Raw genomic sequence first — 72,089 nt, forward strand, 5'->3', positions numbered from 1 at the left:
TCCAGTGCATTACTGTGTTGGAAATTCCCAACGTTAACCAGTTACCAAGCATTAATGGGATAAATAATGTATTATAAACTCCCCGTTGGTGGTATTTTGTGATAACCATAACTTGCATAAGTCAGAGGTTAATTCCGCCACGCCAGGTCAATAAATACGTACAATATCTATGAGTTAGCGGTCGATAGTCGCATAATTTGGTATAAATTATATTAATAATAATGTTTCATAAATACGCACAATATCTATGAGTAAGCGGTCGATTGTGGCATAATTCGGTATAAATAATAATAATAATGTTCAATGTCAAAAATCTCTAAAAGCAACAGACGTAAGGTGTCTTCTGATTGGCTAACACTCAAGGGTCGGTGAAAATTGTACGTCGAAGTACATTTCTCGATCTACTTAGTAGGTCTTGCAGACTTTCGACGTCATGGTACGTCGTATAGACACTAAGTACTGGTCCTACTCAGGAAACAGTTTGTTTCATCAAATGTCTCAATTCAACTTGACAGCTTGCTAAAGCAGTTGCATTTAGCATACAGTACAACCGATTTAACATAATCAAAATCATGTGATGTGTCAAATCAATTTTGATTGACAAATTTGACAGGATTTTTGTTTAATCCAATAAGTTTTAGACTGTCAAATAACACACACTACGTATTGAAAGCCATACCTGGAGCTTTCGTCTGTATATCACTGACTTCATCAGAAGAATGATTTATACTGTTGGGAAACGTTAACACCACTAATTGTCTTCTTATTTATTATCAATGTATAATTATGTGTAACAGCATAACAACATACTTGATTCGCAATTAAAATATTTAATAAATACAGCTATCTTACAGGTTTCTAATTTTCTTTCGCAAACTATTGTTGAATAGTTTAAATTTTGTCGCCACTAAAAAACTAGCCATTTTGTAGCAATTCTAAAATCACAGTCTAAACTGCATACACTTAGCTCTATAGTTACAATATGAATGCAAATATTAGAATGCATCATGTTATATCATCCATTTTTTTTTTATTTAAACATTCAAATAACACATAACACAGTACATATATAAAAAGGTATGTGGTATTGTGTGGAGATACAAAACACTTCACATCATTTATTTGCACATAAAATAATAGTTACAAAATAAGTAAAACTAAAACACAATCATCAACCTACATTTCAAGAATATTTACGTATATGATTGAAATTACTAAGTGGTGTTATTGTATTTCCTTTTACAAAATTAACATTGCTGGTTTTGTACTAGCCATAAAACATTTATCATGGATTAACAAGTAACAACCAATTTATTAATTACACAATAGAACGGAAATCATATTAATTACATTATGCATTTACTAAACAAGCTATTTGCTACTGTTTAGAATTACACTATCTTACTAAAAATGATCACAGGTACTTAGTGCTTTTACATACTTGTGGTAAGTTTTGTATTACTAGTTTGACAATTATCGGCAGACACTTGTCGATATACAGACAAAATTTGCATGGGAACTTCCATTTTTTTTCAGCATAATTGCCTTCAAATTGTTAATTTAACAACCCTTTGACATTGTTTGCACATCTGATCTTATTATACAATAGCTGATTTTTGTTTATAGATAGACATATATAGACTTTTCAAAGTTCTATAAAAGTTCACACATGTTCCATCCAAGTAAACAAGCAGAACCAATAAAGATCACCACAGATAATAACTGTGTGTATAGCTTGGAAATTTGATAGATCAGGAATCCCTCCTTTGTTGATTTCTGTAAACCAAAACTGTCAGTTTCGCTGGATAGAATGGCTTGCAGGGCTCGAAATTAACTTTTTTTTCTACTTTCAAAACATTGCGAGCTGCTTTAATACCAACTCGCAAAATCAAAAACAGTCTCGCAAATTTTGCAGGAAACATAAAAAAGTTCGGACATTAATTTAGTACTATTAAAACAAAATAAAAAGTTCTTAACATACACATTTTATTTCTGCAATCATACAAAGATATCAGTTCCTTGGACCATAAGGGCATTGTTTTCGAATATAAGTGTGTCGTGTTCACTCAGAAAACAAAGTTTAAGTGTCAGTTTGGGATATTTTTAATGGGTTTAAAACTTTTCAAATATTGAAAAAAATCAGCTATGATATCGTGTGTTGAGTGCGACGTCACCAAAATACAAATCAACGGTTAACTTTACTTCATCTTTCGTATTTTTTTCCGTCTGTAGGCAAAAAGAAACTAATTATGTTTGGCTTCGACGCCATGTCTGTTCAAGTTCAATGAACAAATGTGAATAGTCAACTGTTTCACGTTCTTTGTTCCAATACTATCCTCGTATCTGTACTATAAGTATACCCGTCTACATACAAGGTGTGCGCTTCCGCATACAGGTATTCAGACGTTCTATAAATTGACCTACGGTTTAGCGTTCATGACGTCGAGTGCATTTATATTACTAGTTTTTTCCCACTATTTATGTACTCGCAAAAAAATACTAGTGGCTTAAAACTTAACTCGCAATCAGTATTTTTCACTGGCATTTTGCGAGTGTGCGAGTGTTAATTTCGAGCCCTGGCTTGTATAATGCTCAGCTCTTGCCTTCGGCTTCGCAGAACAGCTTCTAAAAACGGAAAACCAACAAATATCTTAAAATTTGATCAATAATGCAGACAATTTATAAATGTCTTGTTTTTTGTTGATTTCGAATCTGGAAGATTTTTTACGTAAGATTGTAGTACGAAAATCCAACGGTATCGGATTTTGTGGTTTTAGGCCTAAACTAATTATAGTGATATGTAACCTTTCGGGATATCGGTAAAGTGCGAGCAGACGAGGTGTAAATACGTTAAAAATTAAAGCTAAAAGACTAAAAAGTTAGATCGGAATATCTTTAAATTTTGTGAATAAATGTGTTTCTGGTGGATAACAACGACAACTTACCAGAATATTGCTCATAATCACACGTAAAACGTCTTTCTGAGACATTGTGTACACACCGGTCTTACTCGCAATAACGAAGTGACGTCACCATCTATGTATAGAATGCTTTTTGAGAGCGAATGAAAATGCGTCAATTCTGACAAATAAACAGTAGGGTGTCGTTATTGAAATACCGCGAGAATACTGGAAGAATAGAGATGCCAACTATAATGTTTAAAACAAATAATTTTTTAACAAGCGTTTGTGATTTGTCAGGATAATAATAACATTAAGATATCGAAAAGATCAAAGCAAATAAATTCGACAGAAATCTAAGATTCGGCAATATATTTAAGACGGGTTATGTTCACTTAAATTGTGTTTGGTAAAGACTGTAACTATATGTAGTGAACCAGTCTTCGGCTTATACTCACTGAAGAAGAGCATTCAGGGGAGATAATTGAGTAATGACTTAATTCTGGAACGGTTGCGAAGAAAAACAAATAATGCGAGAATATTTAGTGCGATTCGCTACACAATTATGATGTCATTGATATAACTTTTCCTGAGGTATGTATTTACATGTGATTTAGCATATGTCAAAGTGTTTTTGATTTGTTCAAGGCCATAAATAGCATCGCGAAAATATATGTCGCGTGGCAAATTTTTTTGAGACGTATCCATATGTGGTATTCTTATGTAATTTTATGTCTAAATTCCCATATGTATGAACGGTCAACGCCCGCTTCGCGGGCTTTTGCCCGTATAAATAGTGTTTCTTTAATTGGGCGTAGCTCTTTTACATCGCGTTTAACGTAGATGACTTGCGACAATTTATGCAGCAGGAGCATTGAACACTAATTGAATACGGAAAACACGTGGTGATTAATATTAATATAAGACACGCATAATCGAGCTAGCAGTTACACAGTTTTTGTTTTATACGCGAAAAAAGACTTTAATGCTATTGGGTTGTTGTTGTCGTTTTGCAAAAAGGGTCCTTAAATATGTTTACATGTTAAATGCATCAAGATACTAAAGTGCCTACATTTACATGCTGAAAATGTGTTGTTAAGTATCAATCATCTAGCAAAACTACTATAGATTTACGTGTTACACAGTTTTACAGTCCTTTTTTGCTAAATATGGGCCATAACTGTGCATACGTAAACATGATCCAAAATATCCGGATGCGCAAGTGCACATGCTGGTTAATATATGTTTATACAGTTTCATCGCTCAAGCAGCATTACGTATCGTACTACGAGTGACACAAGTTAAAACTGTATTTTAACTGAAAATGTGTCATCTCTGGTTATGTTGAACAAGAAATACAGTTGAAAAAAGATATTTTGCGTATATCTTGATTTCACAAATTTATGTTTAAACTGTACGTTTCTAAATAATTAAATTGATGACAAAGATGTAATTTTCGTTTTTTTCAGTTGTAATTTGCATTCATCACATACAAATAAACTTGTATATTTCATTTCGGTTTATAAATGAAAACAATCTAGCCATGATGCTTAAGATTGAAAATTGAAATCAAGCTGTCTTACTAATTGCAAACGGGCAAATATACGCAATCCTGATATGGATATTGCCTATGAACGGGTTGATCTTAAACGCAATACTCGATATTAGTACGATGCAAACGCGCAATCACGATGATAGTACCTTGATAACGAAAACGCGAAATTTCGTGATATTGCGTTTTCATAATCGAACTGTCGCGTTATCAACATCATTATGACATGTTATCGCCATCGTACTGTCGCCTTCCGGTGTGGATGGTTACAATAACAGCATCGTCGCACTATCGAGTATTCCGTATAAAACCAATCCATTCATAGGGGATGACAATAAGTTGAATCTGTACAAATGTCGGTTGCCTATGCTGACTTTCAGGGACGATTTCCAGAAAGACTGAAATTGTCTTTACAAATTCAATAAACTCAAATGTACTCATAACGCTTTGATTTGAATTAACGTCTTCAAAGAAGCCATCACTTTATATAGTGCACAAGGCGTTATTACGCCTTTTTAAAGCGTTTGAACGCCTTTGATATTGGCGTTATTACGCCTTTTTGAGCGTTTATACGCTTTTAGTTTGCGTTATTACGCCTTTTTAGCATTTGTACGCCTTTCAGTTTGGCGTTATTACGCCCTTTTAAGCGTTTGTACGCTTTTAGTTTGCGTTATTATGCCTTTTTAGCGTTTGTACGCCTTTTAGGTTGACGTTATGCCTTTTTTAAGCGTTTGTACGCCTTTTTCTTTACCTTATTACGCCCTTTTTAGCGTATGCACGCCTTTAAGTTTGGCGTTATTACGACATTTTTAGCGTTTGTACGCCTTTAAGTTTGCGTTATTACGCCTTTTGTAGAATTTGTACGCATTTATTTCGAACTAGTATGCCTTTATTTCGCGTTATTACACGTTTATTAACGTTATAATGCGTTTGTTTTCGATATTACGTGTTTATTTGCATAGAAACGCCTTTTTTGCGTTAATACATGTTTGCACTCTTTTATTTAAAGTTTAAGTGGTTTTTATAGGCTTTCGTAGAAAAGAGCAATTGTCAGTGCTAGATAAAGTCCACAAGCATGAACAGCAATTCAGTCAATTCTGATAGTTTCCCGATCAGGAAATTTGGTTTCTAATTCGGGAAACCACTGACATTAACATGTTTACGTAGATCATACAAAGTTCGCAACTTTATTGAAAGAAAACCATGGACTTAAACAAAATGTTCACGGTAAAAAATTACACATGTATTTCCTCTACAGAAAGGCGTTGTTAAAAACAGATTTTTTTGTATCTTAAAGTTTCCCTTAGCCCATTTTCTGAACCCACCATAAAATTGCTGTTTTATTTTCCGATCGGGAATAAAAATGCAAATTTTGTCTATGAGTTTCCCGATCAGGAAACCAATATTGGGATTCCCCTAGTTTCCCGAACGGGAAGTTTCTTCCATTGTATTGGGTATTCGAACTTAAATGAATATCGATCCAAGTAATAATACCAAGCTAGGTATTGGGAATTCGAATATTAAGGTATCCCAGGCTCTGTCCTGTCTGTTCCGACAAAGCCTGTCCAACATATTTTTTCCCTTCCCTTGCGTGACCTTCCATGTCGTTGTCTGTCCCAAGCTTTCCCTTACCTGCTAATCTCGCCCAGCATGCCGTGATATGCTTTGTTCTTATCTAACTGCCGTGCCTTGACCAGCCCAGCCAAGACAAGTATTTCACTGTTTTGCAAAATCAGACAAACTCTCTAAATGAGAACTTTGGACCTTTATCAGATGTAAAAGGTTTAGGAGAATCTACTCTGCTTAAGGTAGCGCACGCGTATTGGGAACCTTTCCAAATATAATATAATGTATAATTTTCTTAATCAGCATCATTTCACTGAACTACATGCAAATGTGTAGGTAGGCTTTGCATGCTTTAAAAAATATACTGATTTTTTTCAAAACCACCCCACGCTCGGCTTTTGTCCTGTTTATTTGAACCGCTGGGGTATATGAACGTTCCATAATTCATCTAGATTTCCAAATATGGGTATGCAGTAGGCGTGCAAAGATGCAGTAAAGGTGTTTAAAGTTTAAACAAGATAAAATAAGTATTCTACGGAGTAACCTACGAAGTAAATTCGCTAAAATTTACTCAACGTATGATGATTAAATATCAAACTATAATGTTTCTTTAAAATGGCATCTAACTAATTGAATTTCCCACCCATCATTTTATGGAGATGTTTTGATGTTCGCAAATTAAAATATCTTTAAGAAAATGTTTATATTAAACTTTTCAATTTAATTAACTCATTTTTATCAAACGGATGTGATGTGAACGTACTTTTAAACACATGCTTGTTGGGTTTTGATTCACTATATATTTCTTCTCTTAAAATTTTGGAATTATTAATGGAATTACCATTTTATATGTTTGATTCTTAAATATTCAATCACCTAAGCTGGTTTTATTGGTATTGCGATTGTACAGTACCGCCCCTTTAATATTTTTATTTTTTATTTTACAGTACTGCCCCTAGATTTTTTTCACATCATCGTGTCATCGCTTCTCAATTGCGTCATACGATACTCTTTCACTGTTCTTGGCTACATTGAATTTTTTTACTTCATCGCTTCTATATTGCTTCATACGACATACTTTCACTGTTTAAGTCTACATGCATAGGTCATCGGGTTTAAAGCGTTAAATTGTATTAATATTTTCTCTCTGGTGTTTCGTGTTTGATTTATTTTCAATTTTTTGAAGTCACATAAACAACCAAGCTATGTAATATGGATCTTTGACACCCATTATTGCTGCTTATTCCTGTATTTGCGCGATGATGATCTGAAATATTAACTTTATGATGCTATATTCTTAAATCTTTTTTTAAAAAGAAGGGACGTAGTTGACACTAGTTCGTAGTTTCATTTCATCGTTCCTCAAAAAATTGTAACTCTGTTGCTCTGGTCTCTTTCCTACCATTGAGTAATAAAATGGTAATTAAATTAAATGTGTTTTAATTCCCTTTTATTATTATTTAATTTGAGCTACAATGCTATGATGTTTAATTTTATTTACACGTATAAGTATCATGAATATTGCTGGGCCAAGTGTTAGGTTGAGCGCTCTAAAACCGGTTTAAACCCCCAATGCTTTGCATTGACCGTTCCAAGGCGGTGACCCCAGCTTTATTCTTATATGTGTTTATGTTGTTTTGTATTGTGCTGATTTGTACTGTTAAGGCAATTGGTCACTTGCCTTAAATAAAGGACCAACTAATTGTATATAATGAGAATGCAATACTGCTCCAGCAGCTGAAGGTTCACTTCTTTATATTCTTTTACAAACATTTTTTATAACATGGTATCTATGGCAGAGCGCCATGAAATGTAAGTGGTTTCAGCAAAGTAGAAATTGAGTTGGTTAAAAACAAAGTGTCATAAAATTCAAAATAGTGTCATTTATGTAATATTTTGAAGTGAGTTTTTATAGATACAGTATATACAGCAAACATACCAAGAAATATACAGATTTACAGTTTACTTTTTGAAATAAAAATAAAAATGCAACATGCATGATTCGTATTTTCAGCTGTTAATCACCCAATTTAGCCATAACGTTATGTAATTTTAAAAATTACATTAAACAAATGATAACAATTGCGACATATTTAACAATAAACATAGCTTTTATGCTATATTAAATCAAATTACGTTAGAAAAGAAATAAAACGCGTCGCAAAAGTATGCGTTGTCGGCAGGATTCGACCCTGCGCGGGAAGATCCCAAATTATTTCTAGTCTATCGCCTTAACCTCTCGGCCACGAACGTCACACAACCTGTTGAAATTAGATATCCATAAGTAAACAGGCAATAAGACTCTTCGATCTTTGAAGAAATCGCGGGAAATCATTACGGATGCGTTACCTTAAGTGTACGTTGAGTTTGTGAATAACACTTATGCTTGAAGTGCACTCATACGAATTGATCTATAAATGGCGACTGCAAGCAACGACAACTTGTTGTTCAATGCAAACAAATTAAATGGCACATTTCGCCATGGACGTTAAGGAATTGCATGCGGTAGTAGATGTTCTTTCGCATTCGGTCGGTATTTATCGCACATAGGACATGCAAGTGCATATTTTGTTATTTAGTCTGACATTTTTGCCAAAACATACTATGTAGAGCGCAGAGTTCTTTTTTTCTTGCAGCCAAAGGGGTGTCTTTTACCTCCCTGATCAGCTTGTCGGGTGACTAGCAAACGCACTTTGAAGATACTACCATTTTTGAATGATAATTCGTTCATTTTAAATCTAAAATAACTTTTTACGGCCTTAAAGTATTTTGCCAGTTTGCGCTTCTCACCGTATTTGTTTTAATTCTGCATCACTGACCGGTATAACTGTTTCAATTACGCATGCACGTGCGGGTCAGCGAGTAATACCTCTGTGTTGTGAATGACTACAACGGCAAACGGTTGTAATAGTTGTTTTTCGGAAATATCCGGTCTGGGTATTTCCGATATTTGAGCACGCGCGGTAGGTACAAACAAAAGCTGGCTCGCATATTTTAAACGAGAGTGAATCAACAATTTCTTTTTTTTAAATATTACATACCACTCTTTTTCTCCTCAAATGTTTGTTATAGTTTATACAAATACCACGAATAATCATTTTTCTTTAGATGAACTAATCGCAATCGTGTTTCATTTGTTAGAATTCTATGTAACACGATAATGCTGTATATACATGTAAACAGCTTCGGTGACGTACATGTAAATATGTCATTGCATATACTGTGCGCATGTCCGGGCATACAGTTTTAATGGAAGTTTGTAAATGAAGCTAACTTAGCATTAACTCTATCATATATATATATATATATATATATATAGTTTACTATTTAAACATATTTAAAATCACACAGACAAATACCAAAAACCTAACATCCTCAGTCAATTCGTAGTACAAGAACTAATAAATCGATCCATATCAGTTGTATATTTATATGTGAATGGATATAGCTCTATTGTAATGTTTTTCCTTAAGTGTTTTCTCAAGAGAAAATAACATAATTCGTTAAAGAGTAAGACCTAAAGTTTTAAAGGCACACCACTTACGAGCTTTACCATACACTACTTTTATTTGCTAGACAAATAAAACAAGAACATGAATTGTTTTTCAGCAGAAATATTCAATATGTCAAGCAGTTTGTATAGGTCCCTACATCATCATACAAATGACAATCTGCGCGACACACTAATCGAAACACGACATTTTATTATTCAAATGTCGCCCTTTTGTAGGTAGCCCAAAAGGCGATATATCGTGGTAAATGTCGCGCGTCGCTTCCTGTGTCGCCCAAAATATAGTGCGTCGCTTCGTGGGTCGTTATTGTCAAAGGACGAAACACGAAGCGACACACGATATTTTGGGCAACACACGAAGCGACACGCGACATTTTATTATTCAAATGTCGCCCTTTTTATTCGAATGTCGTGTGTCGCGGTCTAATTTTACACCGCGACACACGACACACGAATCGAAACACGACATTTTGGGTGACAAACGAAGCGACTGTGTTCAAATGTCGCTATAATAATATCGCCTTTAAAGCTAAACGTGATATAGACCTGAAACTTGGAATAGGTGAATGGCATTAAGATTCACCCCTTTGTGTCCGTCCGTCCGTCTGCCCGTTCGTTCGTTCGTGGTGAAAGCTTATAGTGATATTGAATTAAAACTTCATATGCTGAAAGACATAATTGAGAGGTGAAGTGCAAAAGAACAATTAATCTTTTCTAGTTATTGCCCTTTTTAATTGTATACGTGGGTTTTCATGATTAATTGAAAACTGTTCGTGATATAGACTTGAAAATTAGAATGGGTGAAGGGTTATAAGAGTCACTTCTGTCCGTCCGTCCGCGGTGAAGGATATAAGTGCTATTGAATAGAAGCTTCATAGGCTTAAATATATCATTGAGGAGGATTGCAGTGCAAAATAACCATTGCCATTTCTTGCATATTTTTAGTAATTGCCCTTTGTAAATGTTATTCTTTTTTGTCATGAACATTGCTTGAAAACTATAAGTGATATAGACTTGAAACTTCATATGCAAAAAATATCCTTGAGAAGAAGTGCAGTGCAAAGGAACCAAGTTTTAATGCTTTGCTTGCCTTTTGTCTGTAGCATAACTTGAAGTTTTAAGTGATATTAACTTGTTACTCCATACGCTGAAGGAAATCATTGAACAAAAAGTGCTGTATAACAGAACAATAACACTACATTGCACACTGTGTAATTGTCCTTTGTAAGTTTTAATACTTGGATTCTGTCTGTAGCGTTACTTGGAAAGTATTACCCAATTTTGTGATAAGCGTTCATCAGCGCGGTATTCGTGTCCTATGGACACATCTATTTTTTTATTTGAAACTGTCTGAGACAACTTGGTTTGAAAAGTTATATATGCATACTGGATTGTGTTAAGTGTGTTCTGTCACTGGTAATGCTCTAGACGACCTGGCAGTCCTATTTCTATTCACTTATCATTGTAAACTGTTGCTGTCCAATGGAAGCCTGTTTTCGTAACGAGTTGCATCTGAACTTAATATGATACCTATATGATAAATAACGATAATGGAATGAATATAGGACTGTAGAAGCGAAGCCGTTTTTGGTCATCAATGACTGATATCAACCAAAAAATATTCAATGAAATCACGAACAATTAAGTTTTTAAAACAATTAAAAAACAAACATGTGTATTGAACAATCGATTACGCTCCACAAAATCTATTTTAGCCCTGCATAAAATGCACTTAAATGGTTTTAAATTGTTTGAGAATCAAACCAATTGCCTTTACAACACAAATACCGGTATTAAATTATTCTGTTTTTACGCTATTGTGTTCTCAAATTTATTAAAACAGACATGATATGGTCGTTTTATAGTTTTCGGCTTATTAGTTTTACGGCTATCGTTGACAAAATATCCGTTCACTTGAACAATCTCTGCAGTGTAATCTCCTAAACGACAGTGAGTACACAGACAAGTTAAGCGCCTATGGATTCGTAATATTGTTGCTTAGATTATGTGCTGCAAGAAACATTCGTACTATTTAATGTTTTTGAAAAGCAAAAACAAAAAAACAAATACCCGTTCTGTCATTATAGACACCATTTTATTCCGTTGAAGTACCACAACAATGTATCACGTGATCATAGATCCCTGGCACTTGTCGTAAATATGCTCTCCTCATCATTGAAGTTAATACACGTTTCTAATTGTTAATGCTTTTTTAATCCAAAAATGACTTTACATTTGTAGTAATTAATATTTTACTCTCTTAGCGTCGTTACATTTAATATGGTTAACACATATATTTTACCTAATAGTTACTTTCTGTTGATTGGTAAAACATTAGTATAACATTATTCAGTTATTTTTATGCTATATTTATATATTTTAATTGTTTTTGAAATTCTTCTGTTCTATATGCATACACAACCAATCGGTACAAGTTGGGTCTTAACAACCACAATATCGTCTTTCTTCTTCTAGCACTTGCACAAAGATGCTTTGACCTAAACAAGAAGTAACTGATATTTGTTCATTCTTACATTGCAATGTGTCTCAGAAAGTTGTTACAATGTAATTGTTGCTCTGGTTATTTCTGAACATTGATTAATTGAATCGTAATTCGATTGAACACATGCGTTCTCCATTGTTTCCTTTTATTTTTATTAACGATCATACGAGGTAAATTTCTATTTACACTAATATGTTGTTTGAAGATCGCTGTGCAAAGTGTGAGTTTCCAGTACCCACAAACTTGTTTAAACCACAATGCTTATCGTTTACCTTTCCAAGGCATTGATCCCAGCTTTATTCAATGACGTTTGTATTTTTTGTGTGTTCTTACGTAGTATGCCGTGCTGTTTTGGCAGTTGGTCATTTGCCATGTACAAAGGACTAAGCATGTTAATTGTTGATAGAGCGACACATCTTGGGCAGCTGGAGTATTACTTATTTATATTGAAAGAACAGTTTCTATTTGTATGCATTTCTAGCATTAGGGAGCAGATGTCTCAAGAGCATTTCTATTTTTCTATTTTAGAGCAATAGTACAACAATAACAAGCCTAGTGTAATTATTTATATCAACATCGAATGGATTTTGAGGAAAGAATGTACAATTCGCTCAGTATTGAGAACAATGAATTGGACTTCTTAAGTGGTGAAACATTTTTCTTGAAATAGCTTTATGAGTAGCTGTTAATGTCACTTTGTTTTTTCTCGGTTTTCACTAAAGCCAATGGGTCATTGAACAAATTTCTTCAAAAGGATGAACATACATAATACGATAATTATATGACTCATTTGAACAAATGCCATTCAAACACTGACGACATAACCGTCGCACTCTTCTGTCTTACAAATTGGTGCTTATTTCCAGTTATGTAAACTGAAATCGGCACATTTTGTTTGTGTTTCTTTTGAAGATGTGGTGTGTTTAAACTCATACTTTTGAGTAGCCTTCCACTTTATTGCTATAAATTATCACCAATCGAGAACGAAATTATGATACGCATGTTTTGTTTTTATGCTAAATTTTATTTTAAGTAACAGTGCACCATTAGTTTATTTCCTGTCAAACAGCGATGTGGAGATTTGCGTAAAAAATGAAAAGAAGTCTACATCTTCAGTAGCTGCATTTGATTTGTAATTATAAACCAATCGATATATCAATCAACCAACCATTAAATGAAACATTTATAAGTATGCACTCACTTGTGTCAAACATAAAAGAAAATTCGTCGGACGTTATCGCGTTCTTCGTGGAAAACCGGAACATGCCGTCGGGTAAAATGTATTAATCTTTATCGTTTTATCGGAACGCTCGTTTGCACACTCGCTTATCACTTAGGCGACCCGGATTTGATTCCTGCTCCTGGTGCATTTGAGCTTTGTTTGTGGTCATCATACCGAACAAGGGGGGATTTCCTCCGGGTACCCCGCACCGCTCCCACAGCACAAGACGACATCAAAATATCTTTCATTTAAAGTTGCTGAAAATCTTTCAAACGTAAGCCCAACTTTCATGAGTGTACACTGACTAGATAGGAGAGCTGGGACTTGAGCTTGGTCCGCACAAAAGCTTTATCAAGTTGTTTGTTTCCACTGATCCGACCGTCCCTATTTTTTGCAACCGACCCTTAACAATTTTTTTGACGTTTCAAAATAGCGTGTGTATAGTATAAAATATAGTGTAAAACAATTGTCAAATTAAAACGTTAGGCCGACGTACATATCCTCCTTTTTGGCAATATTAGTTGAAACAAACAACTTTTTTACGCGGGGGGGGGGGGGGACCTAACAAACTTAAAAATACACACCAACGTAGCCTGTCATCACATTGTTATGCTGATAACTAGAAAGTTGTGTTTGGAAATAATTATGAATAATTTGCAATTTTCAATTCATAAAACAAAATGCATATGTAGCTAAATGTAATTTCTAACATTTTTACCAAACGTAACTTCATACAACTATAAATGAAAATAAATATTCTGTATTGAATGCTGAAAATTTTAATTACAACTTTCTTATATATAAAGCTGTACTTCAAATCAGTCTTCTCGTAATGCCAGTTATCATAACTTATTATGAGTAATAATGACAACACACTGCCCAATCAACGTTTTGGGTATTTCTATGAACTTTAGATTATCAAGCATTTAGCAGTATTTGTGTGTGAATTGTTCATTAATAATTAGAGTGTACATTAGTGGGACACATCTGCATTGAAGTAAATATACACTATCTGAATGAAATGTATATTCATGAGTACTATATGCATTCACATAAAAATACGGCGGTACAATACCAATTATTTTGATCACAGTAGAGCATTCAGACGTGTTAATCTATCAGTATGCATTCGTTTGGAATTCATATTTTAACTTGATCTTTTCTATTTGCTTATATGTTAATGCGTTTTTGTTGTTGTCCATTTTAATGAAAGAATAGGCATTCAATATTATATATTGTTGTCTGATACACCAATAGATCCCTTTCACGTACAAATTGGTTGGAAAATGTAACATTTGTAGAGTTGTTTTTTTATGCCTCAACAATAAAGTTACCTGAATTAATGTAGAAACGAAAAAGTATTTATGTAAAATGTAGAAATCTTTAAAGAGCAATTACTCAAACATAAATCATTTCCCCGGAGCTACATGTAGAAATGCGCATCATATATTGTACTTAAGGCTGTTTATAGTTCCATAAAAACCGTTAAGTTGTTTCTCAGAACTGGCGAGGAATGTTTATGTATATTGCAGAAATATTCAAAGTACATAAGTCAGATGGATATAATTGACCCGGAACGATAATACTTAATCCGCATCTCCTCTTGGTAGTTCACGATGTTTTATAGTTGAATACAACGGATTCAATAGTTTCTGGAATTGATTAGGGACGGACGAACAGACGAAATGGCGAGGAAACGGATGGTCAAACCAGTGACTTGATGCGTCCTCTTAAAAAGCATAAACTCACACATTTGAAATTATATTTTTAGCATGTATTCGCATTACGAAACTATTATTATTATTAACATATTATATCAATATTTGTTTTCAAAGGACATTGTGTAAACAATTCCAGCATAAGGGAGCATTTCATACACCGTTTTAGTTAGCACCATACCTTTTAGCTTATATCTCATGTTTGTGTTCTTCTTTGTTCTGGTGAAGTTGTTGTTGCATCAATGTCACTAGGGTATTAACTTCAAACTATCCGGACGCATTTTATTTTGATCATCATACGCATTTTATTTTTCTCGTAAAATACAATGTATGATATATGGTCTATGACATAAGCATAAACTACATAATGACGCTTTAAAACAAAGATACCGGTAACACTAAAATAGCTCATGAACATTTCGCACATGTAAAACGAATTCAAAAGCTTAAATAGATCTATGTTTTATCGAAACAGTGGCCGTTTAATTTTATTTTGTATAAATTTTTGGCGTTGTGTTTGTTTGTCATTTGTACGCATTTCGGTGAGTTTGGGAAATAACGTCCGTCGTTTTCTGAAGAAAATGTTGACGAATAAGCCACACATCCCAACTTTTTTAACAATGAATAATATGATATTTCTAATGTTTAATATGCACCATCTTTCATATTTGTTGCCACGTTTTAATAAAAATGCCGCACAGTCGAAGTGCTGACAATAGTTGTTATTCGGAACTCTCATGTCTGGGTTTTTCCGATGTTTGAGCACACGCGTTAGGTACAAACAAAAGCTGACTAGCATATTTTAAAAGAGAGTGAATCAATAATTTCTCTTATCGCTGATAGTCAACACCACTTTTCTGCTCAAACGTTCGTTATAGTTGATAAAAAATACCATGATTTAATCATTTTTTCTTTAAATGAACTAATCTCGATCGTGTTTAATTTTATTAGATTTGTTATGTGTAATTATCAATGATAATAATAATATTATATAACAACAAAATACTTGAATTTTGACATTTCCTAAAAGAAACACTACTGTCGTTTAAATACGTATTATCCACTACTGAATGGGAAGCAAATCGGATATCGACGTTACTGGTCATTACTGTATTAATGACAATGTTTGTACCTCCCGTGCGCTCAGAAATCGGAAAAACCCACAGCGTGCGAGTTCCGAATTAAATCTATTTACATGCAGTAAATACAATGTTTTTATTTGAATACCTTTGTGATTGTAGATCTTTCATTTGGATAACATTGATTGAAATTAGAAGACTGGAATACGAGTTCAGACATTTAGACATAATACTGGTTTGATTACGTGTTTAATGCATATTTGTGAATATCCCGGAGAGAAGCGTAGAAGTCTACTAATAAGGAAAAAACAAACACTTAATACTATGAACAATAAATCATATTATCAATATCCTATTTATATAAAATAATTTACAATAAAACCTAGAAATACCACCTATACAAGGTAAACTGATTGTCTCAATGCTTTATACTCGAGAAAATTCTACCTAATGCTGGAAATTAACACATGCGCAAACTATAATGGAACTAGTTTCGTGAATTGAATATATGCCTACCATGTGTGTTTAAAATCCTTTACAGATTAATAAAGCGTTAGAAATTATTGCCAATTTAAGCATGTTGCAGTATTTTTGTGTAAAATTGTGCATTGTCTTAGAGTGTATATTTGTGGAAAACATGATCATTGAAAGCAATAGTTTGTATTACCTGCTTTGATTTTTTCTTAATTTTAATGTTTATTTATGAATACTATAAATTATGCATTTTGTACAACAATACGGCGATACCATACACATTATTTAGGACACAGTTACACATTTAGACGTTCTAATCTTTGAAAATTCATACGTTTGAAATAACTACAGTACAACCTGTGTTAGTAGCCACCTCTGTTTTCAAACACTTGTCATAAGCAAGCACAATTTTGATTTCCAAAATGACCTTATATAGTGCAAATGCACCTCTATTAAGCAGCCACCTGCACTAATTGGTCAGATCTGCTGCTTCCCATAGATGGCTGCTTAATACAGGTTCAACGGTTTTTGTAATTTTACTTTATTATTTGTTGATATGTCGATATTTGTATTGTCTTCTATTTATGAAATGTAAGGGGGTGAAACTCAAGCTGCCTGGCAGTATAGCACTCTAATAATCCAAAACTCATAAGAATGAACATTAAATCGATTACATATGGTTTATAATGAGATTCTTTTTCGGCGGCAAAAGAAAGATGCGTTCTCATATTTCGACATAATGCTATTTCTTTAACAAATAAAAACATCAAATGTAAGAGAAGATGCTTAAACTGTCATAATATTGCCCTTCATATAATAAAGTGACAGTGCAGCATATTCGTTTTAATGAATCCAGAACACAACAATTATGAAATTGCATAAAATAATCAAGGGAGAAACATTCATCATCACTAGAAAGTATTAAATAGTACCAATTATATCATTTTCGCGCAATCAATCTGAAATTGGATCAACAATAAGACTAAACCGGTTGTGGTTATTTTATTATGGCGTTGTCGTATTTATATTGTTTAAATTTGAATAAAATAACTTTACCATTGAGAACAGTAATGCATGAATTTTTACTCAAAAGCAACATTAAGGTGCTATGATTGCTAACATTCACTGCGTAGCGGTTTCCGGTTTAGAAAAGAAAACTCTGTGTTTTTGGACAAGTCGAAATTTTGAAATGTATTTCTTAAGCCTAAATCAACTAACCAACGTTATATAAACTGCACTATCAAAGGCGGCGTTCGAAAAACAATCTTTATAGGGTCAAACCCACAACATATATTATTAGTTTTGGAGAATAAATTCCACATATTTTAAATTTCGCCCTAAGCCTGGATTTTATAACCATATACATATTTATTTAAAAAAAAATCATGAAAAATTCATTTAACATTTGAAAACGTCTTCAAATGTATTTAAATATTTGCTAGGTCGAACTGTATCAACGTACAAAGTTTCAAACCGTAATCGTCGACAGATAATTAATAATTAATTACGAGAATTAAGTCGCCTTCGACATAATGGTCGAGGTCGACTTAACTCTGCAAAACTGGATTTCGGCTTCGCCCAACGGTCGCGATAGTATTTATATATATATATATATATATATATATATATATATATATATTTATAACAAGGTATCCAACTCGAAATCACCCGAAAACGGGGTGCATCGCTTTGAACAGCCATTACTTCATACATTTTGCAGCGATTTTCACGATCTCGGTCTTATTCAACGCAGAAATGAATTTTCTTTCTGGAAATGTATATGTCTTGCAATAATTTTACAAATACTTGGTCAACTTGTTCCATTACTTATGGAATTGTCAAGAAGATTATCAGTGCAAAATAGTAGGTTTTGTGCCTGATTATGCCATCATCAGAGGCCCAGTTGAAGTTAGAATTTTAACCAATTTCCTAAAGTCGTTGACCTTGTACAAACATGCTGAGGGCTATGTTATGTCGAAAGACACATTTTATGTTGAAAGCTCTTTTTAACTTAAATGTTACAATTCTGTGAACGAAAGCTCTATGAAGGATATGTATAGGCAGTTTATATTAAAGCATCTCTAGTATATGAACCATATCTAAATATTCTACCTAAATCATTAAGAGCATATGTGAGTAGATTTAGTTTATCTGTACACTCATTGAGAATTCAAACGGGTAGATACGCTAGAAATGTAGAGGAAAAATCTGTAAGATACTGCATGTTCTGTGATTTAAATTACATTGAAGATAAATATCATTTTGTTTGTGTATGCCCTTTGTATAATGATTTTAGAAAAAAAATACATAAAAACAACTATTATATCAAACCATCTGTTTATAAATATTTGAAACAACTAAAAACGGTGGATAAAATGGAACTTATTTATCTGTCACTGTTTATCAAAAATGCGCTATCTATACGATCAAGACTGATAAATGATATGTCATAATACCGGTATATTCATCTCCTGTATACTTATGATGTATGTAATATATTTCCAACTGCATTTGCAACAATCTTATTTTAAAAACCACGAGTTTTGCTTTTTGTTTTTTTTGTGTATCTAACATGCTTTTTCTTCTTATTTTTTTGTATAAAATCACGTGACAATTTATATATGCGATTGTATATATATTATTATCCATTATTAATGCATTGAATATTTGCAAAAAAAATATTAAGTTGTATTTTACAATAAATGCATTTTCAATAGCTTATTCATTTATTCACTTTTAATTAATTTATTTTGAAATCAGATATTGAAAGGCTTGTTCATCTGATATCTAGATATATCCCCCAAACAAACACCTGCTGAACTCTAACCATGTTGGCGTGTGGTCAGTGTAATATAAATCATGATAATGACCCTGGGAGAGGTAATTTTATGGCTGTATCCCCTTGAATCCAATGCCTCCTGTTAATCAAAGAAAGTTGCCCTGGACTATGGACCTTGGTCTTTAAGAAATAACACGATACACAACTCGCGTGACCCAGTTAACATCGATCAGAAAGTATTCATGACTGAAATCTTCACGGAGTAAAGGGCATTTTCCATGCATAGTTCACGGACCTCGATACCACAATTCAATAAAACGTATGAAAAAAAACATATTCTTACCGTGCTTGCCGTTGCATTATGCATCAAAACTAACTGTCCAGCGCCGTTTGAAACCTGTGTTTACATGCATTTCAACGAACTGACATTTTAAACACACGAGTGATTTCATTGGTCCAATGAGAAGGTGTGTCTTCACAAATGGAAATTTTTATTCATGAATACTGTCTGATCATTGTCAAGTAGGTCAAGCGAATTGTGTATAGTGTTGTTTCTTACAATTTGACCCAAGATGTGTAGAAATATAACAAGATATATACATTTCAGAAAGGAAATTCATTTCCGCGTTGAATAAGACCGGGTTCATGAAAATCGCTGCAAAATTGATGAAGAAATGGCTTTTCAAAGCGATGCATCCCGTTTTCGGGTGATTTCGAGTTGGATACCTTGTTATATATATATATATATATATATATATATTTAATTGTGAATTTTGTTTTCAGAAAAGTTTATTTTTTGTTAGATTCAATAAACAATTCTTATAATTCTAGAAATGTGAGTTTGAACCTCAGACAGGTCATTCCTTGCGTAGGTTATTGGTTAGTTTCTGTCATATATATGGTTAAAGAAGTACTGCTAATTTCAGCTTAGCTTGCCAATGGAAATGTTCCAGTATGTTATCAAACTTGTGATATGAGTGAAATACTGTTAAATACATACACACATCTATATACGTACATCTAAAAGCAAAACCAAATCAACCAAACAATTATTTTTGCTCTCTTAGTTCAATGTTTTTTATCCAGTAATCACTAATCTTCATTAAAACATTGTGTTTGGGGCATGGGCATAATAACCAAATTATCAGCTTAATCACTTCTTAAATTGATTTACATTTAATTAGATGTTTGTTGTCTCTGATTTCAAAGTCGAGCAGGTTAAATGGAATCTACACTAACTTGAAAGAACATAATATTCAAATTCAATTGTGTGTAGTAATATATTATGCCTTCATTTACAGACTTGAAACTACAGATGGGTTGATAGCAACACAAGTGAAGATGGCGACCACTTCTTATGATGTATGGCCGGAAACAGAAGCCACTACCTTTCTAGACTTGATGACAACAAAGTGTAGGTGGCGCCCTCTACTAGTGAAGTGTCGAACAGTACTTTATATTCACCGTAGAAAAATTACTGTAAGAAAGGAAGGTTGGAAAAAAGGTCCAGTATCTAATGAACTAGGATAGGTATGAAGACCCAAAATTGGGAAGATAAGGAAAACATAATTGACCAACGTTTAATAAAAAAAACTTTAAGAAACAAAAACTCATATAAGTCAATTTTTATCAATGGCAAATGATCATTCATTAACCAAACAGTATGTTCATGAGTCCTCGCCATTTGTGTCATTTGGCTCTCTAGAATATGGTTTTCTTTTTTTAACATTCGCGGAAAACTGTCATTTGGACAAACTAAACACGGCCTATTAAAAGGCTAAAAGGTTAACCTATTAATAGGTTATACTTGATTTGAACTGTGTTTGATACATGTTGTATGTGTTTTATGACCATGTCATTATTAATTTCTTTTGGCCATGTGTCATTTTTCTTTCTGGTGGCTTGTTACACTTTCATGTGAGGTGAAGTGTTATGAGAACACAATTAAAAGAGGGAACTATAAGTAGCTTTTGGAAAGAAAGCACATACAAATCTTCTGTGTGCAGTTAGCTTGATGTTGCATATAATGATTAAAAAACTATCCTCAGAGGTGATATATCTCGAACACTATTGTTATAGAAGCAAGCGAGTAATAAAGTTGATTTTTGTGTTTGTTTTCCACGTTGGATGAAATACTTAATTTGATTATAATAAGAAGTTATTCCCACAAAATTGAAAATAGCTGTTCAACATAATTCTTGGTGAACGGAGAACGCAGAAAGCTGTATACGCTTGGCTTTCTACACGATCACATCACTGTTAACCGTTTAAATGGCACAATTGCATTCCCATAGACATTCCATTGTTTGTGAAAGGGTAATTTTAAATGCAAAGTTGTAAGAAAAAAAAAACATCCATTAAAGAATATTCATGATGAACAGGATTTTTCTTGACACTCATTGACATATAATATCAAAATTATTTAGCAAATATCAAATATTTCTTTAAGTGTGTCACGTCGGGCGTAATAATCTGAAAAGATTGTACTTAAATAGCTCTGTCATATCAAGAAAGAGCGAAATGATTATGCTAAACTTAACATAATAATCAAATACAATGATTTTCATACTTGTTGATAAATGCTTGTGGTCAAAAAAGTACGTCAAACTTTAACTCAAGGGAAAAAAACAACATTACACCCGATGAAAATAAGCATTTTACAAAAATAGTTACTTGTATTTTCTTATCAAATGTCTCTTATGTTTGAAAAGCTAATCAGCCACGATACTTCTGTATTATACTTGATTTTCGTTTAGAATAGTCTTGCTTCCACACACGCGAAAGTGTTGTACCCGATGCAATGTGCAAATGCAGCTCTGAAACGACACGTCACGCGCAAACATTAAGCCTGGTTTTCGCAGCTTTCATATTTGTGTCATCAGTAATAAGGACACTGACACGAATACTAGGGTTATACGAATAACATTTAGCTTTTAGTGATTAATGTCACACCAAATGGAGCTTGATACAAAGATTGATCAACCTGATGATATCAATATCAAGTGAGGATAAAGTTATATTTTTTTGAACGCGTAATATCAATAGCATATACCTTACATGTGGTAAATTTTTGAAGGCAAACATTTGCAAGAGAATTCCATTTATTGTTGTATGAAAAAAATGTGAGCCAAATCGATATGTATTTTCCGTTTTACAGAGCAAAGTCACGTTGTTTTACTTTGATGATCATGATGAAATTAATTTGTGTTTTAATAAAATATTTGGAGTGCTGGTTGTAACCTTTATAGTTTATATATATATATATATATATATATACAGCTATTTTCAGTTCGGATTTACTCAAACATATCATCTTTAAGAAATTTATTAAAGAGACTAAACGCTTTTGTATTTCTCATGTTATTGTTCGTAAAACATTTACGTAATAAGTAATACATTTTTAGTTATTGTAAGGCTATATCTGTCACTTAATAAATATTACTGACACAACATGTGCAAATAGGAATTTTAAACATGTATTTATCTTTCAACCCTGATTAGGTTATGCCATGCCTCAATTAGTTAGCAGGCATTCATTTCTGTATATTAAGTTGAACTCGACTAAGGAACCAATTATTATATAAAATTTATATCAAGTCAACCAAATTTTATACAATTATTATATACGATATTAAACCCACAATATATTATAATTATAACTGCTTTATTTTAAACGTCAATACACTCCCAGTAGAAATATTCGAATATATTTCCATCTACCGGATGAACATGTATAACGCGTATAACTGTGCATCTTTATGAGAAAATATGTATAAAATATTTCTTGTTGTGTTCGATTGCTGAGAGTTTTTACGTAGTACAATTCGTGTGCATTCTATTTTTACGAAATATTTAACTTATGTGTTCTGCTTGTACCGGAAGCTTACATACACAGCAGATAGGGTATTATTTTCGGTTAAACCAATATTCAAAGAAAACGTGTATATAGACATTTCAATTATTATTGGTTAAATTATTTTTAACAAAATACTATATTATGACCGAAAATAAGGGGTGCAAGTGTATTGCAAAAAAGGTAAAGGAAAATCACATATGCAGAATAAATTCATTCATAGTCGAAACGGTGAAAACTTAAATTTAGGATGTATATTTGTTAATTACAGATAAAACACTTACAACATGATGCAGTTTCTCGCATGTGCATGATGACTTGATTACTGAGATAGACGCTGGCAAACATAACTCAACAGAAGTCAACGAATCTGATATTTTTTTAAATAAAATTAAGTTCTTTGGTCTAAACAAAACTTGTACAGTCTAGAACATTTTAACATAGCAGCTATTCGTTCGATTGTTAGCGCGGTGCTGATAAAACCTTGAGTTAAGACAGAGATTAATTCATTCAAATAGGGAGTAAACAAATTTCAAAGCAGTTTATTGCAATGTCAAACAGTTTGAAACGCTTGAATGCATATTTAATTTGAAAATATATACCATCTGTTTCCGACTCACTAAGGCTGACAACTTTCTAGTGCATGTGTTTTATTTTGACGTAATGGATTGAAGGCGAATAAATTATGTATTTTGCGTACATTAACAGGTCACCGTGACTTTGTTGTGACGTTCTAGGAATATTAAAACGCGTATAGTCGAACATGTTACAGATATCTGTGTATGTATACATGTACATGTCATCGTGACTTAATTAATGTTATAATACTTATTAAAGGTGTATAGTCGAGCATTCGACAGAGTTCTGTCTTTGCATATACTCAATAAGTCATAGTGCCTTTGTTGAAGTTTAAGGGATATTGAAATGTGTAGAGTCGAGCATGCGACAGAGTTCGATCTGTCTTTGCATATACTCAAGATGTCATCCTGCCTTTTTTGATATTTTAGGAACTTTGATGCGTGAAGTCCAGCATGTACGTTATATAGTTCTGTGTGCGTATACCTGTACATGTCATCGTGACTTTGTGTAACGTTATACGAATATTAAAACGTATATAGTCCATTATGTGGCAAGGTTCTGTTTCTGCAGGCACGCAACATGTCATCGTTACTCGTTTGACGTTCCCGGAATATTGATAGGTGAATAGTCGAGCCTGCGACAGAGTTCTGTTTTCACATATGCTCAAGATGTCATCGTGACTTTGTTGACGTTCCAGAAATATTTAAACGTGTGTAGTCGGGCATGCGATAGAATTCTGTTTTCGCATATGCTTAAGATGTCATCTTGACTTTGCTGACGTTCTAGGAATTCTTATACGTTATCGTCGAGCATATTACAGATTTCTGTGCACGTATACATGTAAATGTCATCGTGACTTTTTAAATGTTAAACGAATATTATAACGTGTATAGTCGAGCATGTTGCAAAGTTCTGTTTTCATACACGCAAGATGTCAGAGTGACTATGTTTACATTCCAGGAATATTGAAACGTGCAAAGTCGAGCATACGACGTACAGAGTTCTGTTTTCGCATATGTTCAAGATTTCATCTTGACTTAGTTGACGTTCTATGAATTTTGATACGTGTATAATCGAGCATGTTACAGACTTCTGTAAACTTATGAAAATGTCATCGTGACTTTGTTCAACGTTATACGAATATTTAAACGTGTACAGTCCAGTATATGACAAGGTTCTGTTTCTGCAGACACGCAATATGTCATCTTGACTTTGTTTGACGTTCCAGGAATATTGATAGAAGAATAGTCGAGGATGTTACATATTTCTGTGTATGTATATATGTATATGTCATCAAGTCTTTGTTGACGCACATGGAATATTTAAACGTGTATAGTCCAGTATGTGGCAGGGTTCTGTTTTTGCATGCACACAAGTTGTCATCGTGACTTAGTTGACGTTCAAAGCAGACTGATTAAACGAGTAAATATGGGAACAACCATAATTCTAAGTAATTCATACATATTTTTGTTATCTAGACAGGTCAGGAAACAAATGTCAAAGACGATTTTATGCATGCCATTAAATAGTATTGCAAATGTCGACAGCTGCATCTCACGCCCACCAATTAAAGTTTTCACGTAGCATATGACTGGCTTATGAAGTAACAATCTAACCTTTGAACATTTTTTTCATATGTTATCATGAACGATATTCAGTTCAAAAAGGAGTTGCTGTGTGTGCATTTTTCTGCAATATATCATTCTCATCTTCTTTTCCAACACACACATTCGTATTTGAAAAGGTTTGGCATATTGTTCTGTTAAATCATGATATAATGTAATGATAACATGTCTCTATTTCTTGTAATCGTTCATTATTATGTGCAGATTCGCAAGTATGAAAACGCTGGCGTTGATGTGTCTCTTTGTTGCGGTTGCCGTCGCTGTTCTGCCGAAAAAACGTGGACCAAACATACACAAAGTTCAAAACGTCAGAGATATTCCAAAGATGAAGACGCTTCAACGCCGCGATAATGCTGGAGATGATATAAACGGCAATGACGCTGACGACCTACCAGAGTGGCTAGGGGTGGCTCTGGATATGTATACGTTGGATGGGGTGGATACGGTGGAGCGGGTGGTCGATAATCAATCATGGCAGGTATGCAGATATTACATGTGGTGTTATAACTAAAAACAAAACGTGTTTTGTAAGGTTACATGAATCAGGGGAGGGGGGGGGGGGCATGCGTATACGGGAGCTTACCGCGTTTAAGTGAGAAAGTTGGAACAAAACTTCAAAGATGGCGTCGTTTGTTGTGTTTTCTTGAAGGAAGAGAAGATATTTTCACCCGGTAAGCCCCTTTGTATTTATAATTATTTTAAATGAAAACACCCTTTCGGCTCTCCGGTGGTTGTGCTTCCCTCGGTTTTTTGTTTCAAGATCGTAGACGTCGGAATAAAAAAGTTATTGAAGGAAAACCGTCCACAAATCTGTTGTCTCCTAACGTGACATTCGAGAAATGGGATGTACAATTTTGTTTTCTCTTATAATACACAGTATTGACGCACGTGTACGGTAAAATATAACTAAAATCATGATTATTTCATTTTCCCGACGCCGTTTTATCTCTGATAACTAATTTATTGCAAAAAACTATTGGTTTAAACCCTCATTTTTGAACTAATCTTCCTTTTAACCAAATTTTGTGACATGACTTCCAAATGACCAACACAGCTCATACCCATGTGCAAAGGTAATACACGAACTTTCTGTCGTGAATGAATTTACCATTGATATGCATGTTTTAAAGAACGTTTCCTCTGTTTAAATGTATACCTCTTTCATACTTTTCAAAGATACGAAACCTCAAGCTACATTAAAAAAGATGACACATAACTTGTATTGTTATAAACTGCGACATAATATGTGGTGAGCTTCACTTTTTTGCCAGATAAATGTACTATTAAGCAGCATAGCGCCCTTTTTGGAAGGGATATTATGTTCTGATGTTATGTACCGGTTATGTACTTACCGGTTCTGAATCCATTTTAAACTAATTGGCGGGTGTACACAGCAGCGGATAATATGCCAGGTTAAAAATAGATTTTACATCCGGTGATGCTGGTTTTGACACTCGACGCATACTAGTATATACATTTATGAATGAAAGGCTTCATGAACGTTGACGTCGCTCTTGTATACCAGAAAAATTCCCACGCACGGATTTCAACCGTCATTGTTAACACTCAATTAAGTGCACAAGAACTGGAATTGGTATAGCGTTTTTTAAAGGTGTATGTCCAGCGCGTGTGCCGGGAAAACAGGGCAATTGGTAAACCAATTCACCGATTTTAAAGAAGATGGGTTGAGGGGTGGCTGATGTACGAGATAATATAATGTTTATCAGCCCTTTCAGTAATACTTCAATTAATTAAATGTATTTTATGACGTGTTCACCTTATTCTGATTAAAAATTTTCTTTAACCATTTTTTTACTGTCTTTTCAGATGATGAAGGTTAAAGGGCGATAATAAGTGCATCTTTCGTTGCAGTATATGTAATTATGAATAAAAATTAGCGGAGGACTGGGATACCATTCCCCATTCATGGACCACATGAGTTTCAATGTAGAATATGCAAGACAGAGAGTCCATCGACAGAGCCGGACTAAAACAGCAAATAAAACAAACGAACCAAACAAAAAATGTACAGCTGATGTATTATGTGGTTTTTTTTAAATTTTATTATTTCTACGTAGGCAAGTCTGTCATATAATTGCTATGAGTGCTGCTTACTAGTAATTGCACGTTTTGTTCCGTATATGTCATGATGCTAGTTTCTCACTTTTATATGAAAATAAACCATTATCCGTGTTACGTCATTTCTTCCTACAATGTCTCTGCATACATTTTCAATTGTATTCAGCACTTACATACATGATAAAAAAAGATTTGGGTCGGAATGAATTCGTTATGCATTTGACATATTAACATAACTTACGATTAGAAGGCAATGTTAGGAACAAAGGAAATAATCTTTCTAAGTGAACCAATACTTTATTCCCTCAATACAACAGTCTTAAATAAAATGTATTCACATAGGTATAAAAGAGAAAAAATACATGTATATATTGATCACTTCTACTGAAATCATATCGTGTATTGCATTTGCACAAAACTTTCTATCCACTACAAATTCACTTTTTGCGATTATAATATAGTGACTAACTTAGAACTGGTTTAAAAGAAGGTCGTCCAAAATGTGTCACATCAAAGTCACATACATGTTTCAGTATCCTTATGGTAAAACGCCCCAAATGTCATTGTGTTAAATAAACAATTTCTATTTAAGTTTTTATAGAAAAAAACATCCATCGGTTTGCATCCTCTAAGTAGATGTCAGGTATTCCTAATTGCTTCATGTATTCCGAATCGCAACAATGGCAGTATTTGGTTACAGCAACCTTATACTAGTATCGAACCGGCTTTACCCTTTTCTGTTTTGAATTACACTTATATTGCACGTATATATGATAGTTTGGCGTGGTACTTCGACGTAATCTTTTTTGTTTGATTGGTGGGTTTTCATGTACCTTTCGCTTTCTAGAGCGGTAGACACTTCGTTACGCCGTCTTTTTAAATCTTGGCATCCTCAACATATATAACTGGCGTCATGATATCTGGAAAAAGTAAGCATAGTATTCCGTTTAGTAGGCATAGTATTCCGTATGATGCATATTCAAACATAAGTATGTCCATATGTGTTAAACTAAATAGGTATAAGAATTACACTGTGTTAATAATACCGTCAAATGTCTTATATTATACGCACTAAATGTTAGCGATAAAACATTTAATAATATAACAATTAATAAAAAAAGATATTCTTGATTTCCTCAAGTAAAATATGTTTTCCAAAACATTCGCACCAATGCGGAATTCATTCACGAAAGTTATTTCCCATAAAACCTTCTAACATAGGAAAGAGCTGTTTATCATTTGGAAGTCAGGTCCCAAAATGTGCCTAAAAGGAAGTTTAGTTCCAAAAGGTGGGTTAACCAGTTATAACTCGGCATTAAATGATTTAATAGAAATAAAAACGCGTCGAGATAATAAAGTAATCGTGATTTATGTTATAATTTACTGTAAACATGCACAAATACCGTTTATCATGAGAGAAAATGATATTCGAACATCCAACAGCTCGAAGGTCAAGAAATTAAACAACACATTTGTCGACGGTTTTGCTTCAATAACGTTTGTATTCCGACGTCTACAGTATTGAAACAAAAAACCGAGGGGAGCACAAACACTGTAGAGCCAAAAGGGCTTATTCATTTAAAAGAAGTATAAATAGAAACTGGCTTACCGGGTGAACATATCCGCTACTCCTTCACGAAAAAACACTAACACCACGCCATATTTGAAGTTTTGTTCCAACTTTCATGTTAAACGCGGTAATCTCCCGTAAACGCATGCCCCCCCCCCCCTGATGAATGTACACCCAATTTGATACTTAAAAGGTAATGCTTTTATTGTTTATTATATTTGGAAAATATATGTTGTAAACTTTTCCCCGCTGCAACAAAGCACAAATGAGCTTGTAACATTGGAAAAAGACACACCTTATGGCAGTGTTTGCCATTCCCATGCGAATGTTTTCGAGTTGATGCTCTTTTTACCGGTTGGGTGAGCAACTCAAGAAAATGTACTGTATACGAAAAGGCCGAATTAAAACTCACGAACTCCCACTGTGCTATATACACTATACATGTGTGATTTTCATTAATCACAGCAAGTTGACTTCAAGAGATTTTGTTTTTAACAATTTAAGAAAAAATATTTATTTTTTTTTGCTATACTTTTTATATTCAGATAATACTGCAGCGGGATCGTTCAATGCCTGATATAATTTTCGTTTTGTATGGAATGCAAAACCTATGGTGTTATGCCGACCATAGTTGATGCATACATTTGGAAAATGAACAATTTATTAACTGTAGTGGTTTCATCAATTTATTTTTTAATGATTGCATAATAGAAAGAAAAAAAATGAAAGTTTGTTTTCATAATTCTCATAATTTAATGACATGTTGATATATCCTTCATAAGTGTTTTAAGAATAAGAATTACAAGTCGCTAATTAAGTGGGCAAATGTCGATCAAAACGTTCAGTGCCAGCAGACCATGCGTCCCGACGTCCTTTCATCGGCGTTGCAACAATATTCTTTGGATTACGTCTTTTAAGTATAGTGTATTATTGTATATAAATATATAAACGTGTTGTTTTGCTGTTGTTTTGACAATTATATTTACAAGTAAATATCAGGAATTTTAAAATATTTGCCAATATTATAACATAATATAGATAACACACGGAGCAGTTTATTTATTTCCGGTACAGACAATTATGTGTGAAATTACGTGACTATTATATTTTAGCTCAAATGAAACGTTGGGTATACATGTACATGTTTTATCACCAGTTCATTTCATTTCAGAAGGCATGCGTATGACCAAGACGACGTTTGTATGGGTGCATCAACATACTGTATTTTCGCTTTTCTGTATTGTTGATGTAGTAGTTAAAGATCGCAACATTCGAACGTCATTGTTTTGATACCGATCTCAATGGTACAAGTCGATGTATAAGGAACGAGGTCTTATGGGTTGTATAGCCAGGTTTAGGCAATAGGTATAGCACAACGTTAAGTTCGGACAAAAGAGAATAAAATAAGTAATATCAATTATAAAGGACACATGAAGCAAACAACACACTACTAAAGTACTTGTCATATTTTAAAAGTGGTACCACCTAAACGCCACAGGAGAGAACGACACATTATTTAACCAGCGCGTGTGGCATAAAACTGTTTGGACCAATGAAGTATGAATGCATATTTGCCGAGCTCTGGAAAGCCCGCGCGTAAAATGTTAACTCTGATTATCCTTTGCATTCTACACAGGCTTATCAGAAACTAATCTTCCCGCTTGGATTTTTGTTGAGAAGACACTTTCTTTAATCAACAAAACTCCATAAAAGCGGAAAGCGCTGTCCCTTACTAGCCAGTGCAGACTGCCGATTGCCAGCAGTAAGGCTCATAACATTCCCATCACACATTTGTAGAATATTATATAATATTTTGATATTATAATAATAAATGGATCAACTATAATGCAATATGTGTTTTTCATTGACAAATAAATTGCAGATATAGTCCGATAACATAGCAATCGATGAAAATCTAGAAAATCTATCAAGACAGAAATTCTTGTTACCACTGTTACTTTTATAACAGAACACCAAGTATAAACTAATTCAGATTACAACTGCAATGACCAGCTTGGAATGGTAACTGCAAAACATATGCGGTTTAAATCGGTTAAATCGGTTTGACATCAAGTACATCTACCCACTAAACTTAATCGCATCATAGAAGGACGTTATCAATATTCATCCATTTTACCTGAATGCTTTGCACTACATTAAAGGATGGTACTTAAGAAGCATAGCAAAACAAAATATGATATTTTAACAAATGTTGTAGTAAATAATATACTGGCTAGAAAAAATATTTGAGTAGGATCAACAGAAAAAAAATCGTCATATACACAAATATATCATTCTGAACTGAAAGAGACGGTGCCGATGCTGTGCTGTACCTCGCCTTAAATGATCCTCTTAAAGATTGATGAGGGAACAATACAATATTATCTGAAATTACCACAGACACAAACAAATTAACCTCGGCTGCGCCTTTCCTCGACGTTTCCCTAAACAATTCCCTGAGTAACTTCCTGACAATCAAACCAGTGTTATAGTTGATTGTTGATACATCCGCTCAATTTGCCTTCAATTTAGCCTGATGAGTGTTCGTCAAATAATTGGATTAACTCGATTTTTTACACCGTGGTAAATGAAAAAATCAATGTAGGGCTTGCATTGTTTTAGTTTTTAACACATAAAGCTGTCGACTTTTTATATCACTAAGGTTGAATAGATATCCTCGATGTATGTTGATTCGCGGTGTTAATGTTTTGCATTAAAATTAGCAACAAATAAACAATAAAGCATTGTACAACTTACCTTGTTGATAGAAACCAATATTCCACTAGTTAATGGAGCATATTAGTTTTCTGCAACTCTCGATATTTAATACATAACAACAGTTTTTTGCAACACGTTTTCAGTGTCCGCCATTTTTATTAGAGGGTAAGTCCTCGCATTGAAGGTAAGGTCGTGACCTCTGACGTCATGCACACATGTTTAAAGCGGAGTACCAAACTATAGCGAATGACCATAAAGGCGGGAAAAGAAACGGGTATCAGTCGACTTTGCACTTTTCAATGTCACGTGGTAGTGGTAAAGTGTGCGTAATATGTGTATACGTACCATGGGAAGCCGTCAACTTGAGGACATAAAATGTAGTTTTGTGTTGAAATGATTTAGGACAACAAAACTAACGGAAAAAAATGAAAACATTATGAGGACTAAACTGTAAGTCCTCGCACTGTAGGTAAGTCCTCGCAACGTGGTGTGATGTCAAGCCCGAGTCCCCACGTTGATAGCTATACAAACACACACACACACACACGCACGCGCACACACACACACACGCAGATACATATATACATACATTCTTAAACCTTCATGTTTCTGGCAACCAGCTATTAGATGGACAGTGTATCGTTTCATATTATATTAACTATTGTGACAGTCGGGTATCTCAATGATCAACGCAAAATCCAGTATTCAGCAAGAACCTTAGGTAATAAGTTTTCGGACACATGGAAGCAATTTTGTTGGTGTCCGAAACAAAAATTACACGTGTTCGAACATTAAGAGAAACTCTAACATATTCTATTGGAGATCTGATATTGGTGTTTGATTTGTATAGCGTCATTTTTTTCAACGAATTGTAGCACGTGCTGTAAAATACCACACCGTTAAGTATAATTTACTTTTATATATGTTTCATTTTAAGCTGTTGTATAAAACCATGGTCTATTAACGTTTTTCGTAGATATTTACCCTTTTCCGGATTAGCACCATGGAGGCCCATACGAAGTGAAATGTTTGGGGCTTACGCCCTAGGCCCGAAGTCGGCCCAGTGCCTACTAGAACGCCAGTATCCAGTAGATTTTACACGTTTACATTAGCCTACCATTGCAAATGATGACACGACATTAAATGTGACAATGTCGGAACTAATCATTGATATAAAATAATTTACCATGTCAAGTCATTAGATAAGGCTAAGAAGTAAGTACAAAAATAGTTCGTCACGGTCTCATGGGGTCCCTAAAAGTCGCGGGTCTCATAGGCAGTTGCCTACTCTGCCTTAAGGGTAATCCGGGACTGTATTTACCCATTTACGTAATGTTATGAACTGCGTATCTTTTTAGTATAACGGTTTGGTCATTTATCGGGTGTATCTATCAATCAAAGTATTGACAGTACTGGTGTGACGATGCTTTTGAAAAGGATGGATATAAAAGCATCAATTTTAGTTTATCTACATCACCACAATTGTGTATGTGGGTACAAAAATTTTGGATACGAGAAAAAATGGGTACGAAAATTTTAGGTACAAAAAATATGACAAAAAAATGTGTCAACAAAAAATTTGGTTACGAAAAAATTGTGGGGAGGAAAAAAATTTGGGGGTACGGGGAAGTAGTACCCGTGGGAACCTTGACTCATTCAGCGAAACTGGGAGGCGGGTTACATTCTCTATCAAATATAACAATAAATATCTTTAAAAAGATATTCGACGTGTAATTTATGTACCACTTATCTTAAAAAAACGTTCTGTTACAGTAAAACGTTTGTGGATTATAACATTACGTTTCAGCAGATATATTCAAAACTTGACATGCTCTTCAATTACACCATGCTCTTTAATTTCACATGTATATCATACCAAACATTATATTTCGTTGTTTCCTTTCATTAGTTAATGATGTTATGTGTACGGACGTGATTTCACATGCCCATGTGCATTAACATATAATTTTTCTCTTTTGATTATTGTTTTTTCTCTAATTCAATAAGCTAAGGCTTGTAAATTTATTCGTTAAGTACGGCAATAATTTCATGATGATTCCCGAAAGTAGGTATGAGCAAATAATCGTAAGAGCACTTGTATACGTGAGTTCGCCCATGAACACATGGTAATGTTAACTAAATCTCCACGATATGACCTTATATGTGTTTAAAACAGCAAACAATATCCAACAAACGAATGAATTATCAAACATAGTATGTGCACTGATGTGGATCTGTAATTTCTGTTTGAAAAGATTATTAAATATGCAAAATGAGAAAGCACGCAAAAGAGCGAATTTCATAGATATCGTTCAGCTATTATGCTGTATATATACTATACTCGCAATAACGTTTACAAATGGCAGGTTCGAAATAATTCGTTTTCTTCACACTCATGATCGCGTTTAACGTTTATTATGAACGTTTTCATTCGCAATTTATTTACAAAATCACGACAAATGTCAAATACAATACAAAAAATGCATACTTGTTTCATTGATCTATAAACATATAATGGATTGAATATAACTGATTTAAAATTAACGTTTTTAAACTATTATTAAATCTTTTTCCCAGAATATGCTGTCTTATTTATAGCTGGGCTTCCTTTACCTTTATCAATGATAATCAGCGAGGTAGGCCGATTAGAAAAATCGAGCTATCTCAATCGGACTGACTCGGTCTTTTACATAGATCATTGTGAAGAATTTTTTCATGGTATGATAACTTTGTCGAGCTGCTTCGCAGCATCGTCAAAAAGTCTGTTTTATGTTGATCTGCGTAACTGCTCAATATATTGGGATTGGTTTTTAATCGGTGTATCTTTCCTCTAAGCTACTCAACGACTGAACACTGGTACCGTCTGAGACATAGGCCGCCAGGTATGTTGCTTATCGCATCTGTTCAATAAAAAGATATACATATATTTCCATAAGGAACATCAACAAAATGTCAGTGCAGTAAAAACAATTGTTCAGGACAGACAACTAAAGTACATCAATCATTGTTTGGATAGCAGCTTTTATCAATAAACAATATGAATATTTGCATACCGGAGGGTATCAGGGAAGACAGACTGACAGAATGTTGTTTTGACGTAAACTTTACAGTTTTGTCATTCACAAATAGTAAAACATATGTATATTCTTAGGGGTCACGTGGTCTTGGCGCGAACGGTCGTAATTTTCAAGTGGGAAAGAAATTTTGGATTATTTAATTAAATCTAAACGTCTTATAGTGATATTATAGTGTTTTTTTATGTGCAAATGTGCGTTTTATCAAAATGTGATATTGAACGATGACAAGAACGCGAGATAAAAAGAGGAAAGAAAGAAACAGTAGTGACAATGATCCAAGTAACCGGAAAATATGTAAACAAAGAGGCTCGTCTGGGGAGACAGCAAACGCGTCAGTAAGCGAAGTTTTGCACTGGACTAAATCGGTGCTTTATGGTGAAGATAATTTAGAAAGTAGTGTATTTGAACATGTTTGTGACAGTGCTGCAATGGCTGAAAATAATGCTGAACCAACAATCCGGGATTTAATGACACTCATGAAAAATGTAAGTGATCGCCTTGAATCTGTAGAAAAGAAAATGGGCGGCATAGACTCGAGAAGAAAATGTGTAACATGGAGAAAGATTTGAATAAACTTTGGGTTGCTCTAGAGGATCGAGTAAGGAAGGTAGACGAGCGCGTTACACGTATTGAGGACAAGGTGGACGGGGCGGACATCAACGCGGCGCAGCTGTCGGAGCGGGTACAGGAGCTGGAGAAACAGAGGGATACCCTGCGTGACAACATAACATACCTCCAGTCGCAGTCAATGCGCAATAATCTAATATTCACGGGGTTATCGGAGGACAGTTCGAATGGAAGTGAGCCACCGGAAACAACAGAGAAAAGGCTTCGCCAGCACCTCCATGACGCCTGTAAGGTAGCTCGTGACGTTGCGGACTCCATAAAGTTCGAAAGGGTGCACCGTTCACCGAGTTCACCAATTTCTGGCAAGGTCAGAAATAGTGACAAAACTTACATATTTCAAGAACAGAAAGAGCGTTCGAAAGTGCTGGAAAGAGTTAGATGGGACTGTGCACCGTGTGTTTCAACAATTTCCACAGGACGTCATCGAAAAACGGCGTAAATTAGTGCCTAAGATGAAGGAGGCAAGGCGACAGGGTAAGCGTGCGTACCTGGTATTCGATACTCTTTACATCGACGGAAACGCGGTGCGAGCGTTGGGGCACGAAGGCAGTGAGATATCCATACTTTCATGGAATGTACATGGACGGAGTGAATGTTAAACATCTAGTGCTGAGTTTGTAAATATTTTATGTTCTTCTGATATATGTTTCTTATTTGAATCATGGACCAAAGCTTGTAGTAACATAACAATCAATGGCTATCAATCTTTTAACTTTTGTAGAAAATTTCAACACAGGAATGCACGGCGATATGTATATATGTGGAAGCTAAGTATGGGGAGAAGATTTTCCAGTTTATAATACCATTAACGTGGATCTTTTTGATATTTTAGAAAATGATGTTTCATATTATTCTGAACTTGGTAGTGTCTTTGTTACAGGAGATCTGAATAGTAGACTCAATTAATACTGTACTTGACGATTTTGACTATATACCAGACCACTCCTCAGTTAGGGCCTCTATTGATACAATACACAATAATCATGGGATTAAATTGCTCGATTTATGTAAATCAACCACTTTACGTATTGTCCATGGAAGAATAGGTGATAGTTGTAAACAAACATTTTTTTTCAAGTAACGGTTTATCTGTCATTGACTACTTATCGACCAATGAATGCAACTTTCCATTGATATCACCATTTACTGTTGGCGAATTTAACGAGTGGAGTGATCACGCTCCTTTGCACTTTTCATTGTTTGGTAATAATTATCTACCTAGTTACGAGAACCGATGTCAAATATAAATGGGATAGTTCGCGTAGAGATGAATTTCGCTCAAGAATTATTTCGAAACTTCCTATTTTTAATGATATTGTTATAAGTATTGATAATTCGAACCAATTGTCAATTAACTCCATTATAGATAAATTCACAGCCACAATTCGCAGTGAAGCGGATTAGCTATTCTCAAAATCGTACAAGTACAGTAATAAACCTTCATTCAATGCTGACAGTAGTTTAAAGCATGCAGATTGGTTTGACAACGATTGTATTACTGCACGAAATCACTACCATGACGCTTTAAAATATTTTAACCTTAACATGACCGATTTAAATAGAAAAGTGTTTTGCGAAAAAAAAAAGTATTTATAAGAAATTAATTATGAAAAAGAAAAATATTGTATATCAGCGTAAAATGGCAGAAATTGAAAGTTCGAAAAGTAAAAAGCCGAAAGATTTTTGGAAAGTTTTTAAATAAAAAAATAAAAGTAATTGCAATAAAATTCCATTAGATGTATTTAAAGAGTTCTTTGAAAATTTAAGTAATACTAATTCGGATAATCATAATGCACAGGCAGAATTTTTTTGTTCGAACAATGACTTTGACATTGAAAATTGTACTTTTCCAGAATTAGACCAACCAATAACGGTAAATGAGGTATTAAATGCATGTAAACACTTGAAGCGTAATAAAGCGTCTGATGGTGACTGTATTTTAAACGAATACTTTATTGAGTGCATTGATAAATTATCCAGTCATTTGTGTGATGTTTTAATAGTATTTTAACCTCGGGCTATTTTCCTGAAAAGTGGACAGAGGGTATAATTATACCATGGCATAAAAAAAGGTCCCGAGGACGATGTGAATAATTATAGAGGAATAACTCCTGTTAGCTGTTTTTCTAAGCTATTTACAACTATTTTAAACAAACGCATTGAATTATTTTGGGAAAATAATGCTAAAATTTCGGATGCACAAAACGGATTTAGAAAAGGTTGTTCAACCGTTGATGCCATATATATTCTTATGTCAGTTTTACAACATTTTTTAAATGAAAATAAGCGTCTGTATGTTGTTTACGTTGATATGCTTAAATGTTTTGATAGCATATATCGCAATGCATTATGGCTAAAATGTACAAATCCGGTATACAAGGCAAAATATTACGAATAATTAAAAATATGTATGAAAATGTCAAATCATGTGTAAAAGCATGCTCGACATACTCTGAATACCTTAACTACGCCGTTGGTCTACGGCAAGGGGAGGTAATGTCTCCTATTCTATTTTCATTGTTTGTCGAGGACTTAGAACTTTTTTACAAGATAGTGTCCATTCTGGTTTAAAGATAGAAGATATAATTTTAATTTACTGTTGTTTGCAGACGATATGGCGATTTTGGGTAAATCGCCCGAAGAAATACAATCTCATTTAGACAACCTTTACCTTTATTGTAACTCATGGGGACTTAATGTTAATACTAGCAAAACAAAAATAATGGGGTTTTTTTTCGGAAAAGGGGTAGAATTCGCCGAGATGAGACATGGACATATAATGGGGAAACTATAGAAGTCGTTGATAATTTTAACAATTTGGGTACTGTTATTAATTATACTGGTTGGCATACATCTCTAGCTAACTCTAGTAAGGGTATAAATTACTCACTTATAAAAAACAATATGAATCTTGAAAGTTATTTGCTGAAATAAAGTAATAAAGAATCGATAAGCATGATAAGATTTAGAACTGGCAATCATTACTTCCCAATAGAAACCGGTAGATGGGAAAATATTGATATTTTAGAGAGAAAATGCACACTTTGTAATCTTATTGATGTAGGAGATGAATTCCATTTTTTGCTGAAATGCACATTCTTTGAGTCAGATAGGAAAACATATATTAAGAAATATAACTTCTGCAGACCAAATATGTTAAAATATAAAGAATTACTATTAAGTTCTTCAAATATTGTATTAAAGAATACTTCCAAATTCATGCAAATACTAATGAATACAGTTTCTAGATAATCTAATTATTTTAAGTACTTAAAAATTACTTTACTAATTTATAAACATTGTTATATGTCTCTTCCATGCATATAGCAGCATATTATATAAGTTGAGTTGTACACACATAGTTAATTTTACTTCTCAATGCAAGAAAATGTCACACTGAGTTGTATAACATGATCATCTTTTCAAGTGCCTATGCACTACAACAATCCTATAGTTACAAGTATTGTAATATATTACTATGATACTATTTTTTATTTAATTTTTTCAAGAAAATGTCGCACTGTGTTGTATAACATGATCATCTTTTCAAGTGCCTATGCAATACAACAATCCTATAGTTACAAGTGCTGTAATATACCTCTATGATACCATTGTTGATTTAAGTTTTGCTCCTAAACTTATGCGCATGCATAGCATGTATGTTAAAGTGCATCCTTGTTATATTGTAAGACACATATTAAGAACTACATGTACTAATTTTTTTTACCTATTGTGCATTCAGCCGCCGTTTGTTTTGTTGCAATATCGAGGTTGTAATATTTTGTACCATGTTCAATTAATTTTGTTGTACAGAAATCAAAACTACCTTTTCGGCAGTATCCTAGCTAGACTGCTACAAATTATCAATTACATGAGAATATTAAACTCACCCCATGTACAGGTCCAAATGTGGTGCCTCTGGTTAATCATTGAAGAATGTTCACAGATATATCCGGTAAAAATCACAAGATTATCCCACATGCTTATAAAAAAAAAAAAACACTCCAAAATTGTTAAACAAGCGTGAATCGCATATGTCAACACAATTCTCATGCCTGTTACACTGACCTGATTAACCCACGTGACCATGCTTACGTCACCCGTCAATTACTTCTCCACGCGCTTGTAACCTATAGTCTGTTTCAATATTTGAGGTTACTATTCATTTAAAATGTACTACGCCCATGTAAAAGTCCAATAACTAGGTCAAATATCAACTGGACACCCCCCTGTCCAATTCCCTAAATAATTATTACCTAGGAAAATGTATGTTACTTATCTTTCTTAGTAGATCTTATCTAACCATGTCATGTGAAAATTATGTTTATATGACAATATTGTTCTGTATACTCATATGTTGCAATTGTAACTTGAGTTAAATAAAGATATGTTCTGTTATGTTCTGTTCTGTTCTGGTAGTTTTATATTAAACCAGGAGCAGTTAGTAGGTAAAGCACTTAAGGCTATGACTACTTTGCTTTATAAATGCAAACAGTATGCTCTAAAACCTAGAATATTGTGTCAATTGTTTGATGCCTTTGTTGGCTCTATTTTAAATTATGTATCAGAGATATGGGGTTTTAATAAATTCAAAGATATTGAACGCATCCACTTCAAATTTTGAAAAAGGTTGTTAAATGTTAAAAGCAATACATGTAATGCCACGGTATATGGTGAATTAGGTAGACACCCACAGTATGTAAATGATATGTTCGTATTGTAAAATATTGGCTTAAAGTTGTTAATAGTGAAAATATTATCATAAAAACTGTGTATAACCAGGAGATAAATGATTGTGATAAAGGGTATAAAAATTGGGTCTCGAATGTGAAAAAGTTATTAAATGATTATGGATTTTCATATATATTCGAAAATGCCAATATGATTAATGCAAAGTCGTTTTTATGTGAATTAAAATGTAGAATTGTAGATGCTTTTAAACAAGAGGGGTTTGGCAATATGGACGATATTTCTGTTATAGATATGTATAGAATATTCAAAACAACTCTTGAATACGAAACTTACTTAGATTTACTGCCAAAAAGTTTGCGTACATACTTTGTTATACTAAGGGCTTCTGCCCACCCTTTGAGAATTCAAACTGGAATATATGCACGTAATAATATTCCCCGTAATGAAAGATATTGTCAATGTTGTGATCAAAGGGACATAGAGGATGAATTCCACTTTATATGTAAATGTCCATGTTTCCAGCAATTAAGGCAAAAATATATAAAATTTGTTTACTATGTGAAACATCAGTTTTTAAGTTCCATACTTTATTGAACTCAACTTGTAAAATTGAAATTATAAATTGGTGTAAATATATGAAGGAAGCTCTGGCCGTAAGACATTCTATCACAATTTAATATTGCCAGCGAAAACTAAAGTAGTTCCTTTCTGCTAGTAAAACGATATATATTTAACTACGGTAATGTAAAGTCGTTCTTCTTTGTTAAATATACTTTGTCTCAAATTGTTATATTACATTTTGTATATTGTTATAACTCATACGTTGTAATATATAGACACGTGACAATATTTTGTATCATATTTTGTGTATTTAGACGATGTACATTTGTATAAGTCTTAATAAAGTGTCTGTTCTGTTCAATTCTGTTCTTATGTCAACGCGAATACAGTTGACCATAATATAATACTGATCGCGTAAAGATTATCACACATACTATAATATAAGTTTTTTTTGTGATTTTGAAAGAAGTAACAAAACCAGGAGAGGGGTAGTGTCACTATTGATTTTATCTATAAGTTTTGCACAGTTGTTAATACACAGCGCTTTATCTATTGTTCATGATCGTTGACGCGTTATTCACAGTTGGACGTCTCGCAATAAAACATCCCGAATGCAAAGTGCTAATCATTTCAATTGTTATATCCATAGATTAAATTCAAATAAATTCAAAATCTCCGACTGTTCCTATGTATATATCGGGACTGGTCGTCTGGCTGAGATAAGTGTATTTTGAAGTTTATGAGGTCCTTCCGCGGTCAAGGCTGCATTAAGTGAGAATCCGGAGTGTGTCCGAGCGCTCCTACTTAATAAACTTGCTATAATTCCGAAAGCTGAAACGAATTTCAAGTGTTAACTTGTAATTGAATTTATTTACCTTTTAGTCAAAGGCATTCATTAGAAACACATTGAACTGCATTATTTGCTTATTTAAATGCACAACTAAAACTACTTTATATAAAATGTTATAAAACGCACTATAAAAAGTGAACAAGAACTTCCATAACAATATGATTAGTTACATTTATTAATTTAAAACACTTTCCTCTCATGTAAGCAAACGAGGAAATCTCAACAAAGCGAAGAATTTTTACATGGTTTTGACAGTGCTTTGACTTTTACCTGACCCATTTCCTTTACAGGCATTTACCGCCGTGCCTCATGCATAATACGGGTGTTTTCCTTTTTAAGTAAGTCATTGTGTTAAAAAGCATTAGCAGAGTTGTTCAAATAGTGTGTGTGTGTGTGTGTGTGTGTGTGTGTGTGTGTGTGTGTGTGTGTGTGTGTGTGTGTGTGTGTGTGTGTGTGTGTGTGTGTGTGTGTGTGTGTGTGTGTGTGTGTGTGTGTGTGTGTGTGTGTGTGTGTGTGTGTGTGTGTGTGTGTGTGTGTGCGTGCGTGCGTGCGTGCGTGCGTGCGTGCGTGCGTGCGTGCGTGCGTGCGTGCGTGCGTGTGTGTGAATGTCAGAGTTTACTTACAGGTCATCACCGAGTCTTCACGACTACCTGATGTACTGATATTTGAGGTAAATAGCCGGTGACGTCGAAAACGGCCAGAAACTGAGAAAGCTGGCGCAGCGCACATGGAGTAGGAAGAAGAAGTCTAAAATAAATGTTCATTACTCTATATACTCTATATATCAAAATTAGCGTAATAAATATTGGTCGCAGTAATCAATGACCAAATATTGTTTGTAGACGCCTAGGCGAACCGGGGTCAATACCCGCTCACGGTGATTAACTGGTAACTAGAGATCCTGTGTATTTTCTTTTAGGTTGCTGTTAAGTAAAGAAACAATCTTGTCGATTCTGTGTTAATTTGCATAAACTGCTTTCCATATTTATATGCATGTACTAAAATAATCATCTCTGTATTTCTCAAAGTCGGAACAGAACCATTTACTTGATAAATGATTTATAAATGCATTTAAACATAATAAACGAACGTTGCAGCTTATAAACAAAATTAAACGAAGAATATTGAGTATAAAAATTAACAAAACAAACGGCTTTTATTCGGGTTTGCAATTTTTTGTTTTAAATTATGTCACGTACTTACATTTTTTTCGAAAACTATATTAACAACGACGTCCATAGATTTTCTATAGAAGATTTTGAAAGACATGAGCAATATGATGACATGTCGTATTCACAAAGTACAAAACATAAAATGATTACATGTAAATCACTTGGTATAATAAACATTCCAAAGGTACACTACAATATTTAACATATTATTTCCCAACTACACTTCCCTACATTAGAACTTCTAATTCCACAGGTACACTAATCATGTTCCCAGGAATAAACAATATTAGAATGTAAAATACTAGTACACCAGGTACAAATACAATAATAAGATTTTTAATGGCCAGGGTATAATAAACACTATTATAACACCTGAATCCCCAGATACGTTATAAAATGAAAATCTTACATTACCCAAGTGCAATCCCAACATGATTAAAACTCACTACAAAGGAACACAATCCAAATTGACAGCATATTATTACAAATTGCCACTATACAAAATGATTTTGTCTCATTACTAGATACACTTTACAAAATGATATCGTCTCACTAACAATGTCCTGTTACAAAATGATCTGATTACCAAGGTACAACATAACATATCATTACTCAGGTACACTTTCCAAAAATTATGGTCACACTGGCATAGCTTATTTTCTAGTCATTACTGTTAAAAAATATTTCTTGTGTTTGAAGAAACTGTTTGACTATGTGACAATGAATTATTGTATTTTGATAAGAACCGTCAATTAGTTCGGTATAATTAAATAAATATTCAAAGCATTTGAGTTTACAATGTCCCCCTTAAAGAGTAATGCACATCTTGGCCTCATGGCTACATTTTTGACGAAACGCTTTAAGTGCCTATGATATTTATACACTACTAGCCCTTCATTTATCAGCCTCAGCATCAACGTTTTCATTATCATCATTATCATCATTATCCTCATCCTCTTCATCACCAATGACGTTCTGAGACTCGATTTCGCTCAGCATCTCTGTCTGACAATTTGTCTGTCAGTGTTTGATTCGTTATGAAAATATTGCGAATCCAATACATTGTATAAAATACACGAAATGGGTTTTGAATTGTTTGAAAATCCCAACCTAATCAAGGATTGAGCAACATTTGTCTAATGTATAGTGAGAGAAGTACAAACACATAATTTTGTCTTTTGAAAATCTATCCCCGTTTAAATTCAGCTGTTAGATCTCGGGCACTATTTCTTGACTTGTGTAATGTTTGTCACACAATTGTCTATTTCTGTAAAGATGTTGTCTTTGTCTGCCTCTGCACTCTCCAGCTGGTACAGCATTTCAACTGCCTTGTGCTGCTCAATTGTAATAGAAGGCATGTTTTAATTGACATATATCGTTGCAGAAGGCGCTGAACATGACCTTCTGCGTTGTGAAGTAGTTCAATTCTTCTAGTTCAACGTTTATTATAGAAGAGTTGCTCCCGAACTGCTCGCTTACACGCACTCCGACGCTCCGGCCATCTATACAAATTGAATAGATATACTACCGACATTATTTAATATGCAATGAGGTATTCAGTGCAATTTTTTTGTTGATTATTTTCTGAAAACAAAGAACACAATTATTGTTCTTTAACTATCCCAAAAAGGCCTAGAAAGCCCATGGATTTATTTAATACTACATATTGTCACAGGGCTCCAAATTGCACACAAGTTCCCATGTTAGAAAAAACTCCTATGGTTACTTAAGTTTCTGAATGCTTGCAAAGATTATTTTTTTTATCTTCGTTTTTTAGATTTATCAATAGTTATGCAGCAAATCAGGTATATATATATAACCCACCTATGTAGTCTTATAAGGCAACATCCATCCTTCATGGAGTAAAGCACTGTCACATGATAAAAGTAAAATCAAAGCTTTAAGCACTGATATATGCTGTAAAAACTGTGAACATTTTTTTTTCCAAAACACTATCAAAACGTAAAAATGCTTTCAGCAAATGCTTCTACAAAAGAATATGAAAACCCGACTTAATACAATTCATTTCTGATAGCAAATGCATGAATATGTCAGATCATGTTCAAATAAACAAAAAAAATGATTTAAATAGTTTATTTGCCAAAAAACAATTTTACCAGCATATTTCTTCATAAAGGGTTAAAGGTACTGTCTCTCTGTAGCAAGGTCCCTCAGTTTTTTTTTCAAAGAAAGAAGACTGCTTTTTCTTCACCAGACTTGCTGTATATATCGCAATATTTACACTTATATCGGGCTGACATTTTTCTTCAGACTAAGGAATTCTTTGGTGAGTCTGAAGGCGAAACAAAACATATATTTTGAAACATTTTTTGTTAATGTCATGCAATATAACCAGTATGCAAATAATTCCTCAATATATTGCTACACAAAACAACTCAAACCTAATAATAAACGTAGGAAAAACCCACAAACACGCACGCCTGGTAACTTATTTCTGCAGGTTTTTCTTTTCTGCTACATTCTCTGTTTTCTTCAAGATGACACTGAAGTAATAATGTTATCATGCAGAAACTTGTACTCATGCTCATCCTTTAGATTTGATGAACAAATTAACAATAGTGTTCTAATAATTATCTAGTATGGGTGTATATTCGTGCGTGAAAGTAGTTAGCAAGAATGCCGAACCACACATTTTAAATCGTCGATGTGCAGAAACAACAACAACAATATATTTTAGGCGTTAGAATATAAAGTTATGGTTGTCTTGTTAAAACATGGCTTTTATAAGAATGGAATGGAAACCATGTGTCTTGGTAAGTATTTAATTCACCCGCTAAAACGTGTATTTTGTTGAGGTAAACAAAAAGCACTGACTTCACAACTCTAATTTAATACGAAACAAACGAGAAACACATTTTACTGATATGGTTGGAAAGCGAGCGTCATTAAAAAAATCAAATACAAGTAATAGATGGTATAAAACGGCTAAAAATAACTGTCTCGGCATGAACGCCGCCATCTTCACTATCACGTTATAGTCTATCACCCCTCTGTTTTAAGCAAAGATCACCAAACACTGACGCAAGTACAAACCGCGTGATCGATTCAAATATAATATATGTTGTTATGTTACGTTTAATTCTGTGTACTAATTCGAGTTCGAACCAATAAGGATAAATGAAATGTCAAAAAGCCAACTTTTGAAAGTGACATTTTCCCCCGTTTCAAATGTAAGATTGGGTACTTTTCTTTTTGATTTTATTGTTAGTGTCATATTAAAGGATTTGACTGAAGCAAATTGCGTCTCGTAAGGGGGTGTACATTGGTAAATTATTTCAATGTCTCGATGTATAGTGTGGTATAAAGTTTTCAACCTGAACAGGTGATCACGCAAACGACTAGTCTTAACCGATACGCTGCGTTGTTTTATTCATATACATATTGATCACATATCAATACGCATGTTTTGCATGTTATGCTAGATATGTAAGAAAGTCACTTAACTGCCGCAAAATTTAGCGGGCTGAGATTGTTTATGGATAAGACCCTCTCTGTAAATACGTCCGACCGTTCGTCGAACGTTTTTGTCGTCCTGTGCTCAACAAGTGCAGTTGTAGGAGTTGTAAAACTTACGAAACAATTTATAAGCCAATGAACGTGTGTATCGGGTTATTTTGAATACCTGGGGTAAGATAATATTTGTAAGATAATAGTATTTTAATGTAGTACTAAATTACTGAAACAACTCCGCTATATTTAAACACATATTTAAAGGCACGCCGCATCATGATATTCTGATGAAAGTTTTCACATTTATTCTTATTGAGTTTTCATACAAAATTGACTGCCGTGCGGATACAAATCAATTTTAACAATGAATGTTTATTTGCATAAGAATATCAATTAAATAGCTTAGTAGTTAGCTCAAAACTGTTCTACTGTGATGAAATAATGGAAAATTAAATAATTATCTTTAAAATTTCCTGCAATACATTCCTTAACAACATAAATACAAAACGTCCATTCATCTTGTTTTAATGAGTATTAACAACGTGTCTTGAAAAAGTAAGATAGTATATAAACATGTAAATGTAATAAAATCGTTAAGTATTTATATTTATATGAAAATACAAACGAATTGTTATAAATTGTAGCATGGTGATAAAGGTTGTAGCAGTGATGGTGGTGGTTGCAGCGGTTGCGGTAGATGTAGTGAGGAAAGTTATGACAGTAATTTATTGGGTGGAAGATGTTGGGGTGTGGCGATGCTGATAGAGGCAGCGTTGATAGCGATGATGGTGGCGGCGTCAGTGGTGGCAGCAGCGGCAGTGGTCGTATGTGAAGTTTTACGTGATGGATACCGCTGTCGCAGAGGACCATAGAGATAGATCTAACTTTCATTTTGATGTATGGACGATAACGGACAAAATAATTCGTGGATGTGGTTGAGGTGGTCGTGATGGTTATGATAACGATACTAATGATAATTGTGATGAAGATAACGGCAATGACACTTTTTTGTAATGTTCGGCCTATACGCAATTGGCGATTGATTTATTGTCAATTGCAAGTAGTATTTTGTTGTTTTTCTTACATAAAATAAATAAATAATATTTACCAGTTTCTTCGTAAACGGTAAAACTATGGGTTTACCGTTTAAAACCAATACCAATTTTCAGCAATGTGTAATTTAACACACTAATTTTCAGTCGTTTACTACTCATATTTCCGAATTAAATAGAATAAAAGGTTCAATGATGGAATTAAATAAGTGTAGTTTTGCCTTAACGACCATGTATTCATTGGTAAAAAAGGGACGTAGTCTATTATGTCCTTTAAGGGCTTGTTCAGACATGGCTTTTACGGCATAGGACTTAAGTTTCCGTATATTAACACTTGATAAGCAAACGCTGTCAACAACTTAAATATGCTGCTCAAAATGATCTGAATTGTGATAAATATTCCGACTTATACGTTTTTTTTAAAGATACTAATTTTCGTTTTGCTAACATAGGTTTTTAACCACATAATGGCGAATTAAGCGATATGTATTTAAATTGTGTCTGGAAACCTTACGGTTTTGTGGTGACATGAGTCATTAGCAAATAACGGAAGATATAATATTAACTGTTCAATATCACGCTATGATTATCGTTACACATACAACTCATCAGAAAATTCGCCTATACAATTTGTAAATAAGAGGTGAGATAATGACTCGCTCTGCTTTAAACTGATTGATATACCTAATTACTATAAATAACTGGTGTCGTACGTAAATCGGACACAGTATTATGTATTTGAGTAAATATAGTTTATCTTATTAATAATTGTATACCTATAGGTACACAGTAAAATGCTCAACATAAAAATCTCTTTTCATATAATGTTCTCTCGGCTTACCGAGATATGGCTAAGCAACTTTACTTCAGTATAATATTGCATTGTTTATTGTTAACATTTTAGTTAATATTTAATCTGGTTAAATTGTACATTTAGTACATGGTGTTAAAAATAAATTATGCTTCTATTTAACGGAAACAGATTATTATGGGTTGGGGTCAATTATATTGGGTTTTAACTAGACTTTTAAACGCCTTATTACAAATTGCACTCATAGAGCATAAAATACTCCCACTCACAATAGTTTTTAGGAGCTCGTTCGTATTGAAGAGTATGAAAAGTATGACTCGAGTCGTATCGGGTGAAAATACACTCCCCCCCCCCCCCCCCAAGAAATGCGCGAAATAGAAAACGTGCAATGTATAGAAAGATATATAATCTACATAGAGTTGTGTCCCTTGCTAATGGCCGCACGTGAAAATTGCGCTCTCGAACAATCTCAATAAATTTCAAAATGGCTTTCGATACTGTGCTTTACAGGATACGAATTGGGTTATTTGTGATGCCTAAAAAGACAAGAAGCAGAGTGTGTTCATTGCGTGTGAGTAAAAAGAGTATTCGTGTCTGTTTGCGTCTAGCTATTTTCCTGTCTATGTTGATGTTACTGGGTGGGGATGTGGAGACGAATCCTGGACCGCCACGTTCACAAAAACAACGGACTTTATCGTTCGCTGAAACTGTAGCAAGGCCTACAGATACGACCGCAACGCGCGCGAGTGCATGGAACGCTCAGTTAAACACAAGCCGATCTAACCAGGACAACGAGGTAATGTGTTTTCTCAGAGAAATGAAAGCCGAAGTGCGCTCGGACTTATCTACGATGAACTCAAAAGTTGATGACATAAGTAACACAGTAAATATGTTAAAATCAGAAAATGAATCGCTCAAAAAAGAAAATCAAGAAATGAAGAAGCAAATGCATAGCCTTTGTTCAAAAATTGACAGTTTAGAGGGTCATTCACGACGGAATAATATGCGTTTTCTCGGGATATCGGGTACAAGCGGGGAGAAGTGGGGGGATACGGAACAGAAGGTACGACATTTCATCAAAGACACACTTGGGTTGCCCGATTTTGAGCACGTCGAAAAAGAAAGAACGCACAGAGTGGGTAATACAAATTCTGAAAAACCCCAGATTGTCACAAAGTTTTCTCGCTGCAAAGACCGTAAGACCATACTAAAAAAATCAAGGCAGGTTTTGGACAGGCATTCACAATTTTCCGTGCGCGAGGATTTTACTGAGCCAGTTCAACTACACCGGCGTGAACTGGAAAAGCGATTAGTTTAAGCGCGAAAACAAGGACAATACGCTTCACTGCGTTTTGACAAGCTATTTATTGATAGCGAGATGTTCCAGTATGACGACTTGACCGGGGAGATTATGAGAATTGGAAATACCCGCGGGAGACAACATACACTTATGAACAATAGCCAGCGGAATGTGGTGAGAGGGGATTACCGCGATGGCAGTGAGGCGGATCGGTCCGATGGCGAAAGCGAAGCTGGGGCAACAGGCGGGGTGGAATAGGATCGAGGTCAAGGCCCGACAGAAAACATTATCATTATAACATGGAATGTGTGTGGTCTTAGGAAACTTGTACATAACTGTAACTTTGTAAATTATTTATTTTCATTTGACATCATAGGTCTATTAGAGACATGGGGTGAGAAAAACAATGAATTTTGTGATTTATTAGCAAATTATACATGTTTTGACTCTGTTAGAATTAAAGTAACTAATGCATATCGTAATAGTGGTGGAATAGCCGTGTATGTAAAAAAACGAGCTGTTAAAAGATGGCTTTATTTCACAAATGTGTCATAACTATCAGGATTGTATTGTTCTGTATATCAAAAGTTCTATCTATAACTCTTTAAAAGATATCATATTATTTATAGCCTATGTATCACCAGAAGGTTCACCAATTTATTACAGAATGAATGAGATCACTATTATTGACTCCAGTATTTCTTCTTTAAGAGTACTTTTTGCTGATGCATGTATATACCTAGCAGGAGATTTAAACGCACGCACAAAAAAAAATTAGATTATATATTTGATGATAATGTGGATAACATTTTTAACATAAAGGTTGACTATAACACGGATCCTTTTGATCGCACACGTAATAATAAAGACTTTGAACGATATAACATTTTTGGAAAAAACTCGTTGAACTTTGTTTTACGCAAGGTATGCATATTTTAAATGGGCGTAGCAAAGATGAATTTTTAGGAAATTTTACATATCTTACATATAATGGCGCTAGTGTTGTTGATTACCATGTTGTATCCACTGAGCTATTTTCTCATATTACTTATTTTTGCGTGGAGATGAGGGACGAGTCTGATCATATGCCTATTAGCTCTAAAATAGTTTTAGACAAAAAGAAAATCATTCGTGCTAACTTCGTCAATCAATATTACTTAAATAACGGTATCGAACAATATCCAAAAATAGAAAAGTATAAATGGAAAGACGCGCACAAGCAAGATTTCCTGAGAGTATTTGAAAAAAGTTTTAACATTCAACATTCGCAAATATTGGAAGCAATCGCGTGTACGGATATTGACAAAGCGATCGATAAAATATTAAATTTATTCAAATACGCTGCATCCGATATGAAGGTTAATTATAAAACAAACTATCTTAATGAAAAGGCCACTTCAGTAAATCAACCGTGGTGGGATAGTGAATGCAACGCGGCTAAACAAACGAAGTACGCAGCATTAAGAAGATTCCGGTTAAGTAATGATATATCGGACTATCAATACTATATATCATTCCGTAAAGGGTTTAAAAATATGTGCTCTGCCAAAAAACAAGCGTATCAAACGACGAAACGGAACGAATTGGTTTTATCGCGTACTAAACCAGAGTTGTTCTGGAAAATAATAAAAGGTGGTAATTATAAGAACAACAAAGTTTCTTGTAATATAGCTCCATTAGCATGGTACGATTATTTTAAATGCCTTCTTTGTAAAGACAATCAACCTAAGTCTAAATGATATAAACCTAGAGAATAACGAAACAGAAGAGGATCAAGATCAAATCTTAAACACAGAAATCACTAACGAAGAAATAATAAAAAGTATTTCAAAACTCAAAGATGGAAATCGCAAGGGACCGATGGCCTTGGGCGGAATTTTATAAAAGTACGATGCATCTGATAACACCTTTATTTCGCGATTTATAAAAGAAGATTCTTAATTCTTAACAGGATTTTTTCCAAATACTTGGCGGGATAGTATAATTGTGCCGGTATATAAGTCAGGCGCTACAGATGACCCCTCTAAATATAGAGGTATATCTTTAATTAATGTAATGTATCAAATATTCTCCAATATCGTATACAACAGACAATGCAAATGGGCAGATTTAAGCAATAAAATAGCAGAATTACAAGCCGGTTTTCGCAAGGGATATTCAACCATTGATCATTTATTTACTCTTCAAAGCATGGTTCAAAAATATACGTGCAAACCTGGTGGTATGTTTTAGGTACTTTACGTCGATTTTCAAAAAGCATTTGATAGTTTGATTATTCATCAACTATTTACAACTATGTGTAAAAATGGTGTTAGAGGGAAGCTTTTTCATGTATTAAAATCTATGTATTCAAATCTACGCGGATGTGTACGGATAAATGATAAACATGTCACGAAAAACTTCAATTGTAACATCGGTACTAGGCAAGGGGACGTAGCCAGTTCAATAATTTTTAATTTATACATGAACGAGTTGTCTACCTTTCTAAAAGCTAAAGGTCATAGGGGTATTAATCACCGAAGACATTGCCGATATAATTTGCATTCTTTTTGCCGATGACGTTGCGAGCTGCGCTGATACTGCGATCGAGCTACACTCACAACTAAACTCTATGTCGGAATTTTGTGAAAATACTGGTATGACAATTAACCAACAAAAGACGGAAATCATTGTTTTTAGAAACGGATGTCCGCAAAGATCATACGAACATTGGGTCTTTAAAAATAATCCCGTAAATGTCACATCTGTAAATAAATACATGGGTCTTCTTTTTACACCTAAATTATCATGGAGAAAAGCGAAAGAAAAACTTGCAGCCCAAGTCCGAAAATCTATTTTTGCTATTAAATCATACCAAAGAAACTTTGGATATTTTTCATACACTGAATATTTTAAATTGTTTGATTCAATGGTAAAACCTATACTAACATATGGCTCTGAGATTTATGGAATAGAATTATCAGACATTCTCAAAAAAGTACAAATCGAGTATTGTAAATATTTTCTTGGTGTAAATAAATCTGTAAATGATAGCATAGTACTAGGAGAATATGGTAGATTGCCTCTGTGTATAGAGCATCATGTAAAATGCGTTAAATATTGGTGTAAATTGATTAGTATGACAGATGATCGATATCCTAGAAATTGTTATATTATGTTAAAGCGACATGATGAAATCGGAAGAACTAATTGGGTGACATCTGTAAAAAATATTTTGTACCGATATGGATTTGGTTGTGTTTGGATAAGTCAAGAGATAGGAAACGTGGAATTATTCTCAATGTCGTTTAAACAAAGATTGATTGATTGTAATTCACAGAACTGGATTGAAACTATAGGAAATTCATCAAGATGTGATACTTACAAACAATTCAAATCTATGCTAAACCCAGAAAAATATTTGTTTATCGACATACCATTTTATGGTCGAAAGTCAGTTGCTAGATTCCGTTGTTCAAGCCATAAATTAGCAATTGAAACTGGTCGGCATTTAGGAATTTCAAGAGAACACCGAATATGTACATATTGTTCCGTCTATTTCAATAATGTATGTATTGAAGATGAGTTTCATGTATTTTTTTAATGTCCTAAATTCAATTAAGAAAGTCAAATGTTTATCTTTTCATGGTACAATGGTGAACACAATTTCCTTATTTTTTGCAATGCTATGCAAATTTCTGATGAAAGTAAATTAAAAAGCATAGCATTTTTAGTAACTGAAATAATGAAAAAGAAAGATGTAGAACAAAATTGATGTTCAAACTTGATGTAATCACAACTCAAAAATAAAAAATATGTTGTTACTAATATATGCTGTATTTTGGGCCGGTGGCCTTTATTTACGAAATAAACTTTTTGTCTTGTCTTGTCATAAACAGGTAATTAAATTGACTTTTGCCAAGTATAGTGTAAAAAAATTGTTACATTGATTTATTGATAATTTCCCACATCGGCCAATTTATTTAGAATCTAAATTATCGCGATAAGTATCCCTACTATTAATAATTGAATCAAGTAACAAAGGCTTGCAAACCACTAATACGGCTCTGTTCGAAGAACGCGCGTATAAATAATTTAAATATGCATAGATTATTTTGCAAGTTGTATGTTTTAAGTGATTCCCATTCTTTTTTTTTTTGTATTTCTGTGTTGTATTTAAATATATATATATAATAAAAGACATCTAATAATGCGAGAAAAGCCAAGACATCTGGCGCGACTCACCATAATTGATTTTGGTGTGATGCAGCTAAGACGTGCGCATATAAAGGAGTGTGCGATCTATGATCTCATTGATATAACTGATTATTTTTCACTCGCACCAACCAAAATCACGCCGTATATTTATGTCTTAAATCCATCTCGTTATGTTTACCGTACGGCATATTTACGAAATTTCAGAAAAAAAATTTGATCACTTATTCACATATGTACATTGAATATTTATTAAATAAAAATACAAGACTGCATAGAATCATATATAACGCATACACATTGTTTCTAGACAATTCATATGTGAAAATAGAACATATTTTCCTCCAACACCAACTACAGAGCGGTAATTGTCCTCCCCAATCATCACAACAGGAAAGTGCTAAGCCGGATATGACTTCAAAATCTCGCTCTTTTTTTATCCAACGGCCACAAATACCATCCAATCTGTGTCAATTTACCAAGCTACTGGTGACTTTAACAGCACCGACATCAGAGCGATATGTGTAGTCCTCAATAAATACAACAGGAATTTCATTTTCCGGTTGTGACTGTATGTCATCTTTCTTATTGGTGATTTCTATTTCAATATCAACGTTTTAAGCGGAATCCTTTGCCCAATCCTACAAATAAATGTGATACAACTACAATAGTTGTGTAATTACACGCGTCGAGACTCATCATAACAAAGTAAAATAATTTTAGGAGACATACGTTTACAGGTTTACATTGATCAGTCAAAACCAGTCAACGTCAGCAGCTTATGAGTGTCCGAAATCTCATATACGCAATGCTGTTGTACGACCCTGTATATGACCTACTTAATTTCACATTCGTTTCTCTACGCAATTCCTTTGTATGACTCTGTATAGGGCCTACCCAATCACAAAGTAGTTCCTCTATGCGATGTCTTTGTATGACTCTATATAGGACGTACTCAATCACACAGTAGTTCCTCTACGCAATGCCTTTGTATGACCCTGTATATGGCCTACCCGATCACACAGTAGTTCCTCTACGCAATGCCTTTGTATGACTCTGTATAGGCCTACTCAATCACACAGTAGTTCCTCGTATCGCGGATCCGAAGATCGCGTTTTCGAATTCCAGCCCACCCACATACCTGTAACTTGTGAGGAATCGGTCATGAAATTATTTATACCCGCTTATCTCTGATTGAATTATGCACTTGTCAGTTATTTACAAAATATGTGCACTTTGTATAATTAAACAGGTTACACAGGACAAGTGTGTGTTTCTGAACTGACCGCTACATGACTGAACTGCTGTTTAAAACAACAAGAATTCCAATTAAACAAAGCAAGTGATTCTTCGTTAAAGTTTTTGTATTTCGAAGTTCACCTACAAGACGCACGAAAGTTGGGACGAATCTTGAATCATAGTTGTAATTTTCAGCAGGACAAGTGTGTGTTTCTGAACTGACCGCTACATGACTTAACTGCTGTTTACAACAACAAAAATCCAAATAAACAAAACAAGTGATTCCTCGTAAAAAATTTTGTATTTCGAAGTTCACCCACTAGACGCACGAAAGTTGGGACGAATCTTGAATCAGAGCTGTAATTTTCAGCTATATCTAATTACTAAAAGATTTTCAATTTCGGTGTGGTCTTGTGTTGTGTATGTGTTGGGTACAGCGCAAAGTACTCGTATGAAACCACACCCGCGTTGCCAAGGTTAAAAGAGTTTCAACCTTCCACTTTGCTTACCAGACATCAAATCGTAATACTAACACATGTAATACATACATGTAATTCCCCGGAAGCAAAGAGAACAAAAACGATGATCCCAAATGCGTTAAATCCTGCGCATGTGAAGAAAACGTTCCGCCACTCCTCGGGGGTGTTCTGAAAGAACGAACGAAATACTCAGTGCAGCACATTTCACTTATATCTTCAGGGAAAAGTTGGGATATCATTTTGATAATAAACAAGTTTAACTTTCACTTTCCGACTAGTTTGAAATGTACTTTCATTTGGAGACATATATCCGGCGTACATTGGTGCAACCGTTCCCGTTATGGCTGATATAGTATTGGTAATGCCGTACAAAAGACCCGCATATCTGCATCAGAAGAATGAATAGATTTGCAAAAAATCTGCGGTATAAAATTTATCGAAATCATTATGTATGCACACGTTGAAAAATAAGCTTCTTTATATAACAAAGCATTTTTGCAGTTGAGTGGGCTAGCCAAACATCGGCTAAATGATAGTGCATTCGCTGAAAACCTTGCAACATGTACATATTTATTCGAATACAATTCGAGACCCCAAAACGCAGACGGTGCTGCTAAAAAGCAGCAGGATGGAAACGTATTTTGCAAATAGTTTTCTTAATCCATGATTTCATTTGGTCGAAATAGTTGCAGTAAAGATATGATGTCTTTTCGTTAGGGATAGTATAATACAGCAGATAACGCAATTAAGAGGCAAATATGTATCAAATAAATGTATAATGTTTTGCTTTTCGTTGAAAAATAGGGAGACACAGCAACGGCATTTTGGAACAATTTATTGAGTAAAGCTAACACGAGTTTTGCATACTTGAAGTTGAAGCCAAATGACTTTTATTAACAGTCTTAATTACTCTAATATACATGTAGTGCAATACATTTCATATAAACATGTTAGGAGTTGCTTTAATACCTGCAAATATACCAATAACAAATATAAATACTTCATAACATACACGCAAGCATAACAATCAGCACTGTGTACTATTCCAAGCAAAATACGTATACCGGTAGGTTAATTGACCGCCTTTACGTGACTTGTTTAAAAATGCGAAAAAACATAGAAACACATGGATAATGCAACGCAGGAAATAAAAGGTCCAACTCACTTTGGTGCGAAGTCCACGATGTTAAAATGATAACTGGGAATGCCTAACCCAATGAACATGGCGGCTAAAGACAGCAGTGTTACCGATAGGCAACGTCCCTCACACGCACAGAACTCGTACCGATAAGACATCCACTTGCGCCTGTGAAGGCTATAGACATAATCTATGCATCAGTGGATTATGTTCCAGCCGTAAATGATATTTGTATAAACAACAGCCAAAGTTATGGTCTTTAGCAAGTCAACAAATTAAAGTTTACAAATAAATCGAAATAAGAAACTAAAAATAGAATGTGTCAAGGTCTTCGAGAACTGGTTAATACAAGTAGCATGGTTAAGAGACTGTAAAAGCAAATACTGGCTTAATGCGCTTTTTTCGGCGAAGCATACCCAGCACATTAGGTGCCCACAAACTCGCATATGTACGGGACTGCAGACAGCGCTCCGTTCTAGAAAGAATAATTCATGATTAATATAGCTTTGCTCATTGGTAAAATGGTGACTTCAAATACACATAATACGTATTTGTATTGTCGCAAGAATGATAAAGCGTATGGAAGCTCCCTATATACCATTAGGTTGTAGTACACACTAACAAGTTATTTCATACTATAAAATAACATAATAACATAACGAAAAAGCCGAATTGCATCAATGAAGTTTGGCTCTTTCATTTTATACTTTCTTTACGCATGCGTGACTTGAATGTGCACTGTGTCATTTAATTTTTCGAGTCCCATGACCCGCAAGTCTGCGACGCTGTGGCCGTTTGTGTAGAAGTGCTCGGCTACCGGGTCGTTGTGTCGAGTCCGTATCCGGGACAAGTTAAGAAGATGTCGCTGGTACAGGGTATCTCCCGTTTCTCCTACGTATACGAAGGTCTTACACCGTTCGCAGTGTACAGCGTAGACTACATTGGTGGATTTGCAGGTGACCTCGTTCCGCACATTGTAGCTTTTGCCGGTGGTGTCGCTGAACTTTTCAGCCTCCATCATGTATGGACAGATTGTGCACCTCTGTGCCCCACAAAGTCCGCTCCTGTTGGGAACTCGGAAAAACATCCGGTTGTGTTTTTTATGAACCAACATGTCTTGAAGGTTGCAGTCTCTTCTGCATGCTGCTAACGGGGGTTCAGGAAATACGTTTTTCGTATGATCTGAAGTTTAAAGTGTTGGCAGGTGTTTCCGGAGGATATGGCCGACATTTGGTAGCGCTCTGGAGAAAGTGATAACGAGCGGTACCCTGGAAGTACTTTTTGAAGGCACTTTCGTACGCAGCAGATCTTCTCGCTTCTTGCTATCAACTTTCTTCAGTTCTGTCTCGACGAATCGGCCATTGTATCCTCGCTTTTGTAGTTGCTCTTTTATCTCATCTCTGTGTTTTTTGTAGTCCGTCTCTTCCGAACATATTCTTTTCAGCCTCACACCTAAGCCGTACGGAATGGCCTTCTTCGTAGATCGGTATGCGACGAGTCCATGTGAAGGTAGAGGTGCCGATCTGTTGGTTGGGTGTATAGGTCTGAAACCAGCCTTCCTTTTCGAATAGACGTCATGGTGTCTAGGAATTTGAGCTGCTCTGTGGAGTAACAGAGCTCTAGCTGTATTCGTGGATGGATTTCATTTGCAAACGCATGGAATGTCTTTAGTGCCTCCAAACCATGTGTCCACAAGCCCCAAACATCATCAACGAACCGGAAGTAGGCTATTGGATGTTTATTTGATTTTGACAATAACTCTGTCTCCCAGGCTCCCATGTAGGTCGATGCGTAATTCATACCTAAGTGCGATCCTATAGCAGTTCCTTCATTTTGCATGTAGTGGTCTCCATTGAATGAAATGGTGTTGTTATTTAGATCAGTGTCCATCACTGTGATCATGTCGTTGGTTGGTACTTCCGGTTGCACTCGCATATTGAGAGCTTCAATTACTGCAGCATGGGCCTCTTCTCTTGGTACGCTGGGGTAAAGAGCCTTCACATCCAAACAAAATATGATGGTACCGTCTGGTAACGGCTGCTGTATCTGTGTTATTTTGTTTAGGAAGTCGGTTGTGTCTCTCACATACGACGGAAGTGACGTCACATGATCGCGCAATTCATTCTCCACTATTTCCGCCATCTTCTCTGTCGGGTGATTGCGGCCGTTTACAATAGTGAGGAGAGGCATCCCAGGTTTATGAAGCTTTGGGTTGCCCTGAAGCTTACCGGAAGTTCCACCACCGCTGGTGAGATACCTTTTAAGGTCACTGTCGATCGACCCCTTCTTGTATAGGGTATCGGCAACTTTCTTCACTTTGTTTTTTCACAATCCTTGTTTTATCATCCGTCACCTCGACGTATGTCTTACTGTCCGACATTTCACACTTCAGCTTCTTGACATAGTCTTCCCTGTCCATTATCACTATCCCCGACCCTTGTCGGCAGGGCGAATTACTATGTCATCGTCGTGGAGTAAATCTTTGATTGCCTGTTCTTCCGATCTGCTCAGATTATATTTAAATTTTCGTTTTAAACTGCAAATTATGTGGCCTGCCTTTGGAGTCCACGTCGATGTCTTCTTTTTGTATAGGTTCTCATCTTCCCTGGTTCTATGTTCTGCGTCTTCTGCATAGAAATATTCTCTTAAGCGCATTCGGCGTTCCCACGCTGACAAGTCTGTAAGTAATTTCCCTTTGTCTATTGTTTTTCTAGTCGGTATGAACTTCAGTCCTTTCGACAGCAGGGACATCTGAGCCTCAGTTAACGTCTTTTTTTGATAGGTTGGTAACAACATTCATTTTGTTTTCGTCATGTTTTGTCTTTGTTTTAGTCATGCACTGTGTGGTCTGCATTTTCTCCGAGGAAAGTATCGCTTCTTCTGTTGTCATGGGCGTAGGTCTTTCATGCTGCCGAATCAAGTCAAAGTGCTGGTTTTCTAGCCGCACACAAATGAACTTCCGATTAGGCGACCCATTTTCTACAGGGAATCGCAGCCAACTACAGCATCCATTGTTGTATTGTTTCACGTATATGTCTACGTCATATAATGTTGAAGCCGCTAATATTTCCGCCTCTGTAGCCCAAGAGCGAGTGTTGCCATCGCTTTGTTTCATGCAGCTTATGTGTACACCGTGATCACCATCAATATAGTTTTTGTAAGTGGATTCATTGTCCAGCATGTGATTAGTTACAGATGTTCTTACAAGTTCATGTTTTTCGGGATCATCGAATATTTCTGCCGCAATACACCAGAAAAAGCAGTTTTTGACGATGCTGGAACAGCATCGTCTAAGGTATGATAACCATCAAAACATTCTTCACAATGGCGACCTATGTAAAAGACCGAGCCAGTCCGATTGAGATAATTCGATTTTTCAGTTACTTCCCATGGGCATTCGCCACTGAGTAGGATATTGCTTGTTGATTTTCATTGATAACATTCTCCTAGCAGAGTTGTCGTTCGTGTTTCAACATTCAACAATGGCCGCCCCCGTGAGAGTCTCGATTCAAAACTTTCTTACTGCATAAATTGGCTTGTTTCGCTATATAGAAGCTGTCATTTATGATATATGAATTATTTAATCACTAAATCTCCGCTAATGACAACAATGGATGGAATTCGAAGGATATATTTGATGTGAATGGATTACTTTCTACAACAATGGCTTCACCCATGAGAGACTTGATAACACTCGTGTCAAAACTTTCTTACAGCTTAAATCGGCTTGTTTCGCTATTTAGAAATGCAACGATAAATGGAATTCGAAGGGTATATTCAATGTGAGATGAAGCACTTTCTAGATCTCGACATATTGACAAGGCAAAACTGGCATACTGATGATATTGGTATTTTTAGTTATCAATTTAAGTCACATTTTGCTTTATAAATTTTGTTCGAGCATTTTGCGACTTATTGAATGGCTATGATACCCGATATCAACAGCTCATATGGGATTTGCATATCACCAAGCTGTCCTGAAATACAACATTGATTACAAACTCTTTACTCAAATTACTAGTTTGTATGAATTCTTTCTTCTTTCTATGTAAGTAGTTGATATCATAGTCCAAATAATTAGACGTAATTTACCGTTTAGTCCATGTATATCGACCTCATATTTATAGGAGTAGATATTATGTTAAAGGGGCCTTTTCACAGATTTTAACATGTTTTGAAGTTAGTCATTAAATGCTTTATATTGATAAATGTAAACATTGGATCTTAAAAGCTCCAGTTAAAAATCCAGGATAAAATTCTTTTTAAAAAAGTAGTCCGACGCAGGCTGGAGTAAAAAAGCATTAGCCTGCCAAGTATAAATGGTTGACGTATTTTATACCTAATATAAGCAATCTTCGTAGTTTCACACAATTAAACAACAACAACATAACTATCCAAATTATTCAATCGTTTCGCGTTGCAACGCTTTATAATTTTTAAATCGTTAAAAGATGCATATAATGGCTATATTAGACCATGGTAAATGTTCAGTAATACTGTTTCCTAAAAATAACATAACTTAAACGAAAATTTGCGAATCCGATACAATTTTTTTTTCAATTTTTGTCAATTTACCAAAACGTGAAAAGATTCCTTTAAAGTAAAATGAACTGTATCCCACTAAAAGAGACATTAAGGCGATAGTGGCCAGTTTAGATCCAGTTCAGCCTGCAGTTGCTTGAAAGCTGTTTGCTTAAGAGCGGTTTTCTGACAATGACAAATAGTTTAATTGGATACTGATTAGACTGTCCTTTTCCTGTGACCTGGCTAATTAAGTTCAGAAGCCTGGTAACAGTTTAACGTTAATGTTACCAATGTGACAGACCGAGCCTACATTTTGAAATCTTGGACATGCATGGTCAGAAGATGTCATTTAAGATTATACATTTTTTCAAACATATACAAATGCATACAAATATAAATAGTAAAATGCACTAAGTCAGAAGGCATTTGACTTCGGCTGGTGCCTTGGCACACCAGGTGTTTCGGTTGCAATAGTTGGATGGACTCACTACTTGGATGTGTAGTTACATTATTTACAGTATATCAAACAGTATTTAGCATGAACCAATGATTTTTTCAAACATAAATAATTATTGATGTAAAATGCTTGAAGGAATATATTTAAGGTTTAAGAAGGCATTTTTAAAGGATATCTTTGAAAAATATATTTTTTATGATTTGTTTGGCAACAAGGGGTAACGCATTCTTAAAAAATGTAATTAATTTTCGACAAAAACTGGTACCATGAGTAGCATGAAATTATTTTTTTTTAAACATTTGTAATTGATGAAGAATGATTGCGAAAATAATATCTAGGGTCTAATAAAGCATTTTGTATTTTATTTTAATAGGTTACTCTGAAAATTTTATTTTCCATGATTTTTTTTTTGCAACAAGGGGTTATGAAATTTAAAAAATGTTACTGGATTTTTAGACCAAAACTGGTACTATGATAATACTATAATGCACTTCGCCAAAACATTTATAATTATATTGTTTAATCTTGAAAATGTATTTCCCCTATTCACTTAAAATAACACTTTTGATCAGAAAATTCATATATAATGATGTTTACTTTTATTTTCAAGAAGCATAATGCCTCTTTTTAGTTGTATTCAGCCACAAGTTATTGTCAGCCACTTAAGGGTTGTATGTTGCCTTTCTATTACTAAATGCAAAACATTTCTACGCTTTGAGACATTCATAAAATATTTTATGTCTTTACAACACCGACAGGCTAATAAATTTATATATCAAGTACTTCCATACTAACAGGTCCATTCTAGGCGGGCAACCTAGCAACTTTGATGTGTTCATATCTTCCTATCAATCTGTTATATGTGTTATGAATCATTTGTTCGGAGAACATTTAATGTTTGTTATAACTTTTAAATAATTCAATGTTCAAAGTGATATTGTTATTGACCGATAAATCAACTACTGATGAAAAGGGATTATTTTATTAATTATTTGCATTTTATCTTACTTGAGAAATATTTGCCCAAATGTTTTTCAAACTATAGAGATATCTATATACAATTAATAATTGACGACGTTTATCAAAAAAAATAATTATGAAATGGAAGTTTAAAAAATAAAATAAATAATGCAAGTTTTTGTCAGATATTCGTAATAATTTCCATTATAATTGAGTGTCTGAGCAATGTGGATGAATGAATATATCGGATAAAACAAACACTTGTCTACACTTGAATTATGATTTATTTTTCAATATTGTATGCACTTAAGTTTAGCCTTTATGCTTTTTTTAGCATTTATAGACAGTGTCCCTCCCCAAAATCAAAGAATTATTACTTGCCATTCATTTGTGTCATGGTACATAATAATTTTGTGGTAGAATATTTTAGAACATTAGAACATTAGAAACGAAACTTGTCAGTGATGAAATTTTCCATATGGTTATGGAAATTACAGATCGCCAGTTTCTGAAAAACAATACGTCACGGTTTCCAAAAATATGATGGTTGTGCCCAATGATTTTGGTGTTAATGAACATTACTGGTTTATATTTTAATAATTTCGATTCTCATTTGATTAATAGGTAATTTCAAGGCTGATAAACTTGAAATATGCAAGCTATTCTTTCGTTTTGCATATGTCCACTCGTTAAATTGTAGCAGACACAAGTTTAAATAAAAAAAATTACGTTTTACACTAAAATTCTACCTCTTTTTTGCTAAAAACTAATGCATGAATGATTTAAAAGTAATATTGCGTCGTTTTCAGCCAGGAACACTGTCTATGACCGCGAAAAAAAACATAACAAACTTTTTGATTTACGATATTTACTTTATAAATAGCTTGCATGCGGCATGGCATCGCATGTTCCGCAAGATAAATATCTCGACTTTATATATTGGATGATTTCGGACTGTTTCATCCAATCAGAAAAAAGCTTTTAAACGTAAATTATACCCATGTTTAGCGAGATAATTAAGTACCACTTTTTATACACTTCAAAATTGTGACATAACAAGTTGCCTCACTTGTTGGTTCATTCTACTGTATTATTATGCCCCCCTTCGAAGAAGAGAGGGTATATTGTTTTGCACATGTCGGTCCGTATGTCCGTCCACCAGATGGTTTCCGGATGATAACTCAAGAATGCTTATGCCTAGGATCATGAAACTTCATAGGTACATTGATCATGACTCGCAGAAGACCCCTATTGATTTTCAGGTCACTAGGTCAAAGAGCAAGGTCAAGGTGTCCCGAAATAGTAAAATGGTTTCCGGATAATAACTCAAGAACGCTTATGCCTAGGATCATGAAACTTCATGTGTACATTGATCATGACTCGCAGATGACCACTATTGATTTTGAGGTCACTAGGTCAAAGGTCAAGGTCACGGTGACCCGAAAAAGTAAAACGGTGGCCGGATGATAACTCAAGAACGCTTATGCCTAGGATCATAAAACTTCATAGGTTCATTGATCATGACTCGCAGAAGAACCCTATCGATTTTCAGGTCACTAGGTCAGAGGTCAAGGTCACGGTGACCCGAAATTGTAAAATGGTTTCCGGATGATAACTAAAGATCGCTTATGCCTAGTATCATAAAACTTCATAGATACATTGATCATGACTCGCAGATGACCCCTTTTGAGGTCACTAGGTTAAAGGTCAAGGTCACGGTGACCCGAAACAGTAAAATGGTTTCCGGATGATAACTCAAGAGCGCTTATGCCTAGGACCATGAAACTTCATAGATACATTGATCATGACTCGCAGATGATCCCTATTGAATTTCAGGTCACTAGGTCAAGGGCCAAGGTGACGGTGACCAAAAATAGTAAATGGTTCCGGATGATAACTCAACAACGTTTATGCCTAGGATTATGAAACTTCATAGGTACATTGATCATGACCGCAGATGACCCCTAATGATTTTCAGGTCATTAGGTCAAAGGTCATGGTCACAGTGACTCAACTTTGAAAAATGGTTTCCGGATGATAACTCAAGAATGCTTACGCCTATGATCACGAAACTTCTTAGGTACATTAATCATCACGCGCAGATGACCCTGATTGACTTTCTGGTCACTAGGTCAAAGGTCAAGGTCACGGTGACTTGACATAGTAAAATGTTTTCCGGATGATAACACAAGAAAGCTTACGCCTAGGATCATGAAACTTTATAGGTACATTGATCATAACTCGCAAATGACCTCTATTGATTTTCAGGTCACTAGGTCAAAGGTCAAGGTCTCAGTTCCAAAAAAACGTATTCACACAATGGCTGCCACTACAACTGACAGCCCATATGGGGTTCATGCAGGTTTTACAAACAGCCCTTGTTTTGACGGACTGAGCGGCATGTGCTCAACAATATACCCCGAACAAACCACATAAGAAATGCAGCTTAACACATTCTATAAGTACAAGACATCTGTGCAATGATATCTTTTCTTCAAATGGTAAGATGAACAAACAAGAGGGCCTGAAAGGCCTAAAGTCGTTCACCTGAGATAACAAGATATTATTGGGACAAATATTGTGACCAAAATTCTTGAAGATCGGAAAATAAATGTGACCTCTCGGGTGTTAACAATGTTTTACTATAGCTATATAAGGAAAAATGTCCCACCCCCTGGCAGCCATGTTTTTCAACCAATTGTAACCATTTTCGAACTGATCCAAGATATCATTGAGACTTATATTCTGGCCAAATTTTATGAAGATTGGAATATAAACGTGGCATCCACAGAGTTAACAAGGCAAATGTTGACGGCTCACGACGGCTATAAAGCGATCACAAAAGCTCACCATGAGCACGTTGTGTGATTACACTCAATGCGTTCACATTTTTCTCACAGGCTTTGCCATTGACGTTAATTGTATGGATGGCTTTGTTATGATTTATTGCTATCATGTACCTGCAATATTGTGTGTATGTTTACAAAACACAAACCATATGATATAAATAGACTAATTGAGCTTATAATAATCTGATTACTATAGCCAGGTCAATTAAGGACTTAAAAAAACATTTTTGTTGTCCTGATTTCATGAAGACTTGAGATATTTATGCACATAGAGTTTCAAGATATGGGATTATCTACAAATAAAAAGTATTTTTGATCTGTGTTGTGCAGGCTCTTTTTCCATGACTGTCAACGTGAAATTTCCATGTGAAAAGGATGTCAATTTTTTCATTCAACCATTGTGTATAAAGAACGGTTCTTTATATAATTTGCCATTTTGATAGGAGATGACCAGGGGGACAGAGAAAAGGGATATGCATTTGAAATCTGGTAAGGACTCCATATAAAAGTGGTTATATTTAAAAATGTTAAATTACCACATGACAACGGACTCTAGATCTCCGTGACATAACTAAGGTTCTAAATTAATCTGGTATGAACATTTGAACTATATCTTTTTAAAACAATTAAGAAATAATATTTGATGTACAAATTTAATCTACCAATGTGTACAGATACTACTTAACATATATTTGACTGTATTCAATGTAGAAACTAGTTAAAATATCCATTAGAAAAAGAGATCAGGATATGAAATATTCATTGCCTGAAGCAAAGACCCTGGAGCTATGTATATATATCTTCAAACACACTGATTAAAGAAGTAAAACAATACATTGATACAACAGAGGTAAAATCATCCCCTATGAATATGATACATAATTATGTATCATATATTTTTTATCTGGATCTGGATAGGTACACAGCAGGATGTTTAGGTGTGCGCGCTGCGGGAGAGATATAGGAGTTACTTATATTTTTGATTTAATTTAATTCACTGAAATTCATCACTGAAGTTACAGTATGATCTCATATGATGTAGATGTGCATGATTGTATCAAGCAAAATATATTAAATAATTATCAGTATTAATTCACTGTCATGATTTAAGTATCATTAAAATGATTTCAGTAAAGTCTATCATTCATATGCATCAATTTTGTAAAAATCAATATAAGTATACTACATGAAAACATTTTTGAAACAAGGGCTGTTTGTAAAACCTGCATGAACCCCATATACGTTGATCATGACTGGCAGATGAACCCTATTGATTTTCAGGTCACTAGATAAAAGGGTAAGGTCACAGTGACTAGAATGATTAGGCCTAGGATCATGAAACTACATAGGTACATTGATCATGACTGGCATATGACCCCTATTGCTGTTCAGGTCATTAGGTCAAAGATCAAGGTCACAGTGAGTCAAAACAGTTTAATGATTTCCGGATGATAACTCAAGAATGCTTACGTCTAGGATCATGAAACTTCATAGGTACATTGATCATGACTGGCAGATGAACCTTATTGATTTTCAGGTCACTAGATAAAAGGGTAAGGTCACAGTGACTAGAATGCTTAGGCCTAGGATCATGAAACTACATAGGTACATTAATCATGACTGGCAGATGACCCCTATTGATGTTCAGGTCATTAGGTCAAAGTTCAAGGTCACAGTGGGTCGAAACAGTTTAATGATTTCCGGATGATAACTCAAGAATGCTTACGTCTAGGATCATGAAACTTCATGGGTACATTGACCATGACTTGCAGATTACTCCTATTGATGTTTAGGTCACTAGGTCGAAGGTCAAGGTCAAAACGACTCAAAACAGTAAAATAGTATCCGGATGATAACTCAAAAATGCCTAGGACCATTAAAATTCATAGGTACATTGATCATGACTGGTATATAACCCTTATTGATTTTCAGGTCACTTGATCAAAGGTCATATTCACAGTGATTCATAACAGTAAAAAGGTTTCCTGATGATAACTCAAGAATAGAAAGGCCTAGGATCATGAAACTTCATAGGTAAATTGATTATGACTGGCAGATGATCCCTATTGATTTTCAGATCAGTAGGTTTAAGGTCAAGGTCACAGTGACAAAAAATATATTCACACAATGGCTGCCACTACAACTGACAGCCCATTTGGGGGGCATGCATGTTTTACAAACAGCCCTTGTTTGTCTTATGTTGGTTAATGTTCATCTCGGTCAATTCTAGGTTAAGTTTGAAAGTAGGTCATATGTGGTTCGAACTAGGTCAACAAACCAAATCACAGAAAAGGTTAGTGAACACTCCAGAGGTCACATTTTCTTCCAGATCTTCATGAAAATTGGACAGAATGTTATCTCGATGAAATAAAGTTTCAGTTTGAAAGTTAGTAGTTTGTCAAAAACTAGGTCATTTGGTCAAAATATAGAAAACTTCCTTAACCTTTCTACAGGTCACATTATCTTCCTGATTTTCATGAAAATTGCTTACAATGTCCATCTTAATCAAATCAAAAGCTGAATTTGCAAGTTGGTCATGTGCAGGCTAAAGCTAGGTTACAACTTACTCAAATCATACACACTTTTTTGACACTATAGAAGGAGTTTTGGGTGAGCGATACAGGGCTATCTTCTTTTAGAACAGCCTGTAGTAAGAAATGGAAGGTATTGTATTTGTTTCAAAAGTAACATTTTATTGTTATTGGAAGTAACTGAGCAATTATATGATGTCATAGTTTTGGTTATTTTGCTCACTTGTTATGATGTGACAAGGTGAGCTTTTGTTATCACTCTTTGTCTGTTGTATTTTATCCAAAGTTGATTGTTAACACATAAGATATCATTTTACAATGTTTAAATTTGGGTGTCACCTCTTTGCAAGATTCGTATTAAACTAGTCACTTCTATGTCATTTTGGGTTTCATATTCTATCAACAATTAGGACACTAGGTCAAATATAAGAAAAGGTCTGTTAATACTTTCGTGGTCGCATTCTGTCTCTGATCCACTTGTAAATTGGTTAGAACATTATTTAAAATGATTTAAAAGTAGCATATTCAATATTTAGGTCACAAGGTCTAGTCTCAGTGATTAACAGGTCACGTTCCAAAGTGGGTCATGTGCTTCCAAGCATTTGATCAATAACTAAAATCATTAAAATCGATGTTAACACTTACATTTTTTACCTGATCTTCATGGCAGTTGATCAGAATGTTCAAATAAATAAAAGTAGGAACTCGGTAACAAGGCTCAACTAAATCGGATAGACGCAAATAGTTTGTTCATACTCACGATGCCTTTTTTCTATATCTTCATGAAAAATTAGTTAACACCACTAGGAAACAATCAGTTTCAGGTGAGCAACATTGTGCTGTTAAAGCTATCTATGTATAGTATAGATTGTTACGAAACCTTGTTTATCAATAAAAATAAATGAAAAAAAATGGCTTTCTAAAAGTTGTAGTCTTGGATGATATATTCCTCAACTTATAATCTACTACAATCTTTTGAGACGAAAAACAAAATTTGACTATTATTATACCCTAACATACTGTGATTGGGGGCTAGAGCACAGGAATTCTCAATTATGTTCCTCGAAAAATAATGGGTTAGCATATTGTTGCTGTTTTATCCAGTTGTCTGGACCATTACTCCCAAAAGAATTGTAAGTTCAAATATGAGATATTTAGGTAAATAAATCTCATTGAAGGGAGTGCAGTGTCCAAGAACGAAAACGATTGCACCACAACCATTAACTATTGACCAGCGGATAAATGACAAGCAATAAAAATTACACAATTGCGGTAATGCAGATTAATTTAAATGGATGCTTATTTATTTTATGCTTTCCGTTGATTTATACAGAAATATCAGTGAAATAAATTGGTATTTCACTGTTTTAAACAGTGAAAAATAACAGTGAAAATATCGGTATTTTTCGCTTTTTCTGGGAAAATCGATATTCCGCTGAATCCAACAAATATTCTCTATATATCCATCCTCTTCAAAAGCATCGTCAAACCAGTACTTTCAGTGCTTTGATTGTAACGAGTACCGGAAGACCATCGAACAACTTTGGAAGCGCAAACTGAGAACGTTCAAACCATATGGACGACTAAACACAAAAGACTAAAATTTGCGCGCAATGTAACGTGCGATAATATAACGTCACTTCCGCTACAGATGATATGCTTATTCACAAATAAACGACGCTGAAGAAGACCGAGAGGTTGAAATCTACGGCAAATTTAATAAAAGCGTTTTTTTATATTATTATATATATAGTATTATTTTTGGTGAATGTGACCTTTACGTTTGAGTTCTACATGCATTACAGGTACTCGCAACACATTGAGTATTGACATTTTATGAATGTGACTCAGATTGTTGAACTAGTGATAAATATATGGTATGATATATGATATGCAACAAGTCGTTACTAAATGGTTCAAATTTGTTACAAATTATTTAAAAATATTCGATACATTCGATGAATGATGAAAATACTAATTGTTTATCGAATGTGTACGTATTACAGTTATGTCATTGTAATTTGGCTCCCTCAGTTGTCCTCGCTAATTCATTCTTTCTTGCTCAGCCCCCTTTCCACAAACACAAATTTTCTGTATAACGTTTACATAATTCAAATACAACTGACCTCCTATCGTATTTAAGGACCTCCTTCATGAAGGTGGGGATGTTCGTTAGCAAGGTGTAGTGGGTCCACTGGTCGCACACTTGGGCAGTGATACATGCCCACATACATGGGGCCGCAAATATGGAACTCCAGAGTATGTTCCTAAACCACTGCATATATGTTCTTAACGATTACCGTTTTGTCTGTGCTGTACTTTATATTTTCAGTGATGTACTCCACCTCGGTTTTTGTGATACGAGGATGTTTGCTAGGGTCATCTGCTGCTATGGACCACCATGCAATCGACCAAAGCACGGCTATACAACATTTATAGATAACATGCAATAACTATCATAATGTTAACATTTTGCTTTTCAACCAGATACACGGATACAGTTTTGGAGTGACCAATACGATATTTAATTATGTTTATGTAAAATGTTGAATTGTTTTGTTTGTAAAAGGAGAATTGATCACCTGTCTTAGATTAAAGACTCGCGAACAAATAAATATCTTATGTTACTAGAGTTTCATTTACTTATATTATATATCATATTGATTTACATATTGTTGTATGCTTTTAATATCTCATGGTGTCGTTCTTCACATTAATCAACTATGACTGACTGCCTTTATTGATTTGTTGCATATATCGTGTATTCGTTTAACTGTATTGTCAATTCGCATATCAATATAGGTGCAGTATGTAAATAAAATATCACGGATGATAAAGCATAATTCGTATATTGCTATGATTTTTATAGTTTGTACAAACATCGTAGTTTAGTTCTTTGGATTGTAAATAAGACACGATAGAGGCAAATTGATAGTTTTAGTCACCATTGCTTTGGAGACAAATATATGGTTTGGGCACTCTTTTACATTTGGTCATGGCAAAAACAATGATGACCGTATGTTGATAGTGTAATGGCTATCGCATCAGATTTGTGATATATATTTAAATGTCAAAACAATTCACATTGGGTAAGGACTAAACCATATATCTAAGAGTCCAGAAAAATGCAAAAAACAATAGCACAGCAACAAACCGGTTATGTAAAAAAAAAGAGGCCCAGCCGTTATCGAAGCGGTAGTCACAAAGTAGCTCTGATGCTGCAAAAGTTAGCACAAAGCCTACTGGGGCTCCTGAAATCATAGGTTTCTCCATTTGCAAACACATGAAGGCAATCGTGTGAATCTACAATTATCACATTCTCAAAAGGATACAACTGCAAAAGTTATATTACTACTGTGTTTAATCTGATGAATTATTTAACTTCAATTCATTTTCAACAGTTTTAAAGAATGCACACATAAGTCGTCTTAAAATGCCATCGGTTTCATTCGAATAATAATGTTTATATAGCAACGACTTGTCGCATTCAACAAAACGGCTCAACACAATATCATATACTTATCAACAATTGTCAAAGATATAATATATACCTGCGAAACACACCGATGTTAGTTTGCTTCTCTCTCGAGGCGTTGCCCATCTACATGTACCCCACATAGCGCTCATAGCGGGGAATGCCATAGCCTAAAATAATGGCATCACAGCGGTATAACAGTTTTCAATACTATTGGAGAAGATTTTTGCATAGCGTGCTATGTCATAGCCTCAACAAAAAAGGATATCAATGTACCATACACAAAGGATAAAGTTTGTGCATAGCGGGAATTTGTATAATCTAAACATCAACAAGAAATATCAATGTTCACTAGAAAAATAATATATCGTTCGGGAATTACATAGCCACATCGACCGATTTACATGTTCTTTTGTTTTTATATAAATAACCTAAAACTTGTCAACGTTAAAGGTTTACCATTTTACCTCGCTTAAGCAACAGGGTACCCTACCGAACCCAAGCAGCAATCGTATTACATACAACAAGATTACGGTTTTACGGGCAGCGACGGGTGTTAGAATAGTCAGTATCGACGATAGCCCCATGACGGTAAGTACAATGTGTTTCCCGCCATACCTGAAAGTAAGACTAACACATAATTAATCAATATCTATCGTGAGCACTTACCTCTTGTTGTATTGTCTGTGGATGGTTCGTTTCAGAGTCCACAAATTAGAATACTCAGATATTTCGATAAATTGTAGTTGCATGCAACAACGTATTTCAACGTTTGACAGAGGAATGTAAAATTATTCCTTGTAACGCACTTTGCTGTAATAATTTCAAACCAAAAAGTGAGCATAAAATTCAAAGACAAAGTGTCTTTTGTGTTGATATTTTTCTTTTCGTATTATATGATC

At 34.5% G+C, this 72,089-nt stretch overlaps 1 protein-coding gene across 2 annotated transcripts; it reads left to right on the plus strand.

Annotated features, from left to right (window-relative positions):
- The first annotated feature begins 24,828 nt into the window (after window positions 1-24,828).
- Window positions 24,829-30,286, plus strand: LOC127856347 (uncharacterized). 2 transcript variants are annotated; one of them, XM_052392490.1, is made up of 3 exons: window positions 24,829-25,007; window positions 25,566-25,839; window positions 30,182-30,286. In XM_052392490.1, exons 1-3 carry the CDS (start codon window positions 24,991-24,993, stop codon window positions 30,194-30,196), a joined length of 306 nt encoding a protein of 101 aa, XP_052248450.1. In that variant the 5' UTR covers window positions 24,829-24,990; the 3' UTR covers window positions 30,197-30,286. The 2 variants fall into 2 exon arrangements, 1 of the variants encoding a protein (XP_052248450.1); XR_008037975.1 differs by lacking the exon at window positions 24,829-25,007 and adding an exon at window positions 25,438-25,480.
- Window positions 30,287-72,089: the final 41,803 nt, after the last annotated feature.

The sequence above is a fragment of the Dreissena polymorpha genome, chromosome 13, assembly GCF_020536995.1.
Source record: "Dreissena polymorpha isolate Duluth1 chromosome 13, UMN_Dpol_1.0, whole genome shotgun sequence".
NCBI classification, from domain to species: domain Eukaryota; kingdom Metazoa; phylum Mollusca; class Bivalvia; order Myida; family Dreissenidae; genus Dreissena; species Dreissena polymorpha.